At 47.7% G+C, this 72,089-nt stretch overlaps 1 pseudogene; it reads right to left on the reverse strand.

Moving 5' to 3' along the window:
- Positions 1-2,284: 2,284 nt before the first annotated feature.
- LOC142488025 (uncharacterized) lies at positions 2,285-42,140 on the reverse strand (annotated as a pseudogene).
- Positions 42,141-72,089: the final 29,949 nt, after the last annotated feature.

A 72,089-nucleotide genomic window follows, 5' to 3' on the forward strand; every position in this document is an offset into this window, starting at 1 on the left:
AAAGCAAATGCCTTTTCTGAAGCAAGGAAATGGGCAGCTACACTATCAAGCATTATGTGAAAGAAATAGTGCCAAATAGGTTAAAGTGAAGAGTACACCTAAAGGGAAAAAAAAAACCCCCTGGGAATTTAAAATGGCCACCCAGCTGAAGTCACAGACTCTGCAAGAATGGTGAAGAAAATATGTTCCTGGTGTAAAGAGCCCAGCCACACGGAGCAGTGTCCCTTCAGGCCTTATTCAGACGATGAGGATGGCCCCTACGTGGCCCTTGGAAAAGGGCAGCAGCCAGAGCACTATTTTTTTGGACGAGCCAAGGAACTGCAGCAGCCAGCAATGCGCTGAGACCCAAGGAAGGTACAGAAGTTTTACTTAGCAACTGCACATCCAGTATCACTGAGGAGAAAGAATGCGTGCACAGAACTGCTGATGTTGTAAAACATACCAAAGGAAAGAAAAAGTCTACAGGGATGCCTGTGAGAGCTACGACCTCTACAAGCAAAATATGCCCACCGGTAGGACTATCACAAGCTGGGGTTCTAGGAAATACACTGGCAAAAGCTGCAATAGCACCTCCTGAGGTCAGGAAGAAAAATACACCTGATGTCCTCCATTTTGGGGCAAACGAAAAGTATCTATCTGCAGAGCAGGAGGATTCAGGAGCCCTATTGGCTTATACGTGCTATGTGACTGTCCCAGAGGCTCATGGGATATGTAGTCCCTGCTTGGAGCCTCTTCCTATTAGCCGCCATTTGCACACTTGTCATGCGAATGCGCAGCATCTCGAACATGTGCAATTGCCTCCAAGATGGTGGTGCCCTGCAAAGGTAGCCGCCATCGTAACCTTCCCGGCACCTCCTGAACCTGCTCCGTGCCTCAGTTCCCACCCACAGCCCTCCCCGCACCCTCCCCATTCTCCGTTGTCGGTCACAGCCGCAGTGACAGTTAAGGGAATGAAGGGGAACCTGGGAGGAACCAACGGGGTCAAGGGGAGCCCAGAGGGAGACCCTGGTATACAAATCTGCAAACATCTCATACACAAAGATACGCCCTTTCTTCTGTTGCTCGACTGCTAAAACTCTGACACAGACCCTCATTCTCTCCCGTCTCAATTACTGTAACCTCCTGCTGTCTGGCCTTCCTGCCTCTCACCTGTCTCCCCTATAATGTATCCTAAATGCTGCTGCCAGAATCACACTACTCATTCCTAAATCTGTCTCAGCATCTCCCCTGCTGAATCCCTCTCCTAGCTTCATATCAAATCCTGTATCACACACAATTCTCCTCCTCACTGTTAAAAGCTTTACACTCTTCTGCTTCTCCTTACATCTCAGCCCTAATTTCTTGCTATACACCATCCCAACTCTTGCGTTCTGCCCAAGGATGTCTTCTCTCTACCCCTTTCGTATCTAAAGCCCTCTCCTGCCTTAAATCTTTCTCACAGACTGCCCCACACCTCTGGAAGGCCCTTCCCCGCAGTATCCGACTAACACCCTCTCTATCCACCTTTAAGACCCACCTGCTTAAGGAAGCATATGAGTAGCTCCATGGCTGATAATTTACAATTCATACATAAACCTTTACCCCTTGCAGACACACTTACCAGAACGCCCTCCTACTGTCTCTGTACGTTCTTCCTACCAACCAATTCGATTGTAAGCTCTTTGGAGCAGGGACTCATTTTCCTAAATGTTACTTGTGTCTAAAGCACTTCTTCCCATTATGTTTTATTTGTATTATTTGTTATTTATACGATTGTCACGTGTATTAGTGCTGTGAAGAGCTATGTACACTAATGGCACTATGTAAATAAAGACATAGATACCTATCCTGTGTAAACACTTGGGTGACAAGGTTTTCTAACTGAGAAACATTTTATACACTCTGCACATGGGAAAGGTTTCTCCCCTGTGTAAATTCTCTGGTGTCTGAGGACTGTCCTCCTATTACAGAATTGAGTATGATGTAATCCCCTTTTATGAATTGTCTGGTGTGTGTTTAGGTGCCTCTCAGGGCTGAAATGTTTCCCAAATTCTGTACAAATAAAAAGTTGCTCCCTTGTGTAAATCTGCTGGTGTAACAAGAGGTCCCACTTTGTATAAAATTGTTTCCCACACTGAACAAGCAAATTGTGTAAATACTGGGGTGTGACAGGAGATCACACTTTGTACGGAATTGTTTCCAACACCCTGAACTAGGGTTAGACAATAACAAAAATACTTCCCACCATAAGAGTATTAAGTAATTTATTGTGATAACAATATTCAGCAATATATTAACACCCAATAAAAAGCAAAAAAGCAAAAGTCCTCAAAATGTTCAAGGTCATTTATTGTGAAACATATTTCTTATACAAATCCATTTCATTCTTAATACAATGTAAAAAAGCAAATACTGTATATTTTAAGTTTAAGAATAACAAAGGTTTCAATTAAAATGTTACACTAACTACACCCACACTAAAGCCCCCTTTCTTCACCATTTTATTTTTATTTATTTATAAAATGTTTTACCAGGAAATAATACATAATACATGTATTTCCTGGGCACAGAGTTAAGATGACAAATAATACATGGTTACAAATACAGTTACATAAGTGAACAGGGTATACATAATATACAAGACATTGCATGCACAGTTAAAGATAATATATATTACAAGCAAGAGTATGTAACAGTTACAGACCAGATAAAAATGTGAGAGCCTTAGGCTAAGGCCCCGCTCCCTCAGTCAGCACACCCGCACTGCAGACAGGCGGCGCGCTGACAGGCACAGACCACGATATGTGGTCTGTAGGGAGCCGGAGGGGGGCGGGAGTGGGCGGGATCTGATCGTGGTGCCGTCCACCCCCCCACCACCACCCCCACACACAACACATACATACATACACACACACACACTTTAACCCGTAGCTCCTTCCCTGCTCCCCGCCCAAGGCGCCTCCCATCTAGCTCCTTCCCTCCCCTCCTCCCCATTGGCTGACTCGCGTACCACGTGACGAGTCAGCGCTGAAAATCACTAGGATCTTGAAGCATCGGCCGGCTGACACGTCACAGAACGTAGTCAGCCCTGCCTGAAGGAGGCAGCGGGGGCTAGGACCATTAGGGTAAGGGTCTGGTGGCCCGCAGCCGCGCACGCCGCCATCCGCAGCCTTAGTTTTGAAAGAACTTAAACTGGTGGTGGATGAGAGAGTCTCCGGTAGGTTGTTCCAGTTTTGGGGTGCATGGTAAGAGAATGTATAATTACCCCCTCGACCCTCCTTCTGTACACATTAATAGGGCATGGGGAGGCGTGGGTTAATGGGCATGGGGAAGGAGGGGGTCAAGAGGCACAGGTGGGTGAGAGCCAAGAGAAATACAGGGGAGGAGAGAAAGGGGTTGAGTCATGGTGGAAGGGAAGGGGTAAGAGGCATGGCAGAGGGGAAGTGGTTAATATGGAGGGGTGAGATTACCAGCAGGAGGATTCCTTATAGCTGCAGCATGTGAAAGTCGAGGAGCTCCCAGACTCGATCCCACTCCACTGTCTCTACCACACCCACCACCCAGTCCTCTCTGACACTGTCCCCACCCCCATGCCTCTCTGCCAGACCCACCCCCACTCTGCAGCTGCTGATAGGAATGCCATGGTAAGAAGTAATGGCAAGTATTGCGTTACCCTCCATTTTTATTACTGCAGTATTACTATGCTACTTGTATATTGCCCAACCCTACTTTGAACAATCACATATTTCATCTCATGTATGAATCCTCATTTGTGTAAGGAGGCTGATCCTCTGTGAAAAGCTTTCCCCACACTATGTACATGGAAATGGTTTCTCCCGTGTATGAATCCTGTGGTGGGAGAGGAGGTGGCTCATTTGAGAAAAGCTTTTCCCACACTCCACATGTGAATCATTTCTCTCCTGTATGAGTCATCTGGTGCCTGAGGAGGTTATTCTTAATACTGAATTGTTTCCCACACTCTGTACATGTGAATGGTTTCTCCCCTGTATGAATCCGCTCATGTATGAGGAGCTGTGTCTTCCAATAAAAGCTTTTACAACACTCTGTACATGTGAATGGTTTCTTTCCTGTATGAATCCGCTCATGTCTGAGGAGCTCTGTCTTCCAAGAAAAGCTTTTACTACACTCTGTACATGTGAATGGTTTCTCCCCTGTATGAGTCATCTGGTGTCTGAGGAGGTGGCTCTTAGTATCAAATTGTTTCCCACACTCTGTACATGTGAATGGTTTCTCTCCTGTATGAATCATCTGGTGTCTGAGGAGACCCTGCTTAACTGTGAATTGTTTCCCACACTCTGTACATGTGAATGGTATCTCCCCTGTATGAATCCGCTCATGGTTGCGGAGTTCCGCCTTTGTAGAAAAGCTTTTACTACACTCTGTACATGTGAATGGTTTCTCCCCTGTATGAATCCGCTCATGGTTGCGGAGTTCCGCCTTTGTAGAAAAGCTTTTACTACACTCTGTACATGTGAATGGTTTCTCCCCTGTATGAATCCGCTCATGGTTGCGGAGTTCCGCCTTTGTAGAAAAGCTTTTACTACACTCTGTACATGTGAATGGTTTCTCTCCTGTATGAATCATCTGGTGTCTGAGGAGACCCTGCTTAACTGTGAATTGTTTCCCACACTCTGTACATGTGAATGGTATCTCCCCTGTATGAATCCGCTCATGGTTGCGGAGTTCCGCCTTTGTAGAAAAGCTTTTACTACACTCTGTACATGTGAATGGTTTCTCTCCAGTATGAGTAATCTGGTGACTGAGGAGGTGGCTCTTAGTACTGAATTGTTTCCCACACTCTGTACATGTGAATGGTTTCTCCCCTGTATGAATCCGCTCATGTTTGTGGAGGTCTGCCTTCCAAAAAAAGCTTTTACTACACTCTGTACATGTGAATGGTTTCTCCCCTGTATGAATCACCTGGTGTAGGAGGAGGCTGCTCTTAGTACTGAATTGTTTCCCACACTCTGAACATGTGAATGGTTTCTCCCCTGTATGAGTCATTTGGTGTATGAGGAGGTGGCTCTTTTTACTAAATTGTGTCCCACACTCTGTACATGTGAATCGTTTTTCTCCTGTATGAGTCACCTGGTGTCCGCAGAGGGTTCTCTTATATCTGAATTGTTTCCCACACTCTGTACATGTGAATGGTTTCTCCCCTGTATGAATCCGCTCATGTCTGAGGAGCTGTGTCTTCCAATAAAAGCTTTTACAACACTCTGTACATGTGAATCGTTTCTTTCCTGTATGAATCCGCTCATGTCTGAGGAGCTCTGTCTTCCAAGAAAAGCTTTTACTACACTCTGTACATGTGAATGGTTTCTCCCCTGTATGAGTCATCTGGTGTCTGAGGAGGTAGCTCTTAATACGGAATTGTTTCCCACACTCTGTACATGTTAATGGCTTTTCTCCTGTATGAATCATCTGGTGATTGAGGAGGGTCCTCTTGGAACTCAACTCTTTCCCACACACTGTACAAGTAAAAGGAGTCACTGCTGCCTGAATCTTCTGCTGTGAATGAAGTTTCCCTTTCAGTGAGAAACCGCTCCCACCATCTGTACATGTAAAGGTTTTCTCCCTAGTGGGGACACAAAGGTGTGTGAGCAGGTCCCTGTCCAGTGAGAAGCTTTTGCCACACTGACAACAGAGAAAAGCTGAGCATCGTGGCTTCTTAAATCTCTCGCATACCTTTTGCTGGACCCATATTTAGAGTCCGTCTCCGCTGTGTGCTGTACAATGTCTGTAAATTCACCATCATGTGGCACTGGTTCCTTGTATGTGTCTAAAATGTGGCAGGAATCATTGTTTTTTGGCACTTCTGGGCTGCGAGGAGTAAGACAGCTTCTGGATGTATCAGAGCTCAAGTCCTGTTCCTCATTCAGGCCGATCTCTAACAGAAGTAAACAAAAAAGACTGAAAACATTTGTTCTATCTGTAAATCAAATTACTGAAAGCAAATTACAAATCCAAAACACTGAAAAATCTATTTCACCAATACTTAATTAACAAAATATATTCTTCCCCCAGAGATTTAAAATTGTGACCCATGGATATCCAGTGGCCCCTAATGACTGTGGTGGTGGTTCCCGAAGGCCTGAAATGTATTTGTAGCAGCTCTCAGTGAAATCATTGATACATATATAACTTGGATTTATTACGGTATTCATTATTTAAGTGTACATGTACATCCTCCAAATAATTAACTTTGAAAATGTCCATGAGAAGTAAAGGTAAGGAACTCCTGGTCTATCACATTAGTGCGTTAATAATATCAACTAAACAAGACAGCAACCTATAGTGTAAAGATACTGTAGATGCCCATGTATGTATGTCTCTATTTATATAAGGCCCGCAGTGTACTCAGTGCTTTACAGCAGAAACAATACAGTACAGGGAATTATAATACAATAAGTGCAACAAACACAATCAGACAATAGGAACAGAAATCCCTGCCCTGGAGAGCTTACAATGTAAGTGATGCAGTGACTACACTGCCCATGTAATCTTCTGCCATAAGACCCACAAACTAAAGTGCTCCATTTTGTGTCATATTTTGTCAGTCACAAATACTATTCATATCATTTCCCAAGCACGCAGCCTTGGTGTAATATTTGACTCCTCTCTTTCCTTCTCCTCTCACATTCAAAATAAAGAAAAAAGGCGCACTGCAGAAAAGAAGAACTGGAGGCAAAAGTAGAAAAAATAAGAGTTATTGAGACACAGCCCAAGATACAAGAGAAACCTCCAACGCGTTTCTCACCATGGGCGCTTTATCACAGAGTGGTTTCCTGAGTCTAGAGAGTGTCACATTATGGGCACTCACCGCCGAAAACACTGCCTACATGTATCCCAGGTAAAAAAGTCCCGTGTGATCAAAACAGTCCAGGAAAAATGTAACCATGGAAAAAGGCAGAATAACTGTGGGGGAGAAATCCAGCAAAAGGATACAATAAAGAATACAATAACAATAAACGTAAATAGACTCATAAGGACAATACAAATGAAATGAAAAATAATCAAATTTAAAAGTGGATAGGATGTGGAGGGAATAAAATTATCTTAGATTAAATTAACTGTAACACCAAATAATATAATCATGTAATAATATACATATATAATAAATGTAAACTCAACTACCAAGGCAAAGAACAATTTGAATCTTGATAAGGGGAATATACATAATGAATAAGATGTAAATAAATAAATCACACTGAGAAAATTGCATACAGCATACACAGGGAAAAGTGTGACAAGTATTGACGCAATAGCACCTCCAGAGGTCAGGGTGAAAAATACACTTGAAAATGCAAAAATGAAGGAAAAAATGTGTTTAATGTATAATGTGTCTATCCAGTCGGTGAAGACGCCCCCATCATGACTCACTGTCCTGAAGAATTGCCTGGACTCTTGGGACGCTGTCCCCATCTATCAGTTAAGCTATGTCTAAAGACTGTGGCTATTATTGCGTATCTAATGACCCTAAATGAGAGGGTATTGTTTAAGCTGGGGAACCAGGTTAGTTAGGGAAGGGTCCCTTGAATTTGTTGTCCCAAATGCATTTTATTGCATCTATTGATGGTCAGATGCCCATAACTCTGCATTTCCAACCTTTATACGTGTCTGAGAGCCATATTGCACTTGTAACTCTGCTGCATGTGGCTTGTCCCAGAACACCCAGCAGGCCTGGGGACTTCCTATGAGAGGCAATGAACCATGAATATTCACTAAATGTGACCATGCGCCTTGTAACAAGATAACACCCCTTTGTGCAGACAAAGGGGAAAAGGTACTCACCAGAGACAGGAAATGGGACAGTTTCACTCTTTATTGGGGTCAGATGTTCCTCAGCGTTCGCCTCTTTTTTCCCTGATTTAATCTGTAATCTCTTCAGCACAACCACAGGGAAACCTGGCAATAAGAAAAGGGAAATCCATCATGTAAAGCTGGGAGTGGGGGCGCTTCTTGTGATATCAGTATACAGAAATACTCCATACTGATTCCTATGGGGGAGGGGTGAAGTGATTGATTTTACTTTGTTATTAACCCTTTGAGTGCAAATAAGTTTTTACCCCCGAGTGCTGAAAACATTTTGGAGCTACCAATGTTCAAACCTCAATAACAATAATATTCCCAATATAACCTTAGACAAATGATTTTTTTCATTAGAACAGGTATCTTATTATTCTATGCACGCTTTAATATTATTTCCCAAAATATGGCAGACATTTCAGTCCATGTTTTAAACATACTGAATAAAGACAAGTGAGGATGTAAGGGTACTTACCACAAACAGGAAATGCATCTATTTCTTCCTTTATTGGGGTCACATGTTCCTCTGTGTCGGTCTCTGCTTTCTCTGACTTAATCTCTAACCTCTTTGGTACAACCACTGGGAAACCTGGCAATAAGAAAAGGAAAATCCATCATATAAAGCTGGGAGTGGGGGCGCTTCTAGTGATTTCACCTCCTCTGATATTGGCATAATATAATACCTCTTGTAAAGAAATGTATTACTAGCCCTTCTGGCAGAAAATAAGGTGAAGATATATTATCTTCTTACCTGCTGATAGTTCTATAAGAAAACAGGATTAGTTTGGGTGTTTGACTCGCATAACTGCAAAATAAATAATCAGATATTCCCTCCTTGCAGATTCCAAGGACACCAAAATATCTTCTCAACTCACTAAACAAGCGTGGATCCATGCTGGCAGTGGTCCTCTGGAGGTGCTGGCAGCGGTCCTCTGGAGGTGCTGGCAGCGGTCCTCTGGAGGTGCTGGCAGCGGTCCTCTGGAGGTGCTGGCAGCGGTCCTCTGGAGGTGCTGGCAGTGGGCAGCACTGCTCTGGAGGTGGGCAGCGGTCCTCTGGATGTGCTGGCAGTGGGCAGCGCTGCTCTGGAGGTGCTGGCAGTGGGCAGCGGTGCTCTGGAGGTGCTGGCAGTGGGCAGCGGTGCTCTGGAGGTGCTGGCAGTGGGCAGTGGTCCTCTGGAGGTGCGGGCAGTGGTCCTCTGGAGGTGCTGGCAGTGGGCAGTGCTGCTCTGGAGGTGCTGGCAGTGGGCAGTGCTGCTCTGGAGGTTACTTAATCTATATGTGTTGGATTTTAGAATGTGCCTGTCTATAAAACAGAATTGGAATGATCAGTTTTTTTGGACAAATATACAGCATTTAGTATCAGCTCTTTCAAACCTAAATTATTAACCCCAAAGGAGTCGGAGAAGACAGGGGCACCAAAAAACCCATATGGTCCATCCGCAAACAGGAACTTCATTTCAGACACTGCAAAACTTTAATGGCTCGGGATTGTGTCACAACATAACCATCTAGAAAAGTATAAAGAGAGTCTGAGATTTTAACCACCAAAAGACCAGTAAAGTCCTCATAGTGTAACATAGTAACATACTGTACAGTTCCATAGTATGAATAAAAAGCAGATACAGTACATGAGTGAGACTTTGATAAATGCTCCCGATACTCTCTCAGGTCCAGCAGTTCTGCTCCATACTGACAGTCTCACTTTCCTATTTCATATGGTGAGAAGTGGGTAATGCAGAGGAACCAGTGCAGTAACTTCCCCTCACCTTACCCCAGCATAATAAATAGGGGGGTTTGATCCCTCACACCCTCATTAATTTGTTCCTCGATCACCTCCAGTTTCTCACATTCAGCACATTTGTACCTTGCAGGACATGCTTATGTAGCCCTCTTTCCTACGCTCTAGAGCAGGGCTGCACAACACGCGGCCCGCGGGCCGCATGCGGCCCGCCTGGCCTCTCTGTGTGGCCCTCGATGAGATTTAAAAAAAAAAAAAAAACTTTGAAAAAATTTTTTTTTTGAAAAAAAAAAAAACTTTGAAAAAAAAAAAAACTTTGAAAAAAAAATGGCGCCAATTCCCTGCGGTCCCGGCGCGCATGCGCTAGGCCCGCTCCGTCCCCCCCCCCTTCCCTGCTCCCAACGCGGGGCGGAAGGGGAAGCAACATGCAGCTCCTCTGCGGGCCCGCTCCCCCCCCCTGCTCCCAACGTGGGCCGGAGGGGGAAGCAACACACAGCTCCTCTGCGGGCCCGCTCCCCTCCCCCTTCCCTGCTCCCAACGCGGGGCGGAAGGGGAAGCAACATGCAGCTCCTCTGCGGGCCCGCTCCCCCCCCTGCTCCCAACGTGGGCTGGAGGGGGAAGTAATAATTAAATAATTCAGCTCCTCCAGCGGCCTGCTTCTCACCGCTTCCCTCCGCGGCCAGCTTCTCGCGTCCCCCACGAGCTCACCTCCCGTGCCCTCCTCCCCCCCCTTCCCCCAACCCGCGCCCCCAAGCCCACCTCCCGTCCCAGGCAGCTGCCGCAGGGATATCGGGGGCAGGAGGAGCAAGCGTCCGGCGGCAACCTGCACCCACCCGGGTCAAGGTAAGTCACTGTCACTGTTAGTCACTGTCACCCAAGTCACTGTCACCCACCCACCCACCCACTGTCACCCACCCACCCAGTCACTGTCACCCAGTCACTGTCAAGTCACTGTCACCCACCCAGTCACTGTCACCCAGTCACTGTCAAGTCACTGTCACCCACCCAGTCACTGTCACCCACCCACCCAGTCACTGTCACCCACCCAGTCACTGTCACCCTATCACCCAGTCACTGTCACCCAGTCACTGTCACCCACCCACCCACTGTCAGTGTCACTGTCACCCACCCACCCAGTCACCCACCCACCCAGTCACTGTCCCACCCTGTCACTGTGTCCCACCCTGTCACTCTTCCCACCCAGTCACTGTGTCCCACCCCGTCACTGTCACCCACCCAGTCACTGTCACCCACCCAGTCACTGTCACCCACCCAGTCACTGTCACCTACCCACCCACTGTCACCCACCCACCCAGTCACTGTCACCCAGTCACTGTCAAGTCACTGTCACCCACCCAGTCACTGTCACCCAGTCACTGTCAAGTCACTGTCACCCACCCACCCAGTCACTGTCACCCACCCACCCAGTCACTGTCACCCACCCACCCAGTCACTGTCACCCACCCAGTCACTGTCACCCTGTCACCCAGTCACTGTCACCCACCCACCCAGTCACTGTCACCCACCCACCCACTGTCAGTGTCACTGTCACCCACCCACCCAGTCACCCACCCACCCACCCAGTCACTGTCCCACCCTGTCACTGTGTCCCACCCTGTCACTCTTCCCACCCAGTCACTGTGTCCCACCCCGTCACTGTCACCCACCCAGTCACTGTCACCCACCCAGTCACTGTCACCCACCCAGTCACTGTCATAGTCACTGTCACCCACCCAGTCACTGTCACCCACCCAGTCACTGTCACCCACCCAGTCACTGTCACCCACCTATCCACCCAGTCACTGTCACCCACCCAGTCACTGTCACCCACCCAGTCACTATCACCCACCCACCCAGTCACTGTCAAGTCACTGTCACCCACCCAGTCACTGTCACCCACCCACCCACTGTCACCCACCCACCCAGTCACTGTCACCCAGTCACTGTCAAGTCACTGTCACCCACCCACCCAGTCAAGGTCACTGTCACCCACCCACCCAGTCACTGTCACCCTGTCACCCACCCACCCAGTCACTGTCACCCACCCACCCAGTCACTGTCAGTGTCACTGTCACCCACCCACCCAGTCACCCACCCACCCAGTCACCCACCCAGTCACTGTGTCCCACCCAGTCACTGTGTCCCACCCAGTCACTCTTCCCACCCAGTCACTGTGTCCCAACCCGTCACTGTCACCCACCCAGTCACTGTCACCCACCCAGTCACTGTCACCCACCCACCCAGTCACTGTCATAGTCACTGTCACCCACCCAGTCACTGTCACCCACCCAGTCACTGTCACCCACCCAGTCACTGTCACCCACCCAGTCACTGTCACCCACCTATCCACCCAGTCACTGTCACCCACCCAGTCACTGTCACCCACCCAGTCACTGTCACCCACCCACCCAGTCACTGTCACCCACCCAGTCACTGTCACCCAGTCACTGTCACCCACCCAAGGGGGAGAGTGATGTGAGGTGCAAGGGGGGGAGAGTGATGTGAGGTGCAAGGGGGGGAGAGGGATGTGAGGTGCAAGGGGGGGAGAGGGATGTGAGGTGCAAGGGGGGGAGAGGGATGTGAGGTGCAAGGGGGGGGAGAGGGATGTGAGGTGCAAGGGGGGAGAGGGGTGTGAGGTTCAGGGGGGGAGAGGGATGTGAGGTTCAAGGGGGGAGAGGGATGTGAGGTGCAAGGGGGAGAGGGATGTGAGGTGCAAGGGGGCAGAGGGATGTGAGCTGCAGGGGGGAGGGATGTGAGCTGCAGGGGGGAGGGATGTGAGCTGCAGGTGGTGGTGGGATGTGTGTGGGGTGTAGGGGGGTATTGTGTGTTTGATGTGGAGGGGGGTATTGTGTGTTTGATGTGGAGGGGTGTATTGTGTGTGGGTGAGGGGGAGAGATGGGGGTATGAGAGATAGATGGGGAGTATCGCAATGGTTGATAGTGTTGGGTTCTGGGGGAGATATGAGGATGATGATGGGTGCTGGAGGAGAGATGATGATGATGATGATGATGATGATGATTTTACCCGTGCGGCCCAATTTATTTTTCCTTGGAGCAGTTCGGCCCTTCGCACTTTACGAGTTGTGCAGGCCTGCTCTAGAGTGACTACGGGTACTGCACACACCGGTTGGCTCAAGGATATCTGGGCCTCCGCTAACTGGGAGCCTGGGGTAAGAGTTATCTTATTGGCAGCGCCTCCACTTACCCAGGATCCCCATTGCGTAAGATTCCCCTGGGTAAGAACAATAGCAGCACACATCAGGTTATAACGGTTTACTGTAAGTACGAATAGAACCTTATCATATAGGTATAGCAATAACACATATAACTCACATCAACTAACTTATACTATGACACTAGTTGCTCAGCAACACTCATAAGGAGAAATGTCACTGTCCCATCACCGCGTCCATGTAACTGTAATATGTTTATAGGCTCAGTCCTTTGGCCACTCCACTTAGGGCTGGGACCCGTTGCGCCCGGCGGCACGGGCGGCCACACGAGAGTTCCCCACCAGCAGGGGAATCCTCCCGAACCGGTCCCGGTCCCCCCTGGCTGCACAGCTCACTACACGCTGTGACGCGTCAGCCGCTAGGGGATACAAGAGAATTGTAATCCCTAGCTTCGACGCGTCACGTGGTGTGGCTGTGAGCCAACGAGGAGGGGAGGCTTCGGAAGGAGGAGAGGCATCGGGGAGCGGGGAGAAGTGTGGAGGGAAAGCAGCGTGAGTGCCTGTCTGTGTGTGTGTCTGAGTGCCTGTGTTTGTGTATGTGTGTGCCTGAGTGCGTGTGTGTGTATGTGTGTGAGAGTGCCTACGTGTGTGTATGAGTGCCTGCGTGTGTGTACGAGTGTGTGTGTTGCTTGTGATTACTTCCATCAGCAGCCCGAGCCCGTGGAGGAAGGGAGGGGGGGGGAGAGTAGCGGGTCCCTCCACTCAAGCCACGCCCCCCCTCCCGCTCAAGCCTCCCACTCCCGCCGACCTCCCGCTCCCTACAGACCGCATATCGCGGTCTGTGTATGTCAGCGCCCCGCCGGTCTGCAGTGCGGGAGCGCTGATGGAGGGAGCGGGGCCTTAGTGTCCCCGAAGAGTGTTCCCTAAGGCGGGATTAGCGCCTGTTGACCGGTGTTGGTGCACTTTAGTAAATACCTTCCGGTCACTGCGGTGACCGGTAACAACTTCAAAAAGGATCCGCCGATCCAGCGCAGTCTCCCCGAGTTCACGATGCACAGCAGCCTGGTCCCAGACGACTAGCACCAACCTCAGCTCCGCACGCTTTGTCCCTATCTGCTATACAGTAAGGGCTGATGTAGCTATCACTGCAGGGCGCCCCTGCAGCACCACAATCTACGGTGGCTCAGGGAATATCCTGGGGCCTACGGGGAAGATCTAACCTATGCAGGTGGGTCACGGACCCCCTGCACCCACACTACCTCTTCCCTTGCTCCTCCGGTGCCCTCTGGCTAGCGTGGTCTCTCCCCCACGCTTCCCTTTCCTTCCTCCCGCGGATCCGGCCCTCCTATTCGCTCCCTGGCGTCAGGTGACTGCGCTAAGGCTCCTGGGAGTTGTAGTTACTGGCTGAGCCTCTTACTTATTGGCCAGGCGTTCGCGCGCTTGCCATGCGCGACCTCTCGCCGCTCTAACAGTGCCCCTAACTATTGCACAACAACATGGCGGCGCCCTATGCTGTCGGGCCGCCGCGGAACCTCCCAAACACTCTCTTTGAAGACACGCTGCAGCGAAGGGAAGCAAACTAGACATCCCTAAACTTATATAAAGGAATGCCTGGGGAAACACTGACATTTTACTCACTGATTATTTATTTTCCCCTGGTCTCTCAATGTCAGCACATGACATGAGGGAATAGGCTCACATCCTTATACCTATTATGACGGGATCACTGCTTCCCGACCCAGATAATTTCCAGCGGAATAGTTACATTCTGATACTGAATCTAAAGCACTATTTTCTGTGTTATATCTGTGGAACGTATCCACACGTATAATTCAAGTATTGTTAACACAATAAGACAGTCTGTCTGTGAGTGGGTTTATTGGCTTTGCATCGCATCCCAGGCTATGTTTAAAAGCTGTGTTTAAAGCAGCAAGCATTGGCTTAAGGGGTTTCCATGTAATAATGGACTTGACAAAAGGTGGCACTGTGTGCTCATTTGCATGTCATTTCCCAGAATCCCTTGCTGCAATATATATTTATTTATTTCTAAGCAGGGTTATGTGAAATAATTATATAAACTTACTCAAGATGGCATTCAAAATGAGTTAGTACGTATCTTCTGTGCTAGGGGGAAGAATGCTAAAAAGGTTGGAGGAGATTTTAAACTAGGATGGAGTGGGGAGGGGAATAAAACAGATAATGAACTAAATGAAATAGGAGGAGGATACAAGGTGGTATGGAGGTAGAATGGGGCAAGTGCGACTTTGACAGGCAGTGAGACACCAATAATAAATACAGATAATACTAGAAATTTCTAAAGACTAAACCAAGTGGGCGCAGAAAGGAAGGAGCAGATAAGATAATAGTACAGGCTGAAAAAAAACTGAAATGCATGCTTGCTAATGCAAGAAGCCTGACAGATAAAATGGTGGAGCTTGAATTAATAGCTGCAAGGGAGCAGTATGATATCATAGGCATTACTGAAACAGGATATCATAGGTGGGATGAAACTCATGACTGGATAGTTAATTTAGAGGGTTATTCCCTTTTTTCGGAAGGATCGAACAAATAGAAGGGGAGGTGGAGTATGTTTATATGTTAAACCGGATCTTAAACCTATTATAAGGGATGATGTTTATGAAGGGAATGATGAAAATGTAGAGACTTTGTGGATAGAAATTAGCAGTGGAGGTAAAAGTATAAAGAAAATGTTTGTGGGAATATGCTACAGTATAAACCACCAAATATCTGCGAGATTGAGGAAGCTAAAATACTTTTACAAATGGAGAAGGCATCAAAACTAGGTCATGTTTGCATAATGGGGGATTTTAATTATCCAGACAGACTGGGGCAATGAGATTAGCATTACAACAAAAGGAAACAGGTTTTTGAGGGTGCTTAAAGACAATAATACGACCCAAATTATTGAGGATACCAAACAGGAGAGGGGCAGTTCTGGATTTGGTCATATCAAACAATGTAGAAGTAATAACAAATATTCAAGCCCTGGAATATTTGGGTAACAGTGATCATAACATGGTCTCATTTGAAATAAATTATCAAAAAATAGATTTCTTGGGTTCAACAAAGACCTTAAACTTTAGAAAGGCAGATTTTAATCAACTGAGGTCTAATCTAAAAGTAATACAATGGGATGATGTTTTTGCAGGGAAAAATGTAGAAGATAAATGGGCAGTCTTTAAAACATTGTTAGAAAAGCACACGTATCAGTGTAAACCCTTCGGTAATAAGTATTAAAGAAATAAGTCAAAACCAATGTGGCTAAATAAACAGGTAGGGGAGGAAATGGACAAGAAGAGGAAGGTGTTTAGATTCTTTAAGTCAGAAGGGATGGAGACATCGTATCAGAATTATAAGGAATGTAACAAACATTGCAAAAGGGCAATCAAATTACCAAAAATGGATAATGAAAAAAGGATTGCAATAGAAAGTAAGGTCAACCCTAAAAAGTTCTTTAAGTACCTTAATAACAAAAAAATGAGAAAAGAAAATCTAGGACCCTTTCAGTGTGAGATGGGTAGGCAGATTATTGGAGATAAGGAAAAAGCAGAGGTATTAAACAAATTCTTTGCCTCTGTGTTTACCAGGGAAGAATCAAGTTCAATAGTAGTGCTGCAGGAAGAAGCCACAACCTCCATATTAATGAACAATTGGTTAACTGAGAAAGAAGTTCATAAGCGACTTGAAAAAATTTAAGTAAATAAGGCACCTGGCCCCGATGGCTACATCCAAGAGATCTCAAGGAGTTAAGCTCAGTAATAGCCAAACCATTATATTTAATATTCAAGGACTCCATTTTCACAGCCTCATTACCACAAGATTGGCGTAAAGCAGATGTGGTGCCTATATTTAAAAAGGGAGCTAGATCACAACCGGGAAATTACAGACCTGTAAGCCTGACTTCAATAGTGGGGAAACTACTTGAAGGTTTAATACGGGATAATATTCAGGAATACCTAATGGAAAACAAAATTATTAGCAATAGTCAGCATGGATTTATGAAGGATAGATCATGCCAAACTAATATTATTGTTTCTTTGAGGAAGTAGGTATTTAGACCAGGGTAATGCAGTTGATATGGCCTACTTAGATTTTGCAAAGGCTTTTGATACGGTTTCACACAAGAGGTTGGTGTACAAAATAAAGAAAATTGGACTCAGTAATAATATAAGCACCTGGATTGAAAACTGGTTAAAGGACAGACAACAGAGGGTTGTCATAAATGGAACTTTTTCAGGTTGGGTTAAAGTCGTGACAGGAGTTCCTCAGGGATCGGTACTGGGACCCCTGCTTTTTAACTTGTTTATTAATGACCTTGAGGTTGGCATCGAGCGCAACGTCTCCATCTTTGCTGATGATACTAAATTGTGTAAGGTAATAGAATCAGAGCAGGATGTAATTTCTCTTCAGAAGGACTTGGAGAGACTGGAAACGTGGGCAGGTAAATGGCAGATGAGTTTAATGGAGACAGAACGTTAGAATCCGGAATATCCCGGAAACTATCCCTATGGATGGCCTACGCCACAATTTCAACAGATTATTTAAAAACATTGATCCATCGCTGGACGAAAAAGAGATTGAGATGGACAGGGTCCACAGGGCCTTAGGCCCTAGATCAGAAGAGCCCAAGAGATGCATGGACGTGATCGTCAAAGATGCATCACTACACCACTCAAGAAAGAATCATCAGATGCTGCAGGGAAAGAGGGGACATCCACTTCGAGAACAACAACCTCCAAATATTCAACGATCTTGGTAAAGAAACAGTGACCAGATGGAAAGACCTAAAACCAGTGACTTCCCTCTTGAGAGAGAGGGGAATCAAAAACAGATGGGGCTTCCCATTCAAACTAATGGTCATAAAAACGGAAAACAATTCGTCCTGAGATATCCAGAAGAAAGTCCAAAATTCCTACATACCCCGGGATTATGCCACCTCCGGACAGCACAAGTCCAAGGCCCAAACATCAGAGACCAGAGCGGCAAGAAGTCCCCCACGTGCCTCAGAATGGTTAGCCTCTCAGAATCACCAAAGACCAACAAGCAAGAAATAGGAGCCGACCCCACCCCCCTTTACACCCCCATCTCCTGCTCAGCGACCTACCGAAGTCCCCAGCCTCAACAAAAGAAAAGAACCACAACCACAACCACAACGAAAGAAAAAAGATCCAATCAAAAAAAAAACAAAAAAAAAAACACAAACAAGCAAAAGGTCCAAATAGAAACATAAGAAGCAGGTGCCTACCTCTCCTCTCGGGCCGGCGGGACATCTTGGGAGCCACCCGGTGCTGGGGATCAGAAGATCAACAGAGAACATCCGTCCCACGAGTGGCGGGCCTGGCGGTGAGCGCAACAAAGGAGATCCAGATTGGAGAGAAACACGTGAGCTCCAGAGACCAAGCGTGGCCTATACAACATTATCAAGCACGAACATGGCCTCATTGCCACAGAATTTTTTCTGCACAATCACTCCACCTTGTCCCCAGCACATATAGCCTTTCTTTTAGACAGCATCAAATTTTCACTCACGCACAATTTTTTTCTTTTTGACCACCAGTTTTATCTCCAAACACGTGGGACAGCTATGGGGACGTCCTTTGCCCCCTCCTACGCCAACCTATTCATGGGTTGGTGGGAGATGTCCCACGTGTTTGGAGATTCGAATCCATTTAGACATCATGTAGCGTTCTACAAGCGCTACATTGATGATCTCATTTTGATCTGGAGTGGTGGGGAGGAAGAGCTTTTGAAGTTTTTTGAGTATCTGGCTGATAAATTCAACGTATTGAGTTTCACTCATACATACGACAAATTCCAAATTAAATTTTTGGATTTAAATTTGTATGTTGATTTGGAGAATAATATCCAATCTGACATCTTTAGGAAAGAAAATGCCAGAAACTCACTGCTTCATGCTAAAAGCTGTCATGCGCGCCCTCTGGTCAGAGGTATTCCGAAGGGACAGTTCCTGCGGTTACGCAGGAACTGCTCAACTTTGGGATCCTTTGAACAGAGGGCGTGCGAGATGAGGGAGAGATTCCTGTCAAGGGGGTATGACGCTAAGGACCTTGATCTGGCGTATCAAAATGCTCTAGACACTGATAGAGAACAACTCATAAATATGAATGTTCGTCAACAACCACAGGGTACACGAGTGGAAGACACGGGATCCCCTTTCTTTATAACTAATTATAGTGAGCAGGCCAATTGCATCAAAGCCATTATACACAAACACTGGACCACTCTGTCTTTAGACCCCCTTTTGGGTAAATTGGTTAGTATGGGTCCCAAAATAGTGTTTCGTAAGGCAGCCACACTAGGGAACCTTTTGTCGCCCAGCATGTTAAAGCCAACCAACCGCAACAGAACTAGTATGTCTATGTTTCCAAAACTTACTGGCTCGTTTAAATGTGGGCATTGTAAAATATGTCCAAATATGATTAAGACCAAACATTTCTCAAACCATGATGAAACACGTAGATTTCCCATCAAAACCTTTATATCATGCCAGACCAATTTCGTGATTTACCTCTTAAAATGCGGTTGTAATAAACAATATGTAGGACTAACTAGTAGAGTCCTAAAAATCTGCATTATGGAACATCTCAGGCTAATTAAAAAACACGATACTACACACCCGGTACCATTGCATTTCAATGTGTGTCCGTTGGGCTCTGTGGAGAATTTCAAATGCTGTGCCATTGAACACATTGTGCTACCACCTCGAGGAGGGGATAGATTAAGGATTTTACATCAGAGAGAGGCACACTGGATACATACACTCAATTCTCTGCAGCCCAACAGACTCAACATTGATTGGGATCTACGTTGTTTTCTTTAATTTTATCTAATGATTATTAAGATGTAATGCCCTCAGGGTGAGGGCATATAGCTCAATAGGCTATCCTCTGTGACTATTTCTTACTGACAATTCTCTAAGCCTTTTCCTTTCCCCCCTCCCCACCCCCCCCTCCCCCCCCCCTTTTCCCTTCCCCTTTTCCTTATTGTAGTTTCCCCCCCCTCCCCCCCCCCCTTCTCTTTCCCCACCTAATTTAAGCACCTGGTTGGAGCCCAGTGTATGATGTTTAAACAGCTTAATAATTTACATAGTAAATATTTATAATGTATTATATGTGTTTGAGTATAACTTTATACATAAACACAATGAAAGAGTACAAGCTGTTATTGCAATCTATGGGACTTAAACCAGGCACTAGCAGTGCTTGCAGCAACCTTTTACTTATTTTTTTTATATATCTCCAATGAATGACCTGAGTCCAAACAGCATATTCTTTATTAAAAATGCTATTACATTGTCATAAGTTCAACAAGGAATCTAAGTATTTAGTACTGGTCACTTGATTGTCAACATATGTAACAGGCATAAGCATTGGAGGGGTTAATGTTTTAATGTATATGTCCCCGTTTTCGCAGGCTTTTTTGTATTTAAGCAGGCAGCTTCCGCTTCTCCCCACTCCAAGACGAAGCCCTATTCCTAAGGGTGAAACGCGTTGAGGGGGAGAATGCGGTGTTAGCCCTTGTGTGTTCGATCAATAAAGTTTTTTGAAGTATCCCAGCAGCCTCTCTGAGTCAGACATGCGCAGTTGCGCCGAAATCCGCCATTGTATCCCTATGGATGGCCTACGCCACAATTTCAACAGATTATTTAAAAACATTGATCCATCGCTGGACGAAAAAGAGATTGAGATGGACAGGGTCCACAGGGCCTTAGGCCCTAGATCAGAAGAGCCCAAGAGATGCATGGACGTGATCGTCAAAGATGCATCACTACACCACTCAAGAAAGAATCATCAGATGCTGCAGGGAAAGAGGGGACATCCACTTCGAGAACAACAACCTCCAAATATTCAACGATCTTGCTAAAGAAACAGTGACCAGATGGAAAGACCTAAAACCAGTGACTTAGCTCTTGAGAGAGAGGGGAATCAAATACAGATGGGGCTTCCCATTCAAACTAATGGTCATAAAAACGGAAAACAATTCGTCCTGAGATATCCAGAAGAAAGTCCAAAATTCCTACATACCCCGGGATTATGCCACCTCCGGACAACACAAGTCCAAGGCCCAAACATCAGAGACCAGAGCGGCAAGAAGTCCCCCACGCGCCTCAGAATGGTTAGCCTCCCAGAATCACCAAAGACCAACAAGCAAGAAATAGGAGCCGACCCCACCCCCCTTTACACCCCCATCTCCTGCTCAGCGACCTACCGAAGTCCCCAGCCTCAACAAAAGAAAAGAACCACAACCACAACCACAACGAAAGAAAAAAGATCCAATCAAAAAAAAAAACAAAAACAAAAAAAAAACACAAACAAGCAAAAGGTCCAAATAGAAACATAAGAAGCAGGTGCCTACCTCTCCTCTCGGGCCGGCGGGACATCTTGGGAGCCACCCGGTGCTGGGGATCAGAAGATCAACAGAGTACATCCGTCCCACGAGTGGCGGGCCTGGCGGTGAGCGCAACAAAGGAGATCCAGATTGGAGAGAAACACGTGAGCTCCAGAGACCAAGCGTGGCTGGAGTCCCAAGCGCTGCAGGAGATCGGGCCTATTCCAATTCCAACAAATTAGGCATTTCCTCCTGTCCATCTCTAGGAACTCAAAATTTCCGTAGCTGACCAACCACGAGCACTTATGCACGCAGGGTCCACTACAGACCATAGTTATATGACAAAATGGACCAGAGACCTGGGGATGGAAATTGAAAGAGAAGACTGGGAAGATATCTGGGATAATGTGGCAAAAACCTCCATCTGTACAGCCACAAAAGAAAACATATAAAATAATATACCAATGGTATCTCCCACCAAAGAGGCCAAAACAGATCTTCCCAGAATCCTCTGACCAATGCTGGAGGGCATGAGGCCAGGTAGGCGCCATGGCCCACATATGGTGGTTCTGCCCGGCAATACAAAAACACTGGAAGATGATCCATTAGATTATAAATGAGACCACATGCTTAGAAATCCCCCTGCCCCCCCTGGTATAACTGCTGGCCAAACCAGTAGAGGAAATAAGCCACCCTATTAAGCGCCTGATATCGCATATTCTGACAGCAACCAGATGCGCATTAGCAGCCGCTTGGAAAAAACCATTGTCTCCATCCAGGTCAATGATAACAAATAAAATTAACGAAGTGATATTGATGGAGAGGCTCAAGGCCTTCCTTAAACACTCCACCGAAAAATTCCACAAAATATTGGACCATTGGCTAGAAGCCTAATAGAAGACAATATAGTCCAGATAAGTAGGATTTCGAGTAGCTCGAGACCTAGGGTTGGGCCTGGAAGAAAGGGAGATAGACAGCAGAAATGAGAGTGACAGAGGCTCGCTGCCCAAGGAGCCAAGCCAAACAGGACAATATGATTGGTACCCTATCCCCCTCCATTTTATTTTCTCTTCATTTGTTGTTTCTTCCATCCTCTTCTCTTTTCTTATATTAAAATCTGATGTATAAATCTAAAATCAGTTTGGGTTCCACGGTTCCCTCATGAAATAACAATGTATTTACAATTGTTTGAAAACACAATAAAAAATGTAAAACATAAAAGAGACACTTGGGTTACAGAAGGTGTCCATGGAAAAGATGGAAATAGAAATACAGGATATACTCAAGAAACAGAGGTCTCTCGCGGATTAATTAAACTTGCACAAAAGCCTAGAAGTGGAAGAGCTTGAAAGACTGAGAAATTAGATTACAGTTCTGCAGGGAGAGAGAGTATGCAAAGACTTTACGGTCAGTAGTTAAAACATTGGAGTTTGAAAAGATGAAGTTGGAGAAAAAGGTTACAGAATTAAGACAGAGTGAGGCTCTGCAGACCAGAAAAGTGCAGGTTTCTCCAATACAAGAAAAGGTATTGGCCCTACCTAAGCGTCTGCATCCCAGAGACTACAGCCCATAATATAGTGGGCGCGCTTGCTCCGCTGTGCGCGCAGCAATTATAATTGGCAGTGGTTAGTCAGCCTTTCTATATTAGGGCCGCACACGCACGGCAGGGAGTGTGGAGCCAGCCGATCGGGGAGAAGACAGTGAAAAGTACGTTTTCGCGCTGCTTAGTGAGGCTGCAGTGTGTGTGTGTGTGTGTGTGTGTGTGTGTGTGTGTGTACATATACAGTATGTATCAAAGTTGCACAATGTTCATAAATACTTTATTCTCACAATGTGTCCTTTTTAATTTTTAAACTATATAATAAATTATACACACACACACACACACACACACACACACACACACACACACACACACACACACACACACACACACACACACACACACAGTGTGTGTCCCGTGCACCAACTATAAAACAAGCCTAATACACACGAAGACGAAGGCATTAGTGAAGAATCAAAACCAGAAGAATCCTTATCTGATGAAGCTGAAAAGATAGGATGTTCTATGGAAATGGATGTAGAATCCGCTGCTCCGGTATTAAGTATATTGAGTTACATGGAAGAGGAGGCGGCGAAAAACCATTCTGCAGCCTAGAAAGCACGGTAATTGCCCCAAAAGGAAAAAAAACAAAGTGACTGGTTGGAGTAAAAAGGTGCTTGGGAAAAGACATCTCACCGAGGAGAACCAAGCCCATGGATCCAGCCGGAAGGTGGACCCAGAAAAAATTGGTGGGAAGGATGAAAACCTCTTCAATTGCAAGTCGAGAAAGAATAGGAGTCCGAAAGACTCCCTCGTGAGGCTGAGCTAAAAATTGCATGTGTGGAATCGTGTCTGGCCTTGCCTACAGGCCGCTCCGTCACATGGTTACTAGTTGCTAAGTTAGGCCCCGGACATGTTTGCTGCGTGCTTGCGGAAGCGTGCTGACGCGTGTTCCCGCTCAGCACTGAGCCCCTACAGCCGCAATTAGAGCGGCTTTAGTAGGGGCTCACCTGCGCTTCCGCGTGCTTGCGGAAGCGCAGGTCTTGGGGGAATTTAAAATTCCCCCGCTTGCCGGCGAGACAGGCCGGTCACGTGAGGGGTTTGCCCAATGAGGGCGAACCAGCTCCGTGACGTCACTGGCCCGCCCCCGGCCAGTGACGCGCTCGCCCCCGGACCGCCCCATGACGGCTGCTGAGAGCGCTTGCGGTAAGCAACCGCAAGGCCAGGGAAAGTACCCGCTTTCCCTGCGCCTCAGCACGCCAGCAGGGACCATGGACTCGGCCTTAGTTAGTTTGTTTTTTTGTTGTAATGCTGCTGCCCATGGAGGACAGGGAGGAAGACTAGGAAGGCCTTCATCCTGGCAGGGGTAAGTAGAACTTTAATTTATGTCATGCTGGCTGGATAATGTTTTATTTTTAATGGGCAAATGAGCAATTATCCAGATCTTATTAATAGGGAATTAGTCCATTATTGTACTGTATGTGTTGGTTTTTTGGGGGGAGGAGGGGGTGAGTAGTAGGGTTGTTGTATTTTAATATTTCTTGGGGGTATATGTGGTGGGTGAAGGGGGTAGTTGCCCCCAGGGTGGGTGGTTAGGCCTATCAGGTAGGTAGCGGGAGGGTTTAACCCCCTCATTACCATAGAACTCACTATGGTAGTGAAGGGTTAACTCCACCCGCTAGCCACCCGAGGCCTAACCACCCACCCAAGGGCAACTACCCCTTCAATCACCCCCAAGAAAACAGTTACTCTGGTTACTTCTTGCATCACTAGGGGGTGGGGCATAGGCTGGCAATGTTCGTACTCGGGATACTCTGATAGCTACGGAGTATCAGACTGTATTCACAGCTGGCAAGCTATAAGAGACACAGCCCTACGCGTTTCAAGGATATTCTCCGCTCCGTCAGGGGCGCTGTCACAGTGAAAACTTATCACGTCTGTAAGTGATTTTTAACGATTTATTTTGCTATACAGTAAACAGTCTTCACTATGGCCTTTGCGCTCTTTTCTTTTTGCATCGTCCACATTTTTTACAGTGTGTTTGCTGGTTTTATTTGGAAACTATTTTTTAGATTAAAAAATAGTACCAGCACTCTCTGTCTCACAGCTACAGATATAAGCGAATACCAGTGTAGGGAATACGAATAATTTAATGACACTAATAATAAACTGAAAATATAGCAACAATAGCCAATACGCCAATGCAAGAATAAATATCACCATAGAGAAAATCAAAAAATAAAGGGGGTAGAGGGGAAAGAAGGAGAAGGGGAAAAAACACAAAAGAAAAGCAAAAAAATCACAAAAATGGAAAAAGGAAAGCAAACTAGGGGGGCGACGTTTCGAGGGGTGACCTCTTCATCTGGCCCATTCCCCCTGGTCCCAAGGGGTCCCAGAGGTACTTCCCTAAGCCTTCCCTCCCCACTGTCAAATAATCCCACACTCAGCTAATGATATAAATCTAAAGTCTAAAGAGGGCAAATCACATAAGCAGATATCTAATATCAAACAATAAATGTAGATACAAGAATATTGTAAAAGACACAGAACATATGCAGATATCAGATGTCAATCAGTGAACAAGTATAAGCAAACCCTCTTCCTGGTGCACACAACCGTGCAGCCGTGGTGGAACCAGGGCAGGTGACCCCCCTGGTGGCACGGGGACCGAAGGAGAGGGGGAGACCCACCTGGAGAGAAGGAGGCTGCTAGCCAGAGCGGCCCTGCTGCGGGGAGGCTGGCGGCCATCTTGGTACACCCCACCTGTTCACTGTAGCTGTGCTGCAAGCTGCAAACAAAAACTTTATTAAAAAATAAATAAAATTAAAAAAAACAAAAACACACAAATAAAGAAATACTCCTCTCCCCCCCTCCAATTAAAGCCTACCTTGAGTCCCCCTACCCCCTTCAAATTGACCACTGGGCCCAGTGCAGAGTCAGCCCAGGTGAGACAAAAGGGTCCAAAACACCAAGGAATAAAGGCTCAACCAAAACCAAATAAAGAAATGTGAATAATGTGTGTATGATCGGGACATTTTAAGAATGAGGGGGCTCATCTCACTTTAAAATCTGTTTACACCACTTAAACACATCCAGCTCTACTCTCAGCAAAAATTGACTGACTAAACAACAAAAATGCCGTCCACTAAACAACCAAAAAAAACCAGCGGTCCAACGGGAGGCTTCCCTCTTCTTCAAAAAACAAAGCTTAAAAGACCAAGAAGCGTCCACCGCAGACGGAGACGCAGAATCAGATCCAGACGCTGGAGAGGAGACGGATGCCCCACTTACCCGCAAAGCAATGATGGGGTTTGTACAGGAATTAAAAAGCTTTCACAGCATCAGAGCGGAGATAGCGTCCATAGGAGACCGCATTGTGGAAGTGGAGGAGAAGGTGGATAATACCACCCTGGCACAAGAGTCCCAGCCGCAAGAAATCGAAGAATTAAAAACTCAAGTCAAAACAATCTTCGAAAAACTAGAAGACACGGAGAACCGGTCACGACGCAATAACCTGCGGATCAAAGGCGTCCCGGAGGAAGTGGACAACGCCCAATTAGACGCACATCTCACCCGGCTTTTCAAGTCCCTGTTACCCGAAACATCGGATGAAAAACTTCAGATGGACAGAGCACATAGGCTTCCTAGACCGAAAGGCCTAGACCCAGCGAAGCCACGGGACGTGATCACACGCCTACACTATTTCCGTATTAAAGAGGAAATATTGAGAGTCGCTAGAACAACTCCAAACAGAGCAAGATAATGTTCCACTCCTCATCTTCCCGGACTTGGCTCAAACCACGCTGAATAAGCGGAGAATATTCGCACAGATCACCAACTCACTGCGGAACAACAAAATCCGCTACCGCTGGGGCTTCCCGTGTAAACTACTGTTCACCTACCAAGAAACTATGCATATTCTACTCTCACCAGTGGACGGTGAGGCAAAACTACGAACATTGGGCCTACTCGAACCAGGAGATCCGGAAGCCTCTCAAAGGCCTAGTCAATCACCTCTGGCACAACACCAGGCATGGGCGAAAGCCCCAACCACTGGGCGAGCTAGGACCCAACCCACTTGAAAAACTAGAGCTGGAAACTCTCCTAATACCCATTCAAGACGACTGGCAAACCAAAACGTGGTCTGGTCATAAGGTACAAGCTGTGACGTGGTTCACTCCAACAATCTATCTAAAAACTAATCAACGGTCGAGATATCTGGAGCACGTTGACCAACTCGACAAAGCCACAATGACCACGACAACCCGCACATCAAGAAACCACTGAGTTTAGCCTCTAAAGTTTCCAACGTGTGCAAACTCCAAAACTCAGGCTATGTCTTTGTTCACTGTGGAACTGTTCTCCCAAGTTACCCACAAAGTTGAGACATTTAAAGTTTGACAGTCAGTTTGTACTAATCTGAACATTCAGAGGGACTGATATACAATGTTTGTTTGGTACTGCTTTCTAGATAGAAATGTTTTTACAATACACGTTCTAGACCGATATGTTGCCTATAATTGATTTGGTCTCCCAAAGTTCAACTACTAAATTTTTATTAGACTGAAATATCAGAGGCTACGTCCTAGGCGATTTTTTCCATGTTTCTTGTCCCTCTCCACCCCCTTAGACTTCGAGTGCAGAGCCTGCCAATTTATAGCTGCCAACCAATCCTACTTAATGGTCTTTTATAAATTGAGTAAGGACATGTTGCTGTAAACAGTTATAACGTTCAATACCCCCCATTCTTGTTTTTATTCCCCTGATGTGTAAGATCACACACACAACCCACCCCGTACTCTTTGGGGTGATTTTGTTTTCCCTTTTTGAAAGCTTAGCTCCTAAACAAAGGAGCACTGCGGTGTCGAGCCGCTGGGCCACTGCCCGCCCCCCTCACGTTCACTTAACCTGTGAGTGCGAGACTCGCACCACGGGTCCCACTATGGCTGGTCCCCCCAAACAATGTTTGTAAGCCGGGGTCCTCGGTTTACCCCTCCCTCCCGCCTCTACCCTTCCCCTCCTCCAAGTTTTGTAAGCATTTGCCACTTTTATGGAATAATATGTATATCTCTCGTTATATATGTTCCCATACCAGATTGTTTCGGAGGACGGAGGTACCGACCCTTCAACTATATGTAAGTTATCACTCTGTTCATTTGTATCACAGAACTCTGAACCACCACCATGCCGATTAATATAATATCCCAAAACACCAAGGGCTTAAATACCCCCCGAAAGAGACGCATTGCTCTTTTGGAAGCCAAAAGACTGGAAGGAGATATAATTTTGTTACAAGAGACCCATCTGAAAAAAGAGGACCAATCGCTGCTGTTTAGCAGTGACTACCCTTTAGTCTACCACTCATCAGCTCCCATGAAAAAGAATGGTGTAGCTACACTCCTCCATAAAAATTAAAATTTCAAAGTAGACAAAATTAAAAGTGACCTTGCTGGAAGAATTCTAATTATTACTGGGTCATTGGACTCCACCGATATAACAATAGTCAACACTTACGCCCCTAATGACAATCAAGAATCTTTCTTCCAAGAACTAAAATGTTTAATCCTTTCCGTCCAGAAAGGTCTATTCATTTTAGCAGGAGACCTAAATGCAATTATGGACCCAAATCTAGATAAATCCCCCAGTCTCCCACCGCCACAAAAAATAGCTCCCTCTACTCGGGGTCTCATATCTATGACCAAGGAGCTGCTGTTGGTAGACTCCTGGAGATTAGTAAATAACAAAGTAAAGGATTTTTCCTTTTTTTCTCACCCCCATAATAGCTATTCTCGAATTGACTATATCCTAATAGACCAACAAATTAGTGATAATATCTCCTCAGCAGTAATCGCCCCCTCTGCTTGGTCAGACCACTCTACACCTATAATCAGACTACTAGGCCTCACTCCCAAAAATACAACAAGGTCGTGGTCCCTGAATGAATCCCTACTATTGAACCCACAAAATCACCAACTAATAGAAAAAGATCTGGCCCAATATTTTGAAATAAACAATACCCCAGAGGTTTCCTCTTTTACCCTTTGGGAAGCCAACAAATCAGTGATAAGAGGCAAACTGATTGCCCTGGCTTCTCGGAAAAAAAAAGAAAAAAAACAAAACAAATTGAAATACTAACACAGAAATTATCAGAGCTAGAATTTATTCACAAGTCAAACCCCTCCTGGAAATATTACAGGCAAATAATCTCAGTGAGGGGCGAACTAAACCTCTAAAGCAAAAACAAGCTAAAGCTAAAATTCATAACATCTACACTAAAAATGGCTCAGTATCCCACAACCCCAAAATTATAAGTGACGCATTTAGAGACTACTACACATCCCTTTACAATCTACCAGGCCCAGTGGGAGACTCGGCTAAAGAGAAAAGAGCAATAAAGATTCGGAATTATCTAGCAGAATGCCGACTCCCCACTCTAGACCCAAATGACACCACAAACCTTGAAAAAAATAGAGCCCCTGGAAATTATGGAAGCAATAAAATCCCTGAAAATTGGGAAGGCCCCTGGTACGGATGGATTTTCTAATCTTTATTATAAGAAATATTCCACAACTCTCCTCCCATTTCTTACCAAAGTATTCAATGAGATGCAACTAGGCCTCCCCCCCCCCTCCCCCTAGGGATATGCTTCGCTCTACCATAGTAGTAATCCCCAAAGAGGGGAAAGATCCTCTGTTGTGTTCGAGCTACAGACCTATTTCGCTGTTAAATACGACCTAAAACTATACGCAAAGATCTTGGCCAGCAGATTAAATAGTATCCTCCCTAAATTGGTTCATCCGGACCAGGTGGGGTTTGTCCTGGGCAGACAAGCCCTTGACAACACAAGGAGGACAGTGAATCTAATACACGTAGCAAATCTCACAAAGTGCCCATCTCTATTACTCTCCTTAGACGCAGAAAAAGCGTTCGATCGATTAGCAGTTTATGTCAGCTACGCTTTCGCAGATGGGATTCACAGCCAAAATTTTAAATAGTATAAACACACTATACTCCACACCAACGGCCACTGTGAGGACGAACAGCTCTTTGTCTGACCCCTTTTCAATATTAAATGGAACTAGGCAGGGTTGTCCGCTCTCACCTTTGTTGTTTGCCGTAGCCATAGAACCATTAGCATGCCAGATAAGGATGAACCCCAATATTGCGGGTATTTCTGTTGGTCAGTGTAGACGGACGTTCAGAGAGGTACGCAATTAGGAGGCTTTATAATGTGAAATTATAATAAGGCTTTATTGTGCCTTTTCCTTTTTATCAGGAAAACATCCAAACAAGGGGGGGGGGGGGGAACAAAGCTTCCGTTCACTTGGGAGTATTTCTAGTGAAAACACTATGCAATCAATTCACATCTCCCTAGTCAAGCATTTCTCCCAAGCCCCAAACATAGCATGCAATAAGCAGATATAAGCAGTCTCTTAAGAATAAAAGTCATATCTGTTTGTAAGCTTCTCTGCTCTCCTGGAACCGCACCCATGCGTGCACACAGAAAATATCAGCATCCAGGTTTTAGAAGTCTTATTTGGTCCTTGTGGTTTGGAGGGAAAATCTTTACGGTCCCTGCTTCAGCTCCCTTGTCTCCAGGGTTGGTCAGCATACAGGTTTAGAAGTTTTCCCTGTGTCTTGAAAGCAGCTCTGCTATCTTTATGGCAGAGCTCAAGACAAGTGTGTCTCCAAGTTCAGCTCAGGTGTCAGCTAAAGAGTTCTCACTTCCTGTTTCAAAAGACAGGCTTTCTACGCCATCTAATCAGGCAGGTGGTGTTTAGTAATTAACTACCAGAGGTTAACCACCACACTGCTGGATTAAAGGCACATTATTGAACAGGGATAAGTCCCCTGTTACATACCTCCCCTGTTTGTGGGAAGCTCGGGCTTACCACGGTCAAAGCCCATCCTTACACTCTCATTCTAGATCTCTCTGTGACTTGAATGAGAGTGGATGGAGGAAGAGAACCCTCTGTCCCGCTGGGATTGGAGCCCTTTCTCCAGTTTATTTTTGTCTCCTCCCGAAGATGCTTGAGATCAGCACTCCTCAGTCACTCGAGGAGGACTTTTTCCACGTAAAGTCTTTTTATCACGTGCGCGGTCTTGAGAATTCTGTTGCGTCGGGCACTCCTCTTTTTGTAGACAAAGTGTATGGCAACAGTTGTAGAGCAGTTAGGACTAGCCCTTAGAGTTATCTGCTCTTGAAGTGGTCTTTCTGCAGCTTCTCCACACCACGGAGTCGCCAGTTCAGCTTCTTCAGCTAAGGATTCTTCTGGCATTGATTCTGCACTCCTACCTCTGTTTGTTGCCTGTTGGGCAGCTGTAGGTTTGGCTAGTGCTTTCTTTGGTGGCTCAAACTTCGTAATTTTGTTTTGAAGTTGTGTGGAGTCCCCAACTCTCACTGTACCCTTGTCCTTGCGGGCATTAGTTACTGTGGGATACTGATGCTTGGGCAGAGCCAATACCTTTTTCCGTATTGGAGGAATCTGTATCAGTCTCCTTCATATTCTGGAGCTCTGTAATTTTTGTCGTCAAGGTTGCCGCTGCGTCTGTTTTCTCCTTGGTGTACTGACTCAAGGGAATGGAACAGTCTCTCTGTCTCTCCAGCTCTTGCTCCAGTTTCTGAGCCTTCTCACGCTCCCTCTCATACAGAGTCACCTGGTATTGAAGCTCCGCTTCCAACGAAGCTCTGAAGACATGCAGCGTGGCCTTTAGCTCCTCATACTGCTCTGTGGGGACGTACTGGGTATTCAGATGTTCCTGCAGCGCTTGTACCTCTTTAGCAGCCTGCAGTTTTTCTTCCTGTAGCGTTTGCTGCTTCTCCTCAGCATACTGGAGGTGTGTACGCAGACCTTGCAGTTGGTTCTGCAGTCGGTGCTCTGCTTCAAACATTTCCTCTTTCAAAAGTTTATTTATTTCTTTAAGAGCCTGCAGCTCTTCATTCTTTCCCTTGACGTATTCTGTCAACTCAGAATTTTCTTTTTTTAATCTTAAATTTTCTCTTTTTTCAGTCTCTGTACTATTCAGGGCTTCCTTGCAGTCCACCTTCCATTTTTGCACATCTGCTTGGAGGCGGACTGTCTCCTGGCGTGAGACTTCCATCTCCAGGTTTAAGTTCTGAAGCTCCTTCTGAGAGACTTTGAGATCTAAGTTAAGATGTAGGATAGTTTTCCTTGAAATGTCCAGCTCCTCAGTGAGACTGTGTAGTTCCTTTCTGGAAACTTCCAGGTCTGTGCGGCAGCTGTTGGTCTCATGATGTGAGGCATCCAGTGCTCTGTGGAGTGTCTGAACCTCTTTCTGAGCTACGTCCACCTCTATCTGGACACTGTTGACCTCCTGTTGTGAGGCATTCAGCTCTATGAGAAGTGTGTGAACCTCTTGCTGGAAGACTGTCATCTGCTTCAGTGCCTCCTCATACTTCCGCTTTAGCGTAGCCACCATTTTATCAGATTGGCTCTGCTTTTCATCCATGGTGGAAATAGCAGCATTTGCAGTATCTAGCTCAGTCTTGAGATCGTCCAATTCTGTCCTGGCTGTAGAGTACATTGCGAGCACATATTCCTGTAGCTTCACGTTATTTTTCAGTAGCTCCGTGTAACCATCTTTCTTTTGATTCAATTGTTCATGGAGTAAATCACAGTCACGCCTGGCAATTTTCAGGGCGTCTTCAGGGCTGGTCAAGGGATCGTCACTCACTGGTTCCGGCTCCACTTCCCTGGGATGACTGGTTGAGGGTTCCTCACTGTTGGCACCGGACAGACACTTCTTTGGGGTACACGACTTCTGCCTTGGGCCCTCTGGATATTCGGTTATACGCTGGACGAATTCTCCATTTTCTCTAGCCTGCAGGGCATCTCGGTCCCCCTTTTCCTCCACAGGATCTGCGGACGTGTCTGTTACTTCCACGGTAAGTGAAGAACCGCTTTTCTTTTTCTTTCTTTTTGATTTGGATGACACCGTCCCTTCAGGGATACTGGGGTCTCCATCTTCATTTGAAGTTTTAGCAGCGTCACTGGATCCACCCGGCTTTTCTTGCAACTGTAATAGCTGACGGAAATATTCAGTGATCCACTGCTCCCGCTCTGTCTCCTGCTGATCATATTCGTCATCAAAGGGAGCGGTCTTTTCTGTTCGTGCCAAGTTCAGACACCCCCACTATTCTTGGGGTGTTTTGTGGGTGTGACTCGGTTCAGGTTCCCCGTAAGAGATGTCTTCCTCTTTATTGGACTGGAAGGGCCACTCTTCAGTGGGGTAGGGTTCATTACAGGAACGCTGCATCTTGTCCTCCATTTTTAGGCTATCAGGTGTCATTTTCTTCCTGACCTCAGGAGGCGCTATTGCAGCTGTTGCCACTGTATTTGCTAGAACCCCCAATTGTGATAGTCCTACAGATGGGCATATTTTGCTTGTAGAGGTCGTAGCTCCCACAGGCATCTCTGTAGACTTTTCTTTCTTGGGTAATTTTTTTTTTTTTCAATATCAGCAGTGCTGTGCATGCATTTTCTTTTATCAGGTATACAAGATTATGCAGTTGCTAGGTAAAAAAAAAAAGTCTATTTGCTATACACCATTTATTTGCTAGGTGCAATCCCTCCGCCTCAGCAACAGAATTTGGTTTTCTGCCCGAGTTCAGTAATTTTCAGTCTCATCTTTGGGTATTATGGCATTCACACTTCGGGTGTCTGTTTTGCTCCCAAGATAATAGGCATACTTTTTTACTTGCAGAAAAAAAAAAACATTCTTTGCAGTGGACTCAACACTCAGCAATTGGCTTTGAAAAACCCTTTCCTATATAGGGCAATTTTACACTCAGCATTTGTTTGCTAAAAATTCCCGTGCTTCAGCACAGTCCTGTATCAATTTTCACACTTTTCTGCATATACTCCATTCACAGCTGGTAGCCCTATGCGGTTTGGCAACCTTTATTTGCAAAATCAGTACCACTCGTGGGTCACCATCTGCATTCACTGCTTCAGCGAAACTTTTGAAAACAACAAACACCTATCCCTTTTCATGGGCTGACTCACTTCTTGAACCCTGACTATGGCTGGAAGGCAAAACCCCTATTTCAATGACCATATTACGCTTTGTGATAGACAAATAAAGTTTTAGCTGCTTCAGCAGTCTCTCTCCTCTTGGGATTGGGGTAAAGAGTCCATCTGTGTTTGTGTAAGTTTCAGTGCAGTGGTGTGTCCCTTTAATTCTGATCTCTGCTGCATGAGGTTTTTTTTTTTTCTATGTTTCTCAGACCTGTTTGTAGGCAAAAAAGCATAACAAATTTTTTTACATAAAACTCTCCGGTCCTTTTTAACTACAAAGACACCTCTTGTCCCACTTCGGACACCATATGTGGACGGACGTTCAGAGGTACGCAATTAGGAGGCTTTATAATGTGAAATTATAATAAGGCTTTATTGTGCCTTTTCCTTTTTATCAGGAAAACATCCAAACAAGGGGGGGGGGGGGGAACAAAGCTTCCGTTCACTTGGGAGTATTTCTAGTGAAAACACTATGCAATCAATTCACATCTCCCTAGTCAAGCATTTCTCCCCAGCCCCAAACATAGCATGCAATAAGCAAATATAAGCAGTCTCTTAAGAATAAAAGTCTTATCTGTTTGTAAGCTTCTCTGCTCTCCTGGAACCGCACCCATGCGTGCACACAGAAAATATCAGCATCCAGGTTTTAGAAGTCTTATTTGGTCCTTGTGGTTTGGAGGGAAAATCTTTACGGTCCCTGCTTCAGCTCCCTTGTCTCCAGGGTTGGTCAGCATACAGGTTTAGAAGTTTTCCCTGTGTCTTGGAAGCAGCTCTGCTATCTTTTTGGTAGAGCTCAAGACAAGTGTGTCTCCAAGTTCAGCTCAGGTGTCAGCTAAAGAGTTCTCACTTCCTGTTTCAAAAGACAGGCTTTCTAAGCCATCTAATCAGGCAGGTGGTGTTTAGTAGTTAACTACCAGAGGTTAACCACCACACTGCTGGATTAAAGGCACATTACTGAACAGGGATAAGTCCCCTGTTACAGTCAGGAAGAATTCAAAATAGCTCTTTTTGCAGACGACATACTATTGACGCTTTCAAAACCTCTCACATCCCTCCCTAACCTTTTTTCTGTTCTATCAGAATTCGGCTCACTTTCAGGTTATAAAATTAATCATTCCAAATCCATGGCCCTTAGTTTAAATCTCCCTAAAGAATTTGTCAAATTACTCCAACTAAATTTTGACTTTAAATGGAACGCGAACCATAATAAATATCTAGGGGTTCAACTAACAAAAAATTATTCAACTTTATACAACGCAAATTTTAAACCCTTCTTTGACCTGGTAGCCAAGGACTTAGCCACTTGGAACCCATATATAATATCTTGGCTTGGGAGAATAACCACTATTAAAATGAACATTTTACCTCGACTCCTCTATCTCTTTCAAACTCTCCCGGTTCAAATCTGTCAGAAAGATCTAAATAATATTCAGAAGAAAATTTTGAAGTTTGTCTGGCAAAACAGGCGACCTAGAGTTCGCAAAGATATTCTTTATAAGTCCAAATCAGAAGGAGGCTTAGCTCTTCCGAACCTACTAAACTACTATAGAGCAGCTCAATTGGGGCAACTTGTTAGCTGGCATGCAAACCCAACCGAAAGGAGGTGGGTCGAGATAGAGGATTTGATTTGTTCCCCATGCAGAATAAAAAATCTTCTCTGGCTCAACAAAAAGTCTAGACGACCCGAGAGTTTGAAGAACCCGGTGATATCCTTTGCCTGTAATCTCTGGGACTCCCTCAAATCCAAGTTCCAACTAACCGGTACCCCTTCCCTCATGCAACCCCTATTCTCGGACCCCTCTATTCCCTTTTACACAGAAAACCCGCTCTCCCATACCTGGGTTCAAAAAGGACTCACGAGAGTCAAAGATATTCTCGTCCAAGGGAAAGTCCCCCCATTCGCTTCTCTACAAACGAATCATGATATCCCTCTAACGATTTTTTCAGATTTCTCCAGGTTAGGCATTATATCCAATCAGTCTACAAATCAAGCCAACCCCATGCTTTAACTCTGTTTGAGGACTGGTGTCTACACCAGCCCCACACAAAGGGCATCATCTCCAGAATTTATCAAAGCCTATCCTCCATCAAGAGCAATCAAATCCTCCGATAAATATATGTTATCCTGGGAAAAAGACCTCAACTTCTGTATATATCTCGATACCTGGAAAAACATCTGGGAAGCTGCCACCAAAAATTCATCGTGCGTACTAATAAAAGAGAATATTTACAAGTTAATATTCAGATGGTATATGACTCCTGCCAGACTGCACTCTTTTCTCCCAGCGGTCTCCCCTCTGTGCTGGCGTGGTTGTGGTGAAGTGGGGAATATCCTGCATGTATTCTGGTCATGTCCCAAAATCCAACAAACATGGACGGAAGTGTTCACCTTAATACACAAGATCCCAGAAATCACTGTCCCACATGACCCAGTATATATATTGCTAGGCAAGCCAATATTCCCTGGAAAAAAGCTAGATTACTAGCACAAATGTTAAATGCTACACGGTGTACAATTGCCAAAAATTGGAAACAACCTGCCCCCCCATCCTTAAACCAAATAAATAACAAAATTTGGCATATAGTTTATATGGAAAAACTCTCAGCCTATCTGAACGGCTCTACCTCGCAATTTTCTGAGATTTGGGCCCCTTGGTTTCGCCATGCAGGTATATCCCCATATATAGATTAGAATATTTGGAACAGAGTGATACACGTGGTAATTAAATTGTTGTGTACATTGCTATATTTTTACAAATGCTACCCCTCCCCCACCTTCCCGACCCCCCCTTTTTATCTGTTATATGTTTTGTTAATTATTATTTTGAATGTTAAAAAATGCTCAATAAAAAATTTAAGTAATAAAAAAAAAAAATACCCAATATCTCATGACAACACGTAATACACTGGGATGATGTTTTTGCAGGGAAAAATGTAGAAGATAAATGGGCAGTCTTTAAAACATTGTTAGAAAAGCACACTTATCAGTGTATACCCTTGGGTAATAAGTATAAAAGAAATAAGTCAAAACCAATGTGGCTAAATAAACAGGAAGGGGAGGAAATGGACAAGAAGACGAAGGCGTTTAGATTCTTTAAGTCAGAAGGGACGGAGACAACGTATCAGAATTTTAAGGAACTAGCTGATATACCCGGCGTTGCCCGAGATGTAATTTTGGGGGGCGGGCGACAGGGTTGGGCTCCCCCCCTCTTGACAGCTAGGTGGGTGAGTTGACTGAGTGTGTGGGTGAGTGGGTGAGTGGGTGAATGGGTGACTGACTGACTGGGTGAGTGAGTGACTGACTGAGTGGGTGGGGTCGGTGAGTGGGTGGGTGGGGTTGGTGGGTGGGGTCGGTGAGTGGGTGAGTGGGGTTGGTGGGTGGGGTCGGTGAGTGGGTGGGTGGGGTCAGTGGGTGGGGTCGGTGAGTGGGTGGGTGGGGTCGGTGGGTGGGGTCGGTGAGTGGGTGGGTGGGGTCGGTGGGTGGGGTCGGTGACTGACTGAATGGGTGGGTGGTTTTGGGTGACTGACTGGGTGGGTGAGTGAGTGACTGACTGTCACTGCGGTGTCCAAACAGCCAGACAAGCTGACATTAAACTTCGGAGACTCAACCCTGCCGGTCGAATTAAAAAAATGGCTAACGGCCAAATTGGAAGAACTCCGGGCCGTATTCTCCGCGAGTGAGATGGACGTGGGCTGCAGTCACAGTGCCCAATACACTATCAGGCAGAGTGACATTACACCTTTCCGAGAACGTTCTCGTCACATTGCCCCTCGGGATGTGGACGATGCAAGGGACGTCTTGAAGAGATTGTCAAGAGAGAGGGGATTTGGCCCGGGATTAAAGGGTTTACACCCCATTTGGCCACCCTCTACTCTCACCTGGGAAGCAAGGGGTTAACTGGACTGGGGTCCAGTAATGTGGTTTTGCCTTGCTTCAGCCATCCAACTTTTAATTCCCCTGTAAAAATGTATTGTTTCTGTTCCAGTGACTGCACCACACAAACACTGGGATCCATCGTGGAGGGCAAGGGTTAATAGTTGAATAGTGATTCTAGCCCTTTGTTTAAGTTACCCTCAAAGATGCCTGCCTTCAAAGGAATGCGACCAAATGTTTAGCCGGTCCTAGGAGACAAATATTAATATCTCTTAATTTTAGTATTACACGGTAATATTTAGTCTCATTGGGAGCGTCATGCGTGACGGAATGTATTAATATGTCTCGCGTGCCAGTAAGTACTACTGAACTGAAGTTATGAAGTTATTTACAGTGTATATGGGATTTTGGATCTGCTCTGACAATGCAGATCCCATCTGCTATGCTAATAGGGCAGGGAGAGCATCCTGCAAGAATTAGCATAGGCCAGTGATCAAAAAGGTAACTGCCATAATTGCTTATACTGGGGGCAGGAACCAAGGAACTGAGTGTTTTTAAGTGTGATACTTCACACTTACAATGGAAGCCAAAATCTGCTTCAAAGACATTTTTTCTAGCCAACTCGGCATCTAGGGTTAAGAGATGGGTTTGAAATGGTACTTAAACCAGAGTCAGCCCTTACTCAAATGTCTTTCATGTGTCTTCATGTATGATCTTCATGTATTGCTGTGATGTCAACATCTGAAACTGAATTATGGAAGAAATGGCCCATCCTGTATCCTGATGGCTTTCTTGTCCTAACCTATAAGTAAGTGTCCATATTTTGTCTGTTATTTGTATATCTCGTGTGTTCACCTTTTTCAAGGAATAAATTATATTTTATCATATCTAAGTCTCGTCCAGTTCAACCCAGTTATATATTTGGTGCGTATTATTATAGCCTGTCTCAAAGCTACAGTCACAGTGAGTTCATAGGTTGGGTGGGTGAGTGAGTGACTGGGTGGGAGACGGTGGGTGACTTACCCTGAACGGGTGGTGGTTCCTGCCGGCAGACGGTTCCCCTCCTGGACTGATATCCCCGTGGCATCTGGCTGGGGCAGGAGGTGGGTTCGGGAAGTTGGCAGGGGGGGGGGGGGGGCAAGAGTGTCAGGCTGGGCCGGACAATCTCCCCCGCTCACACACTTCATGGCTCACAAATTTTTGCAGGGGCGAGAAATGGCGCCGCGCAAGAGACACGCGCCCACCCCAGCGCGATCATACTCTCCCCCGGCGCCACCCACCCCAAACACACCACCACAGCCCTCCTGCTGTGCTGGAGGCGGCACAACGTGGGGAACCTGCACACCCGCCCCCCGGTTACGGCCGGAGCCCCCATCCGCCGCGCGGGAGACGCGCTCCCGCCCGAGCACACTCTCCCTGGCGCCAAACCACCACCGACCACCTGCTGTGATGGAGGCGGCACTAAGCAGGCAACGCGCGCCCCCCCCATCCGTCAAGCGGGAGGGGAACAACCGTCCGCCGACAGCAGCCGCACCAACGGCTCCTAGTGATCACACTCTCCCCCAGGCATCGCCACTTGGATGAGGACGGGGGTGGCTCGCAACCAGCAAGCGTACGGTGATCGCCCCACCCACCCTCCCCCCCCGTGCCGGCATCAACCACGCAGGCCCAACCGGACCCCGGGTAAGGGACCCACCGTGCCGAATTATGACGGGCACCGGGAGAGGGAGGGTGGGGGTGTGTGTGGAAGGTGAGCTGCGGTACGGCTGACGGGGGAGAGTGACGGGCACCAGGAGGTGAGGGGGTGGTGTGTGTGTGTGCTGTTGGTCAGAGGCGCACGTGGTCACGGTGTGAGGAGAGTGTGCGTGTGTGTCTCTCCTCCCTGCCTGGCCCGCAGGCCAATGAGCTGTCCAGCCGACATACACACACAAACATTATTTGAGACTTATAGATATAGATGTAACAAAAATTGCAAAAGGGCAATCAAATTAGCAAAAATTGATAATGAAAAAAGGATTGCAATAGAAAGTAAGGTCAACCCTAAAATGTTCTTTAAGTACCTTAATAACAAAAAAAAATGAGAAAAGAAAATATAGGACCCTTTCAGTGTGAGATGGGTAGACAGATTATTGGAGATAAGAAAAAAGCTGAGGTATTAAACAAATTCGTTGCCTCTGTGTTTGCCAGGGAAGAATCAAGTTCAATAGTAGTGCCGCAGGAGGAAGCCACAACCTCCATAATAAATGAACAATTTGTTAATTAAGGTAGAAGTTCATAAGCAACTTGAAAAAAATTAAAGTAAATAAGGCACCTGGCCCTGATGGTATACATCCAAGAGATCTCAAGGAGTTAAGCTCAGTATTAGCCAAACCATTATATTTAATATTTAAGGACTCAATTTCCACAGGCTCAATACCACAAGATTGGCATAAAGCAGATGTGGTGCCTATATTTAAAAAGGGATCTAGATCACAACCAGGGAATCACAGACCTGTAAGCCTGACTTCAATAGTGGGGAAACTACTTGAAGGTTTATACGGGATAATATACAATAGGGGAAGTGGGGGAAGGGAATGATAACCTCTGCTCAGCTGATAGTGATTAAAGATAGGTGGGTAAGTACTGGTGCTGTGCTGAGAAATATACTGATAATACAACTAAGAAAAAGAACTCAGCTGATCGCACAGCTGAGTTCTTTTTCTTAGGTGTATTATTAATACGGGATAATATTCAGGAATACCTAATGGAAACAAAATTATTAGTAATAGTCAGCATGGATTTATGAAGGATAGATCATGCCAAACTAATATTATTTGTTTCTTTGAGGAAGTAGGAATTTAGACCAGGGTAATGCAGTTGATGTGGTCTACTTAGATTTTGCAAAGGCTTTTGATACGGTTTCACACAAGAGGTTGGTGTACAAAATAAAGAAAATTGGACTCAGTAATAATATATGCACCTGGATTGAAAACTGGTTAAAGGACAGACAACAGAGGGTTGTCATAAATTGAACTTTTTCAGGTTGGGCTAAAGTCATGAGTGGAGTACCTCAGGGATCGGTACTGGGACCCCTGCTTTTTAAACTTGTTTCTTAATGACCTCGAGGTTGGCATCGAGAGCAAAGTCTCCATCTTTGCTGATACTAAATTGTGTAAGGCAATAGAATCAGAGCAGGATGTAATTTCTCTTCAGAAGGACTTGGAGACTGGAAACGTGGGCAGGTAAATGGCAGATGAGGTTTAATACAGATAAATGTAAGGTTATGCATTTGGTATGCAAGAATAAAAAGGCGAATTACAAATTAAATGGGGATAAATTGGGGGAATCCTTGATGAGGTCTGCCATGCTTTCCAAGCATGCCCCTGGTCAGATCTGACTTTTTACAATCTCCCCCAGACTTAGATACAATACTTTAAGGCACTGTCATAAGCCCACCCCTTTCTACAGAATACTTTGAAGCTGCTCTTCTTTGATTAAGACAATTGGCACCTTGAGTGGGCTATCCAGGATGGACCCCGCCCCAAGTAAGTTCCTTTGAAATTCAGAGCAGACAGAAACAGTCCTGACCAGTTTCAAACCCAGCATTTGGTATTTTGTTAAACAAGTGTAGCTCATTAACCCCTCAAGCACCAAAGGGATTAAACATACCCAATATCTTATGACATTATCATGACAGCAAATGTAGAAAATGAGGGGTTAACCCCTTGTATGCTACAGACGTGAAGCTACCACATGCTTGGGTTTCTATATGGCGGCGCATACACAGAGACCCAGACACAGCACCCACCTCTTTGCCTGGGGTCACCCTGCTCTCCCTCAGCTGTAGTTCTGCACTGCAGATTGGGGGAGGGAAGAGGGCTCTGTGTCTCACTTCTACATCTCCAGCTCTGCACAGACCTCCACCCTCCCCCTCCTCTACACAGACCTGCTCCCCTCCCCCACCCAGACACGTTCTTTAAAACTAGGACATGAGAGAATGCAGCAGATATTTGGGACATCAGAACATACTGTCAGACCAGGACTGTCCCCGGGCAAACGGGTCAGTCTCACACAGAGAAGCTATAGTCCATAACACACACAGGATGCTGCCCCTGTGGTAATGAAGGAGTTAAACTCCAACCAATTCTCCCTCAATCTAATTACTTTCTAACTCTATTTAATAACTTTCCCAATCTTATCCTCACTGATTCCTAATGTTAATTCCCAATGTAAAATAACCCCCATTATCTCCCAGTCCCTGTGATACAGGAGGAGTAACCCCCCCAGTGCCAGAGGCTCCCCCTCACTATCAGAGGCTCAGCCTCTCAGGCTTCTGTGTGTAAGGAAGCTCAGAGCAGCACTGGGATAATGTGCACAGGTCACACAAGGGAGGGGAAGGGAGGAGGAGGAAAGCACTTACCCAATAACACAGGCTGAAGATCTCTGTGCAGCAGGGGGTGGGCAATGTGAGGGGGACACAGGAAAAGGGACTTAGAGGCTGCAGAGCCTATTCCTCAGTGTCTGTGCCGTGTGTGTAGTGACGTCTGGTGATATACTCTGTGTGCTGTGTCTGTGCTCAGGATCAGTGTTTCAAGCACCAGGACATCCGGCTGCAGCAGAGGGACCATAGAGAGGAAGAAGGGAGGCCAGAGCGCCTCTAACCGGCTCCTCCTGAGCTCATATGGAACAGTGACCCCTGGTGGGCTCCCAAGCAAGGTGCGGTGAGCGCCCCCTGGTGAGAGCTGCACGTGGTGCTGGCTGTGGGCTGGTGAGAAACATAGTGACAAACTCACCTTATAAAGTGCGGTCTGGTGATATACTCTGTGCTGTGTGTGTAGTGACGTCTGGTGATATACTCTGTGCTGTGTGTGTAGTGACGTCTGGTGATATACTCTGTGCCGTGTGTGTAGTGCCGTCTGGTGATATACTCTGTACCCGTGTGTGTAGTGAGGTCTGGTGATATACTCTGTGCCGTATGTCTGGTGATATACTCTGTGCTGTGTGTGTAGTGAGGTCTGGTGATATACTCTGTGCCCGTGTGTGTAGTGCCGTCTGGTGATATACTCTGTGCTGTGTGTGTAGTGAGGTCTGGTGATATACTCTGTGCTGTGTGTGTAGTGACGTCTGGTGATATACTCTGTGCTGTGTGTGTAGTGACGTCTGGTGATATACTTTGTGCTGTGTGTGTTGTGACGTCTGGTGATATACTCTGTGCTGTGTGTGTAGTGACGTCTGGTGATATACTCTGTGCTGTGTGTGTAGTGACGTCTGGTGATATACTCTGTGCCCGTGTGTGTAGTGACGTCTGGTGATATACTCTGTGCTGTGTGTGTAGTGACGTCTGGTGATGTACTCTGTGCTGTGTGCAGGGTCGCCAACAGACATCATGGGGCCCAGGACAAATGAAAGCAGCAGGGTCCCCCCCGTCCCCCCCATAGCGCACGTACCGTACAATATTTTTTTAGCGCGCAACTTTTACGTAACTTTTTTCTTGTTACTGTTAATACGGAAAAAAACATTACAAAGCAATCTGTTTATTTTAATATTTACAACAAAAGACAAAGATACCCAATGCAATGTGACAAAAGGGGGGGATTCAGTATGGACTGGGGGGTGAGGGAGGGGTAGCAGGGCTGGGGGGGGAGGGAGGGGTAGCAGGGCTGGGGGGGGAGGGAGTGGAGGGGAGTTGGATGATCAAATTGTTAGGGCCCGGGTGGGAGGATTTGACAGACAGACAGACGGACTGACACTTGGGTGGGTGACACTTGGGTGGGTGACACTTGGGTGGGTGACTATGACTAACTGTGGGTTGGTGTCTGTATTCATTCACTCACACACTCGACACGGAGACATGGGGGGTAAACGGAGCAAGGTGGGGCAAACGGAGCAGGGGGGAGGCAAACGGAGCAGGGGGGAAACAAACAGAGCAGGGGGAGACAAACAGAGCAGGGGGAGACAAACAGAGCAGGGGGGAGACAAACAGAGCAGGGGGGAGACAAACAGAGCAAGGTGGGGGCAAACGGAGCAAGACATGTGAATGTGCTCACAAGTAATCTTTTTATTTGCTATATGCAATACGGTGGAGGTATCGTGTTGCCTTTTCACCCACCATAACTTAAAATGTGTATATATATATATATGTGTATATATATATATATATATATATTCACTGCGGGTCCGTGGCGGTCCGAAGGCTCTCTCCTATCTCTCCTACGGACTCAGCCCAGAGACTACCGGGAAGGGTCTGTGCTTCACAGCCGGAAGTGACATCAGACCCGGACACCCGGAGGGCTGTGCGCTATCGTCCACCTGTTCAGCGGGACCGGAGCATACTGTGGGATAGGAGAGAGCCTTCTGTCCTCCACGGACCCGCAGTGAATACAGGGTGAGCACATCGAGCATTGGCTCATGCCTGGGGTATATCCCCCCTATATCAACATTTGCCCGGGCATCGCAAAACTTGCAGGACTCTGACTTTCCACCGGGACTTTCCCGCTTTTTAACCCCTTGGAGATCCATCGAGTGCCATTGTATAGCAGCTCCATCTGCACAGTTTTTATTTTACTACGTGAAGGTGAAAGAAAACGGCGCTAACTCTATTAGTGTACACTAATAATATACAGTGAATATTTTGACCAAATCAATTAATTGTTAAACAGTGATATTGTGTTCAAATAACGTGATAATATTATTGAAAGGTTCAAACCCCCTGCTCAAACCCAGCTGGTGGGGACTGGTTTCGCTAGTCCCACAAATCGTCACTCTCCAGTTGTAATCCAGGGGGAGCATAAAGGGAAAAGAACATAAAACAAGAAAAACAATCTAAGTGCAGACAATAAAATTCAAGTGATATAAATTCTGCGTTCTTTCTTGGCTCATATGTGATGTCTACTTACAAGATGTAAGTCAAAATCAAGCGGTTTTGACACTCAATGGTCTCTGCTGTGCAGGTATTCCCACCAGGTGATAGGGTCTCCAGCTCTCAGCTCCGCAGCAAAGTGTATGTAAAAGAAATACAAACCATAGTGCAGACCAGTATGATGTAAAAAAACTAGACTTTATGGGGTTTAAAAATGAACACTTACAATAAAAACAAGTATTTCAGGCATGTACCACAATCATTGTGGTCAAAGAGAGAAGATTATTTGGTTTACACTTCAGGCTCACCCGCCTCCTCCGGTGTGACTTGGTGTGGACCACCACTCTCAGGGACTTTGTACCTCCAGCGGTGGGCGCATTGATCCAGGTCTCTCTCCCCTCGTGGGTTCCCTCTTCTGTGGGTCGATCACCTTCCCATAGCAGCTGCCCGCAGGCACTGTGGAGTTCTTCACTGGGATACAGCCTCTCTGATGGATGTTTCAGCTTCACTCGCACAACGATGCGTCACTTCCGCTCCGTCCCGATACGTCACTTCCGGTCGCGGTTCTGTGAGTATCTGCCAGTAAATTTCTCCTCTCTTCTCTCTCCTCTCTCTCCTCTCTGGGATTAACTGTGGTAATATAGGGTTGAATCAGAATATTTACATGCTATATATGATTGCATTAGCATATTTCTATCTAGCAGGGAAGGGGTTAAATTGTGTCTTTATCATTGTTTCCATAATAGGGGAGATGTTACTTATTCTCACAAGTGGGCTTAGATTATTAATAAACAAATTTTACCTCATGTTTTTCAATGTATGAAAAAATGTTAATAAAAAATATATAAAAAATATATATATTAATATATGGGAGAGCTCCATCATGTAAACAACTTAATACATTTGTAGGGATACACATACATATTCAAGAGGGGCTGGTTTCATAATCTATAATCTTATTTTTACTCTGACCTTTGCTAGGCATGGAAGTACCTTTTCTGATGGGAAATACAAAACATAATATTCTGCAGCATAGCACAACTGAATGTTTATATTCATTATAACTCTTATACAAATGCAATAAAGTCTTGAGTACAGTGCAAAACCTGGATGTAATACGCTAAGTAGTATACATTGACATATTTCTATTTTTCAGCATAGCACAACTAGATATTTTTACATATTCATTACAATTTTATACAAATGTAATAAAACTCCTTCTGATTCAACCCTATATTACCACAGTTAATCCCTAGTATATTACACTGTTTCCAATTTTTTGGACAAAATTTAGATTCCATAGAATCACCTTCCTGACGATCAGATTACCCATAAAAAAAGCTATGAGTATCATCCGTTTTATCACCTCATATTGCGGTTCCAGAAAGTAACAGGTTAATCCTGTCATGAGTCAGAGGTTTTTTTTCCCTATTTGGAAGTGCTCCTTCATGCATACAAAGGCACAGATGGTAATTAGTGCAGACCAGTTTTTTATGCACAAGTGTTCCAGATCAAATTCCAATTAAGGAAGGTATATAATGTCACCTTAGAGTAGGGGGCGGTACACTCCTGAGGAAGCCACACACCCTTTTTTGGCGAAACGCGTAGAGTGGTAGCCGCCCAGAGAGGAGAGAGAAGAGAGGAGAAATTTACTGACAGATACTCACAGAACCGCGACCGGAAGTGACGTATCGGGACGGAGCGGAAGTGACGCATCGTTGTGCGAGTGAAGCTGAAACATCCATCAGAGAGGCTGTATCCCAGTGAAGAACTCCACAGTGCCTGCGGGCAGCTGCTATGGGAAGGTGATCGACCCACAGAAGAGGGAACCCACGAGGGGAGAGAGACCTGGATCAATGCGCCCACCGCTGGAGGTACAAAGTCCCTGAGAGTGGTGGTCCACACCAAGTCACACCGGAGGAGGCGGGTGAGCCTGAAGTGTAAACCAAATAATCTTCTCTCTTTGACCACAATGATTGTGGTACATGCCTGAAATACTTGTTTTTATTGTAAGTGTTCATTTTTAAACCCCATAAAGTCTAGTTTTTTTACATCATACTGGTCTGCACTATGGTTTGTATTTCTTTTACATACACTTTGCTGCGGAGCTGAGAGCTGGAGACCCTATCACCTGGTGGGAATACCTGCACAGCAGAGACCATTGAGTGTCAAAACCGCTTGATTTTGACTTACATCTTGTAAGTAGACATCACATATGAGCCAAGAAAGAACGCAGAATTTATATCACTTGAATTTTATTGTCTGCACTTAGATTGTTTTTCTTGTTTTATGTTCTTTTCCCTTCATGCTCCCCCTGGATTACAACTGGACAGTTTTTATTTTATACCACATATTTTTTGTTATTTACATTGGAATTTTTCTGTTGTCCTGGAGATTGCTCCCAGGGACACGTTTTATAATAAAGGTGTTTAGTTTGACCACTGCCCCGTTTTGATTGCGCTTCTAACTTTCTTTTTCTTTTTATTGCTACTCCCACATCAGGGACTGGGGTTCCCTGTTTTATGAAGCTGCGTCATTAATTCGGTTGTGGTTCTATTACACATTTATTATACCCATTTAGCTAGGCCCTATATGCTCCGGACTGGTTCATGTCACATGTTTTTTTTTTTGTTGTTTTTCTTTGTTTTTTATATCAATTTGTTTTATATTTATCCATTTATAGCCTATGTTCATACTTACACCTTATTTGGCGCACTTTATTTTTCTTTTTTCTTTGTTAGGTAAAAAGATAGGCCTTGCATATAGAAAAACAAAAAGAACTAAGGCCTGGTGTAGAGGGAGAAAGGGGGTGGCCCGGTATTAAAGGGGTTGCACCCCATTAAGCCATCCCCTGACCTCACCAGAGAGACAAGGGGTTAACTGGGCTGAGGTCCAGAAATATGATTTAACCCTTGTTATGACATGAAAATGTATATTCCCCTGTTCCCATGCTTTATTGTAATGTCTGGTTTAATCAGTGTCTGCATCACACACACACTAGGATCCATCCGGGAGTACAAGGGTTAATAGTTCTTTAGTGATTATAGCCCTTTGTGTAATTTTCCCGCCTTTTCAGGCACCATTTTGCAGGGTCCCATAGGCCGCCATTGGAGCTCCATGCGTTTCAATGGCGAATCTTGCTGTTTTGGTCCTGTTTCCTGTGAAGACCAGCAGGTGGCGTCCGAGAGGAGGAGCGGCGGTTTCCCATTGTAAGTCAATGGACCCATTGACTTCAATGGAGATTCTTCGACGGCGCTTTCCAGGAACGAGTTGGCTGCCGTCAAAACCGCAAGCGGATATTTTTTCTATAAGAGAGCTTTGATCACTTAGCAGTCAAGTTCAACGTTAAGTGGCGTGGGAATAAACAGTTCTAGAGCACCTAGAAATAAAATTATTTTTGCCCCTAGTTCCTAGACCTCCCCCCACTCGACCACAACCGGATCCCCGAATCCTGGACCCCCGAGAAAGGTCGCACCGATAGAGCGGGTCGCGTCATAGGTTCCGATGGCGGCAGCAGAAACAGCTCAAGAAAACGTCTAAGTGTGAAAAGCTGAAATCTATGAATCCATATCTCTGGTTCCGGAGGGTCCAGGGGGCCAGGGTTTGGGGTACCTGTAGTCACTGCTCCGGCATCGCTGCAGAACCATCCTTGACCTTCTCGGACCAACCTGACGGAGTATGGACCCCCTTGAAAGTTCGGGACTTTTCCCATAGACTCCAATGGCGGCCAATCTCCATTGACCGGCTATGGCGGAAAACCCCCATTGACTTCAACGGCGGCGTAACCCCGTTGAAAGTCTATGGCGGCGGATTCCCATAGCCGCCAACGGCGGCGGTTTGCCATTGAAAGTCTATGGTGGCGAAGCCCGTTGTTTTCAATGGGGATTTAGTTAAAAACCGTGATTTAATTTACAGCGGAGTTTAATGTATTAAAATAGGGAACGGTTGTAGGTGTATTTGTGTAACTCCGGTTTCCGAGGTCCTAGCGGGTCGCAAATTGGAGCACATGGTGTCCCAGTTCCGGCATTGAGAACTGGGAAGTTTGGACCCGCTGAGCCCAACGGAACCGGACATTTTAATATGTTTGTGTTTAACTTGTAACACTGTATCCCCAGGCAGGGATAAAACTCAGAGGAAATTCCTTTGCATACCAGGGTAGCATATGGCCAGAGAGGCGACCCAATGTCTAGGACTTAAGTATTGTTCAAAGGATTTTGTCACCCTCACTGTTTACCTGAGGGCGGAGACGGCTCAAACCAGAGCAGTCTGTAAGTGTCCCATTTAACAGCTTACAACAAAGAGTATCCTGCCAGAAATCCCATTTGGTAGACTGGCTGGCATTCCTGATGCAAATGTGGGGCTACAGAAATGAGACCCCAGAGTTCTAAGGTGCATGTGCCAACTAGCAGGGGGGCATGTATCAAAATGTGTTCCCACGTTAGAGAGTGGCTACAGATAATTGAAGACCAATCACCTGTACTTAATGTTAGGGATAGGGTTACAAAAGATATGTAGCGGTCATGTAAAATGCCTACAGTCATCTCTCCTGCTGGCAGCAAGGCCTGGTAAGTGTGGGCATGCCAGCAGTAACCATGGAGGTTTTCCCTCACACCCTGGTGGGGTGCCCTGTGTATGGATGGGACTGGTCACATGCTCTGACTCCATGGTTAGTGATGTCAGAGGTGTGTCAGCCTCAGAAGTTACATAAGGCACAGCACTGTGTCAAACAGTTAGTTCAAGGCGAGTACAGTTGCTGGAAAGTTCTTGCAAGGTTCAAGAAGGAGTTCAAGTTCTGCAGAGTGTTAGTTATGTTATAGTAACTCCATGGGAGACTGTGTCCAGGGACCTGGCACAGTGCAGTGATTCCTGCGGGAATAGTGAATCCCTCATCTAGGTGACATACCTATCAAAGGGGAGCACGGGCGAGATGATCGGCTAAATACACCCCATTGTGGAGGGCAGCTATGCCCACCGTGACAATAAAGATGGAGCTGATCAGAGAAACCCCTGTGTGTGAGAGTCCAATGATTACACAGGAGGTTGCACCATCGAGGAGTTCCTCGTCAGGATCATCCCCATGCGGACGCAGGGACCCTGATGAGGTGGAGGCGCTGCACTGGAACTAGGTGAGACTCAGCACACTACCTCAGCTGCCTGTCTGGACGGGTCCTCCCCACACACCATCATGCGGGAGACTCAGGAGTCCTGTAGCCAACAGGTGCACCACCCGACACTACCACACTGTAATGGGGACCGGTTAGACCACAGGGGCCAATGTGAGATTGGGTGGGTCAGGCCGGGTCAGAAATACCGTTACATTTGGAGGCGCTGCTGAGATCAGATCTGTCATCAGGACAGGCTCTAGCTAGGCACACTGGGAAACAGGGAGAGAGTCTGCTGTCACTCTGTGCTGCGTAGGGACGGACCTAGGGGTGGTCAGGGGGCTGACGGGGTATTGTCAGTTCGCAGGGACGACCTAGGGGCCTGAAAGGAGTGAGGGGTTTGGAGCCGGGCTATAGCTGACCGAGTCACCTTGAGGCAGTGCTAGTTGGTAGGATGCCAGAAGGGATAGCCTGTTAACTTGGTCAGGAATCCTGGAGAGGGTCTGCGCTAGGCTGACCAAGACAGGTAGACGCCCCAAGTACTGCATGGCAGAGCCAGAGTACCTAGCCCATTCCAGACACTCACCGTAGGGAGCACAGATTGGGAGGAAGGAGTCACAGCAGACACTGAGAGAGTGAGCCTAGCCTGAGGTAGTGCACATTGAGTCAAGCCTAGTTCGGGTGCACATGTGGTGGTGCATCTGAACATCTTTATTGTACTGATGTGGAGGCTGCCCCGCAGAGCGGAGCCCCATGTACGATAATTGGTACGAGAGTGAGACAACCCAAAAAACGGAGCCAAAAAGGCAGACCGGAAGGACGACACCCCGTGGGGTGAGTGGTGGCCTTGAGAACAGGGCGTCCCCCGCAGATCGGCGAGCCGACAGACGGAGTCCCGCCATCCCAGGACCTGATCTAGGAGACGGGAGAGAGACGCCTATACCCCTGCGGATGGGTAAGCCAAGCAGCCCTATTACTTACTTGGTTGCAGCAGACGGCGAAGCGCTGGAAGGGCCGCGCCAGGCCCCGAGCGCACGTGGAGCGACGGCATCACTTCCGGTGGCGACGGTGGAGCAACCGGATGTCGTCGTGGAAGAAGAGATCCCGCATGGGGGTCCCACGCAAGATGGTGATGCTTCCGGTTCCGGGGAAGACATCGCTTCCGGTGGTGACGGCGGAACCCATGGAGAAGATGCAGCGACGCTTCGGCGATTGGGGGAAGGTCCCCAATCACCTCAACGGCTCAGAAGCTGGACGGGCGATCTGAGGACTGAGGAGGGTGACGTATCCTTTGAAATATCTACGGACAGCCAGGAACGGGTCGCAGCCCCGTGGCAATCGCTACCCCGTCCGTATGCCCAACCCCATGCCCTAGCTAAAGCCCCTACCCCGGTCACACGGTCCCCGGGTTCCCCGCCTAGCCTGGAATCAGTGGACATTCCCTCAGAAGAGGAGGGGAGACGGACTGGGGAAAGACAGCGCAGTGGCGCTACGGAAGGTATCTCCAGGGGAGGGGGAGAATTGAGAGCGGCTGCGGAAGGCCGGTGGTTGCCCCCTGCAGTTCCGGCGCCGGTAAAAAAGGCCCCGGGGTCGTTTAGGTGGTCTGTACCGCGGTCTGAGCGGTCATCAGGGGTATTTTCCATGGACGATGATAGGGACTCAGGAAGGTCAAACAGATTCCGGGAGAACCAGTGGTGGGCCCCATTATTTGAAGGGTACTCGGCCTGGATGGACCGCACTCGGTTCCTCATCCGGCGAGAGGATGTAGTGGACTATTGGTGGGCGGTGGGAGAGTTTACCCCAGAACAGAGGGACAGGGAATTGCAGGAGCGCTGGCTTCAAATAGAGCATAGGGAGATAGAACCTATGGGTCCCAGCATCTTGTCAGACCCCGTGGACCCTGACGAACCCCTATCATGGGTGCTACCTGGGAGGGCAGGTAAGGCTGACCTGACTAGGATCAGTAGGGCCGAACGGGCTATAATGGCTCGTTACAAGTCATCCCACGGGTTGGAGTACCCGTATGTCCCTGAGCCACTAATGGACGAAATAGAGGAGAACAGGGATAGGTGGCTCCGGGAAAATATTGAGATGCACTTAGTCAGTAAGGGGAATTATGTAGTGGGGAAGAAGGCCGAGGAACGGATAGAACATTTAATCCGCATATGGGCCATTGGGAGAAATATCTATAAACACAGAGTAACATATAGACCAGAGAGGGGATTACCCAGGCATTTCTCAGTAACAGTTCTGGATATGGGGGGTAGAGAAGTAAAGAAACCGGACCCCTATCACTACTTTTAGGTGGTACTATGCATTACGCGGGTCCGTGGCTGCTGGTCGGGGCGGGCTTGGCGGATGACTGTATTCATGTGTACTGCATTATGAGGAAATTTGTGTGATGTTAATTATGTTTTCCGTTACAGTGCTTCCTGGAAAGAGGTATACAAATTTAGGTCCCAGCGAGGACGATGGGATTCACCAGGGGGAGAATGTAGCGGTCATGTAAAATGCCTACAGTCATCTCTCCTGCTGGCAGCAAGGCCTGGTAAGTGTGGGCATGCCAGCAGTAACCATGGAGGTTTTCCCTCACACCCTGGTGGGGTGCCCTGTGTATGGATGGGACTGGTCACATGCTCTGACTCCATGGTTAGTGATGTCAGAGGTGTGTCAGCCTCAGAAGTTACATAAGGCACAACACTGTGTCAAACAGTTAGTTCAAGGCGAGTACAGTTGCTGGAAAGTTCTTGCAAGGTTCAGGAAGGAGTTCAAGTTCTGCAGAGTGTTAGTTATGTTATAGTAACTCCATGGGAGACTGTGTCCAGGGACCTGGCACAGGGCAGTGATTCCTGCGGGAATAGTGAATCCCTCATCTAGGTGACATACCTATCAAAGGGGAGCACGGACGAGATGATCGGCTAAATACACCCCATTGTGGAGGGCAGCTATGCCCACCGTGACAATAAAGATGGAGCTGATCAGAGAAACCCCTGTGTGTGAGAGTCCAATGATTACACAGGAGGTTGCACCATCGAGGAGTTCCTCGTCAGGATCATCCCCATGCGGACGCAGGGACCCTGATGAGGTGGAGGCGCTGCACTGGAACTAGGTGAGACTCAGCACACTACCTCAGCTGCCTGTCTGGACGGGTCCTCCCCACACACCATCATGCGGGAGACTCAGGAGTCCTGTAGCCAACAGGTGCACCACCCGACACTACCACACTGTAATGGGGACCGGTTAGACCACAGGGGCCAATGTGAGATTGGGTGGGTCAGGCCGGGTCAGAAATACCGTTACAGATATATAAACTGTGGTAATCCCTATACCCATTGTCTTCTGATACCATCTTGATTGTACCTGATTGCTGGAGAATTGCTATGCAACATACTTCTCATCCCCCATCCCCAAAGTAAGTGTACTTCTTGCCTGTTACTGTACTATTTTGTGTGTTCACCTATCCAAAGGAATAAATATACTTTATTATATCTAAGCGTCGTTCAGTTCAAACCCAGTTATTTGGTGTAAATTACAACCTGTCATAGGCTATCGTGACACCTGGGACATAGTAAACACTTTTGTGCTGCTGCTCGCTGATGCTTGCTGCCGCTCGCTCTACCAGGAACTTTTTGCTGTCCTGGCAGAGGAGACAGCAAGCGCGCTTGGGAGGCAGGTATCACTGTGTGTGTCACTTGGTAGCTGTCAGTGTGTGTGTGTGTGTGTGTCACTTGGTAGCTGTCAGTGTGTGTGTGTGTGTGTGTGTCACTTGGTAGCTGTCAGTGTGTGTGTGTGTGTGTGTGTGTGTGTGTGTGTGTGTGTGTGTGTGTGTGTGTGTGTGTGTGTGTGTGTGTGTGTGTGTGTGTGTGTGTGTATTATATAATATTTAAAAAAATTAAAAAAAAGACATGTGAGAATAAATTATTTATTAACATTGTGCAACTTTGATAAATATATTCACACACATACATCACACATACATATATATATATATATATATTTATATACACACACACACACACACACACACATATATATATATATACACACACATACACATACACACACACATATACACATACAGACACACACCTCTGTGCTGGCTCTGTGCTGGTCTTGTCTGTGTAAGGAATCGGGGGCCACGTCCCTTGCGGCATTACCCCTCCTTACCCACTACCAGTACTGCAGCAGCTGCTGCCCCTGCCCCCCGTCGCTACCCATGCCGCCGCCCAGTGCATACCTTGAACTCTGCCGTCGCCATCTTGGATTCTGGCACTGGTGTTACAGACTCTCAGCTGTGCTCCACTACTTCCTGGTCTCTCAGCCACTCACGAGCAGCTCCTCGACACGCCTCCGCCATGCCCCTCGTCCAGATTGGTCACTGTCACTTTAAATATCCTGCTTTGGCTTCACTTCCTTGCCGAGCATAGATCCTTATGGGATGTTACCTGTGTTTCTGCCACAAGCCCTGTTCTTTCGTTACGTTTCTCTGTTTTTGTTCCAGTTCGTTGTACTCGTCCAGTTTCCTCCAGGCCTGCTGCTGCTATGCTGAGTTCCTGAGTTCCTGGTTCTTACAGACCTGCTTCGTTTGCGCTGTAACACGGGGTTACTAGTGCTGCCTGGCGGCGTGCCCATTGCGGTCAGTCTTCCCTCTCCTAGACCGGCGCCATGGGTCGTGGACGCCACTTGCATAAACCTCGTTCCCGACCTGCAGCGATTGCGCTGACGCAAAAGGACCAGCTTGGTTTCCTGTTGCCGACTCCCTGCTTGAACTACGACTACCCGGATATCTCCTACCCCGACTTTGGCTCGTCCAACAACTATGCTGTTATCTCCAGTCCTGAACCCGGCCTGTTTGACTATGAACTGCGCACTCCGGACCAGTCTGCGCGGTCTAAGGTCGGTGATTTCATAACCCAGCCTCAGCCCCGCGGTCCGGTCCCGGTTTGTGGCGAGCACAATCGTGCACAACTCGGCCCCACAAAACCGGACCCGCGCCGTGGCGGGGGTTGGTAAATGTGTAACTAAACCTATGTCCCAGGCTGCGGACCAGTCCCTGTTTGAAGAACAGTATTTGTTTGAAAAACTGCCTTCGCCTAATCTTGCTTGTATGTTCGAAGGGTTAACCCCTGCAGAAAGACTGACTCGTAAAGAAATACTGACTAAATCTCAGGAATGTAGAGAGTTAAAGAAGATGTTTCAAGCCCAGTACTCCCAACTGCTCCTTCTTAGGTCCACTCCGGGACTGGAAACTGGGGGTTTTGGGGTACTGGTTCAGGCCATAGACACCACCCTTAAATTATTCCTGGAATTTGACAGGAAAATAAGTGAGCGTGAACCTCTACTTGCTGGCTACGCACAGACTATTCATAAACCCTTTTCTGTCAGTCCTGTTGTTAAACCTGTGAGGGTACCTCCCTCTCCAAAAAATGTCCAAACCACCCCACTATCACTGCCCCTAAGGTAGAAGCTGCCATGATTTCTAGCCCTGATTGCACCTCCCATTGCTTTAATCCCAAAGATATGTCTGCGTTAACCCCTGCCAGTCAGGTCTGTGGGGTTCCCGTGGAGTATACTTGTATTTCAAAAGCTACGGCCCTAGTGTCTGAGAATCTACCCACACTTTCTAACTCAGAATCCCTAACTCATGCCCTTAGGTTTTTTCTGCTTTAACCCCTGATAGGCAGCTCTGCATGCTCCCCATGTCAGAGAAGGAACCCCTTCTGCTTCAACCTTCTAAGTTAGAATCCCTAAGCTCTGTTCCCGAGCTCATTCCTATATTAACCCCTGCGGGTCAGCCCTATGAGCCTCCTTTGGTAATCCCCTGTTTGCCAGCTAAGGCCACATCCTTGGCTCCAGCGGAGGAACTCCTTGTATCATCAATTTCAGAGGCAAATCTCCCTCTTTTTGACTCTCGGGCACTATCTGCATTGATCCCTGTAAATCCTTGCTGCCCCCAGGCTAATGCATGCTTTCTAGCATCAGAGAATGAATCCCCAAGTCTGACAGCAGAAGTTGCACTGAATGACTCCCCTAAGCTTGCAGAGTCCTTGAATTTTCTTGACTACAATCCCCCTGCTTCAGCTCAAGTTTCCGTTGCCGTGTCCCCTGAATCTTCTGCTAAAATACTGGTTCCAGATAAAGGTATTCAGGAACTGGGTTTTTCCCTAAGCCTGTACGCAGAATCCCCACTCCCAGGTATTTCGCTGACCCAGTCTGTCACTCAGAATGCTGAGATCCCTGCTTCAGCACATAGTTCCCTTGTCATGGAATTGGAGTCTTTTCTGATTTCCCAGACACTCCTTCCCAAGCAACCCCTCCAGAGATCAGCGTATCTGTTGTCACCCCCTTAGTACAGTCAGAAACCACCCTGCCTACATTACAAATTCAGGTGTATAAATCTGAGCTATTTTGTCTTCCTTCACTTGCTAAACCTCAGTCCTTTAGCACTGCATCTAAATGTGCTCCAGCAACCGTTGGGTTATTCAGGGCTAAGATTAAAACCCCTGTGTTAAAGGGTACCTTCTCGCACATATCCTGCAAACCTAGAACTTCCATGATTAGTCCTAAGTCACTTTCCACAGTATCTGATTTTCTTATTAGTGAAACTCAGACACCCACATCACTGGCTAGCAGTTCCGTTATCAGAATTTTTGCACTAGTAAACATACCTATTTCTGATTTTGTCATGAAAAGTACCCCCGTTAGGGCCCTTGCAGTTTTTGATAAAACTCTTTTTCCTACTAAGGTTTCTGCTATTAAGAGTTTTCCTAGTTCCAACTTACCGCTTATTGACCCTCTAACTTCCCCAGTACCCGTCACTGATTCCCAGGTATCAGCTTCAGACGCTAGTTCTCATTCTACCAGTGTCCCTGCAGTGCCAGATGTCCGTTACAGATTCTGAGCCTCCAGCTTCAGACACTAGCTACCCTCCCTCCGCTGCCCCTGCACTGCCTGATTGTCAAGTTCCAGATATTAAAGCTCCAGAGCCTATTCCTACTCCCACTCCTATAACAATTACGATGCCCTTGGAGTTCGTTGCAGCTTGTAATCCGCCTCATGCGGTTGTTCAAATCTCTGCAAGGCCCTGTATAGCTTCCCCAAACTCTGGTGCCATATCCGAAGTAACCCTTGCCGCGCTCCAAATCCCCGGTGCGGGAGGACAGTTTCTTTTCACGGACCATTCGGTGGCCCCTGAAGTACCTCCGTATGACTTTAACTATGGGGTTTCTCTCCCTGTTGTCTCTGACTTGGACTCTGGGAAGTGGAGATCACAGACTATATTGTCTCTCTCTGAGCATTCTACAGTATTTGGGAGCTCCACTACTGATTGCTTCTCTGCCTCAACGAACCCATGGTTATCCCTCACGGAACCTTCTGTGGTGCCTGCGTCCTCTGTGTTGGAAATACTCAGTTCACACCTCAAGATTTCGGTCCCTAAGCCTGGTTTACTGTTTACCTTGTCATCTACTATACCCATACTGGCAATGCACCCACCCACCCTATACCCTCGCTGACCACTACCCGGAAAACCTCTGGAGGAGAAGACCCTCTCAAATTCCCACGTGCTGATGTCAGCAAAGACTTTGTCTTTCCGGAAGGTCACCCTGATATACTCTTTCAACTATTGGTGCCTCTTGTCCTGAACTTTGGTACCATTACTAGGGACTGGGCTCCCAGCGGGGGTCCTTCTGCCGTTTCTGCTCCGGAACCCCCTGGCTCTTCACAGCCTTGGATTTCCAAACCATTTCGCGTGGCTGCAGCCCCATTGGATGGGAGCTGTCACGTGACCGCTCCTCCGCTTCCTCAAGTGGCAACATTTCCAATAATTTCTCTACCACCACTTTCCTATCCTAAGTTTGTACTCGCCAATGAACTGCTGGTTTACGGATGCCCTGCTCGCCTAAAACGATTTAGGAATAACTCCATGTCTCCGAGACCAATGTGTGCCCATGAGTCTCTGGACCACAACTTTTCTCTCCATCCTAGACAATTCCGGAACAATTCCAGGTCCCCCAACTCTAGGAGTGGTTATGATCGTCCTGAGGTGGATCCTGAAGGGGGGTACTGTAAGGAATCGGGGGCCACGTCCCTTGCAGCGTTACCCCTCCTTACCCACTACCAGTACTGCAGCGGCTGCTGCCCCTGCCCCCCGTCGCTACCCATGCCGCCGCCCAGTGCATACCTTGAACTCTGCCGTCACCATCTTGGATTCTGGCACTGGTGTTACAGACTCTCGGCTGTGCTCCACTACTTCCTGGTCTCTCAGCCACTCACCAGCAGCTCCTCGACACGCCTCCGCCATGCCCCTCGTCCGGATTGGTCACTGTCACTTTAAATATCCTGCTTTGGCTTCACTTCCTTGCCGAGCATAGATCCTTATGGGATGTTACCTGTGTTTCTGCCACAAGCCCTGTTCTTTCGTTATGTTTCTCTGTTTTTGTTCCAGTTCGTTGTACTCGTCCAGTTTCCTCCAGGCCTGCTGCTGCTATGCTGAGTTCCTGAGTTCCTGGTTCTTAGAAACCTGCTTCTTTTGCGCTGTAACACGCTGTAACGTCGTCCAGTTTCCTCCAGGCCTGCTGCTGCTACGCTGAGTTCCTGAGTTCCTGGTTCTTAGAAACCTGCTTCTTTTGCGCTGTAACACGGGGTTACTAGTGCTGCCTGGCGGCGTGCCCATTGCGGTTAGTCTTCCCTCTCCTAGACCGGCGCCATGGGTCGTGGACGCCACTTGCATAAACCTCGTTCCCGACCTGCAGCGATTGCGCTGACGCAAAAGGACCAGCTTGATTTCCTGTTGCCGACTCCCTGCTTGAACTATGACTACCTGGATATCTCCTACCCCGATTCTGGCTCGTCCAACAACTATGCTGTTATCTCCAGTCCTGAACCCAGCCTGTTTGACTATGAACTGCGCACTCCGGACTAGTCTGCGCGGTCTAAGGTCGGTGATTTCATAACCCAGCCTCAGCCCCGCGGTCCGGTCCCGGTTTGTGGCGAGCACAATCGTGACAGTCTGCTGGCTCTGCTATCCACCGACACAGTAGGAAAAACAAAGGCTGCAGCCCCATTGGATGGGAGCTGTCACGTGACCGCTCCTCCGCTCCCTCAAGTGGCAACACGTACCAATAATTTCTCTACCACCACTTTCCTATCCTAAGTTTGTACTCGCCAATGAACTGCTGGTTTACGGATGCCCTGCTCGCCTAAAACGATTTAGGAATAACTCCATGTCTCCGAGACCAATGTGTGCCCATGAGTCTCTGGACCACAACTTTTCTCTCCATCCTAGACAATTCCGGAACAATTCCAGGTCCCCCAACTCTAGGAGTGGTTATGATCGTCCTGAGGTGGATCCTGAAGGGGGGTACTGTAAGGAATCGGGGGCCACGTCCCTTGCAGCGTTACCCCTCCTTACCCACTACCAGTACTGCAGCGGCTGCTGCCCCTGCCCCCCGTCGCTACCCATGCCGCCGCCCAGTGCATACCTTGAACTCTGCCGTCACCATCTTGGATTCTGGCACTGGTGTTACAGACTCTCGGCTGTGCTCCACTACTTCCTGGTCTCTCAGCCACTCACCAGCAGCTCCTCGACACGCCTCCGCCATGCCCCTCGTCCGGATTGGTCACTGTCACTTTAAATATCCTGCTTTGGCTTCACTTCCTTGCCGAGCATAGATCCTTATGGGATGTTACCTGTGTTTCTGCCACAAGCCCTGTTCTTTCGTTATGTTTCTCTGTTTTTGTTCCAGTTCGTTGTACTCGTCCAGTTTCCTCCAGGCCTGCTGCTGCTACGCTGAGTTCCTGGTTCTTAGAAACCTGCTTCTTTTGCGCTGTAACACGGGGTTACTAGTGCTGCCTGGCGGCGTGCCCATTGCGGTTAGTCTTCCCTCTCCTAGACCGGCGCCATGGGTCGTGGACGCCACTTGCATAAACCTCGTTCCCGACCTGCAGCGATTGCGCTGACGCAAAAGGACCAGCTTGATTTCCTGTTGCCGACTCCCTGCTTGAACTATGACTACCTGGATATCTCCTACCCCGATTCTGGCTCGTCCAACAACTATGCTGTTATCTCCAGTCCTGAACCCAGCCTGTTTGACTATGAACTGCGCACTCTGGACTAGTCTGCGCGGTCTAAGGTCGGTGATTTCATAACCCAGCCTCAGCCCCGCGGTCCGGTCCCGGTTTGTGGCGAGCACAATCGTGACAGTCTGCTGGCTCTGCTATCCACCGACACAGTAGGAAAAACAAAGGCTGCAGCCCCATTGGATGGGAGCTGTCACGTGACCGCTCCTCCGCTCCCTCAAGTGGCAACATTTCAAACTCTCCTATCTCTTCTGATTTTCTCAGCCTCCGCACGCATCAGCAAGCATGCGGAGGGAGAAACTATAGCCGCGCTGATTACAGATGCAGGGGCTTTGTGCATCTGTTCAGCGTGGCTCAGCCCGCCTCAGTGACGCTTATTTTACTATGTCCTAGGCCTAAGATTCTCCCTAGCAAAATGACCGACCACATCTAGGCGCTTCCTAAGGTCTAGTACATATTGCAGGGTATTCTTAGAAGGGGACTGCTGTTCCTCCCAGGACTCCTTTAGGAGGTTTAGGATACCCCGGGGTTGGCGGCCATACAGCAGTTCAAATGGAGAGAATCCCATGGAGGCCTGGGGAACTTCCCGCACTGCAAACAGCAGAAAAGGGAGAAGTTCATCCCAGGCTCTCTTCTTTGAATCAATACATTTCCTCAGCATCCCTTTTAGAGTTCGGTTAAATCTTTCCAATAATCCGTCAGTCTGTGGATGGTAGACCGATGTCCGAACAGACTTGACCTCTAGTAACTTTAAGACATCCTGCATCAGTTTAGCCATAAAATTTGTACCTTGGTCTGTCAACATAACCTGGGGAAGTCCAACCTGTGAGAACAGCTCCAAAACTTGTTGGCTACTTGCTTCGCCGTTGCTGTTCTCAGGGGGAACGCCTCAGGATATCTTGTAGCATAATCAACTATTACAAGAATAAAACTGTGTCCTTTCGCAGAAGGTTCTAGAGGTCCTACCAAGTCTACCCCAATCCTCTCAAAGGGAACTGACACCAAGGGTAGAGGAACCAAAGGGGCTGGTTTTTGTCCCTTTGGACTAGTTAGCTGGCACTCCGGACATGCCGCACATAACTTAGCAATATCACTATGCATCCCTGGCCAATAGAATCGGGCGAAATACGGTCAAATGTTTTATCCCTGCCCAGGTGACCACCCCAAGGGACAGTATGGGCTAGAGTGAACACAGATTTAACAAAACGCCTTGGGAACCAATATCTGTCTGGTGACCTCCCCTGTTTGTGTCTGCCTATTCACCCTATACAGGATATCATTTGATAATTCAAAATGGGGGAATACTATCACCCCCTGTGCATTCAAAATTTTCTCATCAATTTTTACCACCTTGTCATACTGTCTAGCAAGGACTGGGTCTTCCCTTTGCCTCTGGTGAAAACCAGGGAGGTATAGGTCTGGTAAATCTCCAGGGCCCATATCCCACTCCCTCTGGCCATCCCCAGTCATCACTTGTGACTTCATGCTATTAGAATGGTCACCTTGAGACCCAGATTTCTGCAACTAGTCCTGTTTGTCAGAGCGTCTTTGCTTCCGAGTCTTTTGAACCCGGTGTCTACTGGGAAAAGGGTCTGCCAAGAAGGGGAACAGTTTGCCAGGGTTCTCCTGAGCCATAGAATAAGGCTCCTCGTGAGAGACTGGAACCATTAGGTCCGAAAAGAAAAGCCAGTCCCAGCCGAGCACAATGGGGGCAGGGAGCCAAGGAGCGACTCCTACTTCGAGGTAGGCCTCCTGGCCTTTTACCTGTAGCAGGATTTTGGCCGTCGGATACCGCTTTACATCGCCGTGTATACATTCTATACTCCATGGGGAGTCAAAAGAACACACGTTAGGCGGTAACAGTTCCTGGAGGACCAGAATTTTCCCAGGGCCTGGACGGTTTTCTCCCCAACCTGGGCTGGAAGTAGCCAGGGCTTGTAACTTTCTCCAGTGAAGGCCGAGGCGACGGTCCTGCTGAAGGAACAATCCATCTGTGGACAGTCCACGTGCCGGAGGCCTTGTTCTCCACAGGTGGAACATGGAGAGGGTTCCCTCCCAGGAGGGTGCCGCGGATAGCGCTCCGCCTGACCGGATACTGGAGACCAGGCATCTGGTGGGTCCTGTGGGCGATGTCCTCGGAAGTTCCTCTCATTTGGCGACCAGCCGACATCATGAAGGGGATAAGGGTCTCGGCAGGGACCAGCATGTGGACTCCGCCCTTGTTGGAACGACTGCTCCTTCCGTTGGACTTGGCGGTTGCGTATGAACGGGCCGTATGTTCCCCGTTGATCCGACCTCCCTCTTTGGGCGTCCACAAGTGCCGGTGGAGTCTGATCCGTTGGGTCCAGGACACTCGCCTGCTCCTCAGCCCCAATGAAGTTCTCCACGAGTCGGACCGCCAAAGCTAAGGTTTCAGCTGCGTGGCGTTTTACCAATGAGCATGCGGAAGGGGGTATTATCTGTAGGAATTCTTCCAACACCACCTGCTCAAGAATTCCTCCTTAGTGCGCTCCTCGGGTTGTATCCAGTGTGTACACAAGTCCAATAACCGCTGAGCGAGGACCCGGGGTCTCATCTTAGCAGTGTACTTCATGTTCCATAACTGCTGCCGGTAGGTCTCTGGGGTCAGACCTAAGCGATCCAGTATGGTGGCTTTTACTTGTCGGTAGTCCATTGCCTGATCTGCAGGGAGGCCCTGATATGAGGCCTGGGCTTCTCCTATGAGGAGCGGGGCCAAAGCAGTGGCCCAGCAATCTGCAGTCCAGCCCTGAGCTTCGGCAACCCTTTCAAATGTCAGTAAAAAAGCCTCTGGAACCTCGTTCGGAGCCATTTTCCTCAGGAGTATTGGGGGTTTGTTTGCAGGTTCGGGACTGGCAGACCCATGGAATTGGGTCAGCAGTCTGGCCATTCGCTCATCCTGTGCTGCCTGCTGCTGCAATAGTCTTTCATCTCTCTCTGCTTGAGTTGGGCCTGCTGGCACAGAAACTCTTAAAAATTCTTCCATTTTTCTCATTCTTGTGTGTGTGGCACTTTTACTGCAGGAGCCTTTCAAAATCACACCATATGTTGCAGCGTACATGCAACTACAAATGCGGGGTTTCTTGACAAGGCTTATTTATTTAGCCTTAAAAAATATACAGCACACAAAACAAAAATAGATTTTCTTCAGCAGACAAAACAAAATTCCTTGTCTTCAGCATGGCAAACAAAATAGCTTCTCTTCAGCATGGCAAACACAACAGTTCATAAAACATGTACTTTGCAAAACAGACCTTAAATCAAGCTGTTCTCTCTTCAGAGTTTCAGGGTATTTCCCTGCTTCAGACAGCATACAAAAAGACAGACCTTATATCAGTAATCTACTTCAGTATTTCACTCCTGTCTCTTGTCCAGCTAGACTGCATGTGTGCACATCCCGGGGTTTTTAACACACCTTGATTAGGCAGCTGGGATTCAACTAATTGCCATGGGCTTCTCAGCTGAAGTTAACCTCATCACTGCTGCACTGCAGACTAAACATATGTCTGCCAGGCATATAGCTGGTAGCTTTTATTTACCCTGTCACAGTACCCCACACAGGAACCACATACACCAGGGTTATGGCTAAAAGGTTTACTGAACGAGCAACACAACACAGAGTATCATATATAACAGTGCAACAATATCAGCATACACAACAATATATATGCCACCCTCTGCCACTAGCTGGCAGCTATATCCTTGCCCCTAACTGGGCTATACCTTCTTAGCCCCTACTGGGCTATACCCTTACACCCCCTTCCCAACCCCGTGTCTAGAGAGTCCAAGCCCACCCAAGTGTGTGAACAGGCCTGTCACATGTGAGGAGCAAGATAACGTTGGTGCACGTGTGGAAGGTTGTAAATACCTGCCCAGGTGTCTCTGCACCTGGGTGTCTTCGCAAAGGGTTTACCGGCACCACTTGGTTCAGCGCTGATCTGTACCTCCGCGTGGGATGGGGTCCAGCCGGATGTCCCACTGTAAGGACAGTCTCTGGATCAGCAACACAGCTTACAGGAACATGCAGCAAACCCTTTCACTGGGTCCCTGCACTAAGGAACTATACAGGGTCTCTCCCTGCTCTAAGGAACTGCACAGGGTCTCTCCCCGCTCTAAGGAACTGCACAGGGTCTCTCTCTGCTCTAAGGAACTGCACAGGGTCACTCCCTGCTCTAAGGAACTGCACAGGGTCTCTCCCTGCTCTAAGGAACTGCACAGGGTCTCTCCCTGCTCTAAGGAACTGCACAGGGTCTCTCCCTGCTCTAAGGAACTGCACAGGGTCTCTCCCTGCTCTAAGGAACTGCACAGGGTCTCTCCCTGCTCTAAGGAACTGCACAGGGTCCTTACCTAAGGGCCTGTCCCTATGAACACCCACCCTCACTAGTGGGGGAGTCAGGGCCTCAACTCTAGCCCGGAGGATTTCTGGCCTACGGCAGATGCTTGCAGCTCTCTGCCCCCCTTCCTTCCCCCACTGTCTCCTTAGCCTAACTGACTCATGTGCTGTGACGGATCAGGGGACTTGCACTTCCCAATGTGTCCCCGTCACCTCTGCTCCCACTGCCTCTAACCTTCTTCCCTCTCTATCACATCAATCTGCCCCTTCTTCCTCCTGCACCCGTACACGCGTTCAGGTGTCACGCACGTTCCCTGCAAGGTGCGCACGCATCCGCAAGCACCTGATCCCCTCCGCTGTACTCATGGCTCGCGGCGTCTCGCTTTTCCCCCAGCCTCCATATTACCTTCTTCCTCCGCCTCTCCTACTCTCTCGCCTTCCTTGGTGAGCGCCCCCGCGGCACAATGCTCTTCACGTTCCCTGGCGCACAGGGTACACGCGCATCAGACCCTTACAGAGGGCGCGCGCACACGCTCCAGATATACCCCTTCCCAGAACTCAAACTCTGCCTCCCATGGCTTACAAGCCATATCCCTGTGTGATTCTCCTGTCTCCTCCCCTGCTTTGTCTGACCTATCCCTACAACCTCTCACTCAACCCTCTGCTCCTCCTCTCTTTCCCATTGGTGCTCCCTCCTTTATAATCCCTGTCTGTCCTCTAGCTCATTGCTCTGCATAGCTTCTTGTGACCCCTGTGTGGGCAGTCTCTATGCTTGGCTCTCCTTTTTGTTTCGGCACTGGTTCCTATCCCTGCTTCTCTTTGGTTCTCCCTGGCTTGAACTCTGCTTTGACTTGGACTACTCTGCTTTCTCCTGCCCTTGAACCTTGCTTACGGATTCTACTACGCTGCTTTCTTCAATCCCTGAACACTGGCTTACGGACATCACCACGCTGCTCTCTAATATCCTTGAACTCTGGCACACGGACATAACTACCTGAACTCTGGCATCCTGGCCATTGCAAGTATATGTTAACCCTTTCTCAACAGGCCCGGCAACGCATTACCACACTCACTGCTGTGGGTGCGTGTTATAACCTTACCCACCTCAGTACTGGGGACTGGCCAGGTCTGCGGGCATACAGGCGTTACATGTGCTTCACAGTCTGCTTCCTGACTCTGCACACAACAATGTATCCCTCCAGCAGGAGAAGCTGCAAGCTCTATTGGCTGTCTGGCTGCATGTGACCAAGGTGAAAGTGCAGTCCCCAGAGGCTGATGGGAATTGTAGTCCTTTATGGCCCTCTTTAACATTGGGGCCACGTGTGCGCACTATAATAGCCACCGCTACTCTCCATGGAGCCTGTGCAAACCTGTAATGGCCAACGCATCGCCTTAACTGCGCATACGCGACTTCTAGGGGTCCCTGCACTATGGAGCGCCTCTTGTGCCAGTTCTCCCACACTAAAATGGCAGCGCGTCTGCGCATGCACGAACTTCCGCTCCCGTACGGACATAACAAAAATGGCGGCACCGTGCCTCCGACGCCACCGGGAGACGCGCTCGCCCCCGCAACTGCCTTGTCACTGGTGAAGCTAAGGGGAAGAGGAACGGGGAACCGGGGAGCCAAAGGAGACATGGCTACATTCTCCCCCTGGTGGAAAAAGCAACGTCCCCGCTTGGAGGACAGCGTCACACAGCACAAAGTTATATAATAAAAATGCAGGGCTAAAAATGCAGGGCATTTTTATACAACTTATCACAGGTGCTTTAACGTCAAGGGGACATAACATAATCACAACAGTTATACCCGAGGTTACCTGTTTGCTGAGACCAATTGTGGGGTGCCCCTAACTGATTGGGTGAGGGTACCTCCCTCGAATTTAGGTGCATCACTGCCCGGTCAGTCACTAGAATGATAGTCTCTGGGTTAGAGTCACTTCCTCCCCCTGGTGGAGGAAACAGCGAAGGGTCTTTGGTTTTTATCTTTGCCTGGTCACCCGCCTCTGTCTCGCGGGAGACTGTAAGGTTCAGTTTCTTGCCTCAGTCCACCACATGGTGGACAGAGCGCTCCATGTTGCACTTAGAGGAGGAAAATTTCAATGGGGCATTCACAACACAGTCCTTGTCCCCAAGCACTTGGGAGGCGTCCACTGGGAAGCGAGCGATTAGCAATGTCTCTGTACTCAAAGTCTCTGTTACATCCTGCAGGGGGTAAAGGGTTGATACCTTGCCACTGCATTGATTCACGGTGGCCAGCAGGTCATCAGGAACGCTGACTGTTACCACCTCGGCTGTCTGGGGACCTGTCCCCGGCACTTCTGGGGCTGTCCACTCACTATCAGGAAACTCGGGAGCATTGAATCCCAGTCCTGGGACCATTTGAGTTGGAGCGCATCGGCTCACACTCAGTTCAGTTATGGTAGCAGTTATGGTGGCACCCGGGCCCACCATCAGGTCATGACCAGTCTCACCTCGGGCCCACGGATGTCCAGCAACGTTCTGCTGCTCAGCATGAGCTTTAGTTGGGGCCTTTTAAACGGCCGCCTCCATCTGAGCCTGTGGGGAGTAAGGAGGTTCCTCACCACACCGCTGGCTTGCGATGGGTTCCTCTTCCTCCAGTCCCATCTCCGGATGTCCCTCCGACACACTGGGAGTCGCCACGGCCGCGGGACTCTTCCACGGCTCCGGCCGCACCAGCGCTTGCTGCCGAGGGATGTCGATGTGCAGCGGGCCCAAGTCACAGGTAAGCTGGTAGGCGCATAACCACTGATGGTTGATCAGGGTCAGTGATAGAAGGGAGAAGAGACACTTCCACAGGGGAACAGCATCTGGGTACCTGGTATTCGCTGTTTGCTATCAGCAGTAAGCAGTCTTGCTCCGGTGCCACTAGCGGAAGTGCACCTAACTTTTCCTGGGCATTTACCTTACCCTTGGCGTTGTTAGCAGGTACTGATCCCAAGCCGGGGACCGATGGTACCATCGTAGTAGGCCGGATGGGAAGTTGTAGGGCACACGGGCCCACAGCAGGGTCTGCAGCAGATGGGATAAATGTCTCTTTATCTTCAGCTTCATTTGTGTGGTCCGCCGGCCGGCGCATCACCACGGCTGGTTGTTAGTCGCTGGAATCACTAACGGAGAGTGGGGGTAGAGACACCTTACCCTGTGATTCCGGAATCTGCGGTTCTGGAATCTGCAGTCCTAAGTGTGGAACCGAGTCTACAACCGGGGTGCACAGACCCCCTGGAACATCTTTTATAGCACACTGACTCGGTATGACCACAGCATCGCAGCTGTCCATTTTGATCAAGGCAGCTTGAAAATCGTGTGGTTCTAGAGCAGAGTCTAGAACCCGGGGTTACAGCGCGCGGGCCCTCCAAAACCTTCGTGGTTGGGGTAGATGGGTCATAAGCATCGACCACCCCAGAAGAGAGGTCATTCACCGCTTTCTATGCTGGTTCTGGCTCTGGAACCGACTCTAGAACCGGATCTGGAACCGTGGTTAGAGTGTTCAAGCCCTCCGAAACTTCTGTGAAAGGGGCAGTTTTGTTACCTGCATTGACCGGTCCAGTAGAAAGGTCAGTAGCATTTTTCTTAGCGAGTTCCCTAGGCCTCTGCCGCTTAGGAATCCGGAACCATAATCCACAGCAGGTACACTTAGATCTGAAGATCAATTTGTCCCTAGAACAGTCACAGGTGGCACTAAAGTATTGTAGGCACTCTTTCCAGTCCACCTCTACCCTCCTGCATGCTAAGGGGAACTGAAATAGGTTGACTCCCCTACCCGAGGCTTCCTGTACGCAGGGGCACACTAGCGTGAGTACGTCTAATACTGACAGTCACCGGGACACATACAAGTTAGGGTGTGTTTCACTGCATCCTGTACCTCCTTTATGGTGAGCAGTAGTTACTGGTTGCGGCTCACTGTGCTTGCTCCCCCTGGTGGAATGTAAAGGAGGGCCGGCACACTCTTTCAGGGATTGTTCCTGGTTCTGCACTGAGTCACTCACATTGCGGGGGCGGGGCTCTGGTTTTCCCGCCAGTCCCGGACAGATTTTTGCAAGACAGTTGGGTGCAACCTGGTAGTCAGCAGCACGTGCGCCCTTTTGACTTGGAGGGAGATGCCATCTTAGATGGGACTCACTATAGAAGGGAGCCTCTGGTCCTCCCGGCATTTCGGGATAGATAACGGGACATTGTAAATCTTCCTCTCCCGAGAGCCACACGCTGGACGGACCTCCTTCTTGGGTTATATCTTGCCCTATATTCACTAACACGGAGCACCACACCTTGTCTGCATCTTTGCGACGTTCCAGAACTTTTATTTTTACTGCATCCCGTATGTTTGGGTATTGCCTCAAGGCCACTTGCATTTCAGAGGAGAGGGTGCCAACAGGGACTTGTCCCACTGCTAGCGTGTGGAGAGGTGGGACTTGCATCTCCAAGGCCCATTCGTATACCTCCTGGCGTGACGGCAAGGATACTACTAAGCACGCCATGCTTTAACTTAAATTGAACACTTTGATACAAAAATAGAACAGGGCACCTCAGGTCTGATCTCAGCAGCGCCTCCAAATGTAACGGGTATTCCCCCACCCCCAATCGCAGATAGAGTGCATGTGAGGGGGAACCTATATGTTACCAGGTGTGTGGTGCTTTCTACCTGTCAGGCTCACAGGAGGCCTGAGCCTCCGCTAGTGAGAGCATGGGGTGAATCCTCTGGAGCGATCTTCCTTACAGCGCCTCCACGTATGTAGGATTCTAGAAGTGTAGAATGTACCCCACACAGGAACCCACCCAGAAACCACATACATCAGGGTTATGGCTAAAAGGTTTACTGAACGAGCAACACAACACAGTGTATCATATATAACAGTGCAACAATATAAGCATAAACAACAATATATATGCCACCCTCTGCCACTTGCTGGCAGCTATATCCTTGCCCCTAACTGGGCTATACCTTCTTAGCCCCTACTGGGCTATACCCTTACACCCCCTTCCCAACCCCATGTCCAGAGAGTCCAAGCCCACCCAAGTGTGTGAACAGGCCTGTCACATGTGAGGAGCAAGGTAAAGTTGGTGCACGTTTGGAAGGCTGTAAATACCTGCCTAGGTGTCTCTGCACCTGGGTGTCTTCGCAAAGGGTCTACCGGCACCGCTTGGTCCAGCTCTGATCTGTACCTCCGCGTGGGATGGGGTCCCACCGGGCGTCCCACCATAAGGACAGTCTCTGGATCAGCAACACAGCTTACAGGAACATGCAGCAAACCCTTTCACTGGGTCCCTGCACTAAGGAACTACACAGATGAAGGGGCACAAGGTCCTTACCTAAGGGCCTGTCCCTAGGAACACCCACCCTCACTAGTGGGGGAGTCAGGGCCTCAACTCTAGCCCGGGGGATTTCTGGCCTAGGGCAGAAGCTCGCAGCTCTCTGCCCCCTTTCCTTCCCCCACTGTCTCCTTAGCCCAACTGACTCATGTGCTTCACAGTCTGCTTCCTGACTCTGCACACAACAATGTATCCTGCTCCAGAGGGAGAAGTTGCAAGCTCTATTGGCTGTCTGGCTGCCTGTGACCAAGGTGAAAGTGCAGTCTCCAGAGGCTGCTGGGTATTGTAGTCCTTTATGGCCCTCTTTAACATTGGGGCAGCGTGTGCGCACTATAATAGCCACCGCTACTCTCAATGGAGCCTGTGCATACCTGTAATGGCTGCCGCATCGCCCTAACTGTGCATGCGCGACATCTAGGGGTCCCTGCACTATGGAGCGCCTCTTGTGCCAGTTCTCCCACATTAAAATGGCAGCCGCGCCGTGCGGACATAACAAAGATTGCGGCGCCATGCCTCTGACGCCTCCGGGAGACGCGCTCACCCCCGCAACTGCCTTCTCACTGGTGAAGGTAAGGGGAAGAGGAACGGAGAACCGGGGAGCCAAAGGAGACCTGGCTACATTTAGTTTGACAGTAGTAACTGTGTAGTCCAATATAGTGATATACCCAATGCCTAAAAAGGAAGGGGGGAAGAGGGGATCATGTTTAAAATTTGTCAAATGCCCTTTCAAGCACTATTTTTTTTCTTTTCAGAGCTGTCTGCTGCACTAAAAAAGGAAGGGGTGGGGGACATGTGTAAATGTATTGGACTGTGTGTAAAAAAAATATTTATTTATTATTTCTATTTCTGTTTTGCATGTGCATGTCTGGAGGTGGGCAAAGAAAGTGCAAGAAATGTCCCCGTACCCCCCCCCCCCCCCCATACTGGCAGGAATGACACTGTGCTCCAATATATTGATATATGCAATGCCTTACAGTACAGTACCAAGACACATTTCCGTAGCCAGTTCCAATCTGGCTTTCGTCCCAAACACTCCTCTGTAACTACCCTGCTAAAAGTTTGCAAAAAAATCCAGTGTGGAATGGAACGGGGGCAACTCACTGGTGCAATATTCCTAGATTTTGCAAAGGCTTTTGATACTGTTGATCATGCTATCCTGCTTAACAAACTCCAGTGCTCTGGAATAGGGAAGCATGCTTTACACTGGTTTCAGTCCTACCTATCTGGTAGATCCCTACATGTATTCTGAGGCCAGAGTCATGTTGGTATGAATAGCCCAGATAGGTTCAACTCAGCCCTCTTTTCAAAGCACACCAAGTCCTGTTATATTTTCTTCACTTTATTAGAAAAGCAGCAGTAAATACAGACACTTGTGGGTGTAATGTTGTGTTGGGAGAGTGCTTCTCTATGGATGCTTTGTAGTTAAGAGCAGGTGAAAAGGATGAGGCCTTGCCAGTAGAGCAAATTATAGAAGGGTACTCACTCAGCCAGTGTTGAAGGTGGAAAAGGAAGTGCCAGTGTATTCTGGGTAACAAGATAGCCTGGGGACAGACCATCTGTTGGCAAGGCAGAGGGGCAGAAAGCAGACTAGCCCATTCTGATAGAGAGGCTGAGGTTGCTATAGCAACTCACTGAATATGTCTAAGTAAACAACAAGTGTAGCAAAATGTTGCCCTTTCACGTGCAGCAAGCTGCTGGAACAGGGGAAATAATAGGCAACTGAACTAGGGAGAAATGAATCCCATAGGCTGTAAAGGGAGACAGAGGAATATGGAATCTAGTTCCAGGACAACATGTGTCTATCTCAGGCTCTAGTAGCCACGAATGTAGAAGTGCAGCGCACAGCAAAGAAACTGGATCCACGGGACAGCAGCAGTATAATAAAATGAAATCCTTTATTGAAAAGTCATGGTGCAGACAGGAATGGGTGCAGGAAAAAAGCCTCTGTCTCTAACGCGTTTCACGCCTGTGTGGCTACCTGAACTTCTCTCAACTGGCAGAAGCACGCATTCCAGAAGGCACAATGGGCAAGGTCACGTGAGTTTGTACCTTAGACAGTACTCAGAGGTATTTTATTGGTGTTTCAAGCAGGTTGTCAGTACCAGTCCACATTGGTAGTGAGGGGGTGGGGCTCATATATCTCCATTACCCACACTCACCAGGACATTTATTCAGTTGTCAGACACATATGCTCACCCATATATACCTCACTCATTTATATACCTTAACCCAGCCTACCACCTTCAATCAAGAAATCATTGTTTATTACATATTCTGTCACTAGAGCACTATTTTCAAACTATGTTCTTCTACCTTATCTCAGGCTCTAACTCCAACCCCCTGAATATCACCTGTGGTGTCCCGCAAGGCTCTGTTCTGGGGCCCCTACTCTTCTTTGTGATCATCAATGATCTTCCCACAGCTTGTAAGGAAGCTTCAATACACATGTATGCAGATGACACAATCCTATATGCACACAGCCATAGCCTCTCTGACCTTCAACACATACTTCAGTCTGACTTTTTGAGACTCGAAAACTGGATTTCCCAACACAAACTGTTTTTAAACACTGACAAGACTGTAACAATGGTATTTGGGACCAATACTACATTTTGTTTTTCTCTTTTATAACTTTGATTTTATTGTTTTTTTCAAACAATAAAAATACAATGATGACATCCAATATATTTTCCACATTCATGTTGTTCAAGTATTAAGTACCAAACACCAAATAACAAAGAATGGTATTGAGGGAGGGAGGGGAAGACAAGAGGGCCGGGTAGGGGGGAGGTTGTGGCGCGGCTCTGTCCCCCGACACAGGTCGATTGTTGACTCTTTTAGCTCTTT

The sequence above is a fragment of the Ascaphus truei genome, chromosome 2 (genome assembly GCF_040206685.1).
Source record: "Ascaphus truei isolate aAscTru1 chromosome 2, aAscTru1.hap1, whole genome shotgun sequence".
NCBI lineage: Eukaryota > Metazoa > Chordata > Amphibia > Anura > Ascaphidae > Ascaphus > Ascaphus truei.